Source organism: Helianthus annuus, chromosome 13 (genome assembly GCF_002127325.2).
Source record: "Helianthus annuus cultivar XRQ/B chromosome 13, HanXRQr2.0-SUNRISE, whole genome shotgun sequence".
In the NCBI taxonomy this organism is placed as follows: domain Eukaryota; kingdom Viridiplantae; phylum Streptophyta; class Magnoliopsida; order Asterales; family Asteraceae; genus Helianthus; species Helianthus annuus.
The window spans coordinates 6644740-6716828 of NC_035445.2; the positions used below are offsets into that span (position 1 = coordinate 6644740).

Genomic DNA, 72089 nt, shown 5'->3' on the forward strand with positions numbered 1-72089 from the left:
TTACAGACCACAACAAAATGGTGTGGTAGAAAGAAAACATAGACATATTTTGAATATGGTTGGGCTTTAATGTTTCAAGGTGGTCTACCTCTTCGTTTTTGGTCTGATTGTATTTTGATTGCTGTGTATTTGATTAACAGGTTGCCTTCATCTGTATTATTAGGAAAAAGTCCTTATGAGCTTTTGTTTGGTTTTAAACCCTCATTGTTACATATTAGGAATTTTGGGTGTTTATGTTTCAGTACTATCTTGAATGATTCCTATAAGTTTACTTTTAATGCTGAGAATTGTGTTTTGATTGGTTATTCTAATGTTAAAAAGGGTTATAAGTTGTGGAGTTTGGATAATAAAAAGGAGTAAAGTTTTATGAAATTGTGTTTCCTTTTAAATCCAAACAATTGAATAACCAAGAAGAAACTGTTTTTGAAAAATTAGATCATTTGAATTTCTTTCATAGTATTGAAGTGTCTACACCTGTTGTTCCTGTCATTCCTAATGACGAAGTGGTGAATACTGGATCTCATGAGGTATCTTGTGATGATCAGTAGCCAGTCGCCTCTACATCTGCCACCACTAGTGGTTTTGATATATCTCAACACATTGAGTGTATAGTGGAAAGTAGTAGTGGAGGTGGATTTGGCAGGGCAGAGGACACAGGAATCTCACATGTTGAGACAAACCCATCTGAGGGAAGTAGTTTACCACTTAGAAGGTCTGATAGGAATGTTGTTTTACCTAAAAGATTTTAGAACTTTGTTATGAATAGCAAAACTAAATATGGAATAGAAAAGTTTTTAACTATCCTTATTTGTCTGTTGATAATCTGTGTTTTGTTACTTCTTTAAATAAAACAATTGAACCTTGCAACTTTGAAGAAGCTGTTAGTGATCCTAGATGGGTTGAAGCTATGAACAAGGGGATGGAAGCCTTGTTTAGGAATAATACATGGGTTTTAACTAATCTTCCATCTGATAGAAAACCTATAAGATGTAAGTGGGTTTATAGGGTTAAATATAGATCTAATGGTGAAGTTGAAAGATTTAAAGCCAGATTAGTAGCAAAAGGCTTTAATCAAAGGGAAGGTCTTGATTTTGGAAAGACCTTCTCACTTGTTGTTAAGATGGTTACTGTTAAATGCATTATAACCCTAGTTGTGCAAAATAATTGGCCCATGTACCAACTTGATGTTGATAATGCCTTTTTATATGGTGCTATAACTGAGGATGTTTACATGAAGTTACCTCAGGGTTATTATTCTAAGGATGAAACCAAAGTGTGTAAATTGGTTAAGTCCTTATATGGGCTTAAGTAGGCCCCTAAAAAAGGAATGAAAATCTAACCGGTGTTTTAATTGAACTTGGTTTTCTTGAAAGTAAATGTGACCATCCTCTGTTTATCTTATGTAAGAATTATGTGTTTATAGCATTACTTGTCTACGTAGATGACATTGTTGTGACTGGTAGTTCAAAATCTGAGTAACTGACAGTTTTAAAATCAAAGACTTAGGTCTGTTAAAGCATTTCTTAGGTATTGAAGTCTTATATAATAAAGATGGTGTCTGTTTAAATCAGAGGAAGTACTGTTTAGAATTGTTAAGTGAGTTAGGTTTTTGGGCTGCAAACCTGTTAATACTTCCATAGAACAAAGTTATATTGTTACTTCAAAGGTTGACAAAGGTCAACAAGATTTAAGAAATACTACTGGTTTTCAAATATTAATTGGCAAGTTGATCTACTTGTCCTTAACTAGGTCGATATTAGTTATGCAGTTCAGTTTCTAAGTCAGTGCATGCATAGTCTAAAACAAACACACTTGCAATTAGCATTAAGATTACTAAGATACTTGAAGCAAAGTCCTGGTAAAGGACTATGTTTCAAGAGTTCTGAAAGTCTAAAATTGTATGGATATGCAGATTCTGACTGGGCAAAGTGTTTGTCCACCAGAAAACCAGACTGGTTCTGTATATTTTTAGGGAAAAGTTCTTAATAGAGTTAATAGTACAAGGAAAGTTGACTCAAAAAGTCAACTCTGAATCAACGGGCAGATTTTTTACAAAAGGACTTGGTGTTTCACAACATCAAGATTTTGTGAAAAAATGGACTATTTGACGTGTTCTCACATTCGAATGAAGGGGGATGTTAATGATACATTGGATATCATTCTTTGTGAGAAATTGTTTATTTTAACTGTAATTGTTATGGTTTGGTTAAGAGTGTATAGTTGCAAAGTCTTGAAGGGCTTTTGTGTACAAGGGAGGAACATAAAGGTGGCTGGTGAAACTTTATAAGGGTTGCGATGATCATGTGTGAACTAAAAGGTGCAAAGTGTGACTTTTATTGGAAGCTGATATATAAGGCATCTTACGGTTACCGTTGCGTAACTCTCACTCACATATCCAGAGTTCTTTCTCTCACTAATTTCTCTCTCTAGTTGTTCTGTTGGTTTAGAGATCTTGTTGATCTCATCTTGAAGATCTGGTTTAGATCTTTGTATCTTGTATTGATTTTGATTTAGATCAACTAATATTTCATTTGTTGATCATTGTATTGATGTTATTGTTACAAATCTTACATTTGTAAGATCTAGGGTTTGGCTAGGAGATTTTGGGTTGGTTAATCAATAAAAGTTTTTCATCGCTGTTTTGTCACTATATTCTCTGCTATTGTTGATATCATACTTTTATAAAAAAAATACTTGTTTTTTTATCAAGAAAATATATCAAAACTATTTATTAGTCATTGAAATTTAAAGTGAAGTATTCCTTTAGTTTCATTTATCAATGAGATAGAAAACATGTTTCAATCAATCAATTTGAAACATTAATTTTCATCTATAGTAAAGCTATTGACACTATATGCGGAGGGCCGGACAAAGATAAACCTTACATCTACCTCTAAGAATAGTGAGACTAATACGAGTGACACCCCCAAATTCACAATTAGTGAGTCAACTAAAAAAGACATGTTTAAGAATTAAAATCATGATCTATCATCTATAATGGTATTGGCCACATCAATCCATCATTTGCAAGAATGCTCAACAGACTACTGCTCAGTAATTCAAAACGAGGTTGGTGACAATGAAGTTCCAGTTGTCTTTCGGTTTAATAGCAATGACGGTTATGGTGGCACTCATGGTGTTGCTGTAGGGCTGTGCAAAAAGCTCACGGCTTGGAACTCGCTTGGATTTAACTCGGAAAAAACTCGCTCAATCTTGCTTGGTTTGAAAGTGAACCAAGACGGCTCGGCTCGGTTTGAAAGTGAGTGTAGTTCCGCTCGGCTCGTAACGAGCCAGATCGGCTCGCATACCAGCTCAGCTCAGCTTAGCTCGGATTATTTTACTTTTAATATATTTTATTTTTATATACATTATCATATATCAAAAAAACCGATTATTATATACATGTGATTAGGAGTGTAATTTGATATCTATACCACATTTAAAGGTTGATTACCATGCTAATGAGCTTATATTGTATTTCATTGAAATTAAGAACGTATTTTGTGTTGTTAAGCTTGATTTTAGCTTCTAATGTATTAGGTTGAGCTTATTTTGGATATGTTCTTTTGAATTATTGAATAAAATTTTAGATTACTGAATTTTGAGAGCCATTCATTATTTTTTCTTTTCAAAATCGAGCCAAACCAAGCCGAGCCGAGCCAGCTCGGTTTAAAACTAAGCCGAGCCCGAGCTTAGATTTCCAACTCAGTTTCAAATCTGTGCCGAGCCCGAGTTTTGCCCTCGCTCGGCTCGGTTTGGCTCGTGAACAGCCCTATGTTGCTGGTTGTTCTGCTGTTGCTATCGCAGTCGCCGCCACTCCTGTTGATTCCGGTTTTCAAAATGTGTGTTCTTCTTTACTTAGCTTTTACACCATCCAAGGTCCCACCCTAATTAGTCCCTCATCCTTCTGCTTCAAACCATGCATTGAATCTGGCTTGCAGAAAGTTTGAATTTTTTTGGTTCACACACACAGACATACAATTAAACATAAGTTTTACATGAGATTTGAATTGTTCGATAAAGCAGCCTCCAATTTGGATTTCCTAATGTCTTCATTTGATTTGTTAGTTTGTTTACGTCTTACAAAAGTGTAAACTTTTTATGTTAATCTTGTTTAATGTTTTTTCTTCAAATATATAGATTTATATAAGAATTATTAAAAATAACAAAGAACTTGGCAAAATAATAAATACTGGTTATTAATTGCCAAAAACATTAGTTTATATGGCATGCAAGCATGTGTATGATATATAATAATATATTCATCAGAACGAGTTGATGAATCAGTGGACCACATATTTTTCGCGTGCGAGGTTGCGACTGAGGTTTGGTACAGGTTGAGTGCTTGGGCAAGATTCCGCCCATTTTTGCTTTTGATTTCAAGGACCTTTTAATCAGCCATAAAGGGATAGGGCTGGGTAAAAAGGCAAAAGATATTGTTCGGGGCCTTATCGTGGTGACATGTTGGTGTCTATGGAAAGCAAGGAACCAGAAAATTTTTTCCAACGGTAGAGGCATTAGTGAGGATATTTTTGGGGAGGTTAAATCGTTGGGTTTCCTTTGGTTAAAGTGTAGATCCAAGCATAGGTATAATGTATGGAGAGATTGGTGTAATTACCCCTTGTATATGTTGTAGTTGTTTCGGTTTGGGCTGTGTTTTTTGCGTGACCGGCCGGTTTTAATGAAATTTTCTTTTAAAAAAAAGAACGAGTTGATTGTCTTTATGTGGCTATGTCCTTAATTTGCTAACAGTCTGATTAACACGAGTGGCTTTAAATACTTGGCATGCATGTATCTGTCTATACATATAATAAAAGAAACCACTTTGAGTCATCATATTAGGCCATGTCTTATGAATAATTATAATTTTAGTTTAATCTCTTCTAATTAATTATATATAATCCTCCTACTAAATATTAATTAGTTTAATTATTACTTTTATATTTATCTATTTACTTCAAATTTCAAACTTAGTTATCTAATTTAATATTAGAGTAAATTACGATTTTGGCCCCTGTGGTTATATCAATTTTACCCTTTTAGCCCAAAAAGGAATTTTTTAACATCTGAGCCCTCAACGTCTTTTTTTCAAACCCTTTTGGACCCCAACGTCTTTCTTTTCTAACCCTTTTGGTAGAGGCCAAAAAGGTTAGAAAAAAAGACGTTGTGGGCTCAGATGTTAGAAGATTCGTTTTTTGGCTAAAAGGGTAAAAGTGATATCACCACAGGGGCCAAAATCGTAATTTACTCTTTATATTAACTATACCTTTGAACGTTTTGTTTAGTTTAATATCAAATAAATTTTACGAAACTTAAAATAAAATTAACTAATATTATTTATCATTTCTACATTTACAAGTTTTAAATAAATGGTTAAATTTATTTAGACTTCGTTGCATTTACAAGTTTTAAATAAATGGTTAAATTTATTGAGACTTTGTTAACAAATTTACTACAATATAATAATCTATGTATATCAATATAGATATATATTTATACTATACTATATAATAAAACATTAATGTGTAACACCTATCATTCATTGTAAGCATTACCTTTTTTTATTATTTATTATACGAAATTACATTTATTCGACCCGTGTAATAGATGAGGTTTTTTAAGATATAACTTTTTATTATTTGATATATAAAATTAGATTTATTCAATTTGTACAATATACGGGGTTTTTTAAGGATATATATTTTTTTATTATTTAGTAAATGAAATTAGATTTATTCAACCCGTGTAATACACATATTTTTTAAAGATGTAACGTTTTTATTATTTGGTATATAAAATTACATTTATTCAACCCGTGTAATAAATGAGGTTTCTTAAAGATGTATTATTTTATTATTTGGTAAACAATATTACATTTATTCAACTCGTGTAAAACAAGCAGTTTTAAAGATATAACTTTTTTATTTGGTATATAGAATTATATTTATTCAACCCGTACAATATGGTTCTTATAGATATAACTTTTTATTATTTAATATATAAAATTATATTTATTCAACCTGTGCAATAAAAGAGGTTTTTAAAAATATATTGTGTTATTATTTAGTATATAAAATTCATTTATTCGACCCGTGTAATACACGGGGTTATAACCTAGTAATTGTATATAATAACTAGGTTATAACCCCGTGTATTATACAGGTTGAATAAATAAATTTTATATACTAAATAATAAAATAATATATCTTTAAAAACCTTCTTTATTGCACGGGTTGAATAAATATAATTTTATATATTAAATAATAAAAAAAGGGATGAGCATTTGGTATCAAATACCGATACCGATCCCGTCCCGTATCAATCCGATCCCGAAAATACCATATCGATTTTTTTGGTACCGGAAATGGTACCCACTTTTTGGCATTTACGGTATCGGTATTTTTGGGGTCGGTGCAGTTTCGGTACGGTACCGGTAAAATACCGAATTTTACCTTGAAATAACGCTACCGTACCGACATATTTCGGTATCGGTATCGGTACCCAGTTTTGGTGAAATTCGGGATCGGGATTTTCGGGATTGGGATTTGCTCATCCCTATGTTTATATCCCTATGTTTATCTACTGTTAAGTGAAACAATGTTTTTTAGTTTAGATAAGACTTTACAGATTTGAAGTTAAGTAATGATTTAGATATAATAGAAACTTAAAATTCTATTGTAGCAAAATTTGTTAACGAAGTCTCAATAAATTAACCCTTTATTTAAAAGTCCGTAAATGTATAAATGATAAATAATATTAGTTACTTTTATTTTAAGTTTCATAAAATCTATTCGAGACCAAACTAAACAAAACGTTCCAATATATAGATAAGATCAAATTAGATAACTAAGTAAGAATTTGATATATAGTTAAGATGAAATTAGATAACTAAGTTTGAATTTGAAGTAAATAGATAAATATAAAAATAATAATTAATTCAAATAAATAATATTATAAATGAGAAGAAGATTAAACTAAAATAATAATTGTCTATAAGACATGACCTAATATGATGACAAGTGTCTCTTAAATGTTTTCTTTTATTATATAGTACCAGTAGTAAGACATGTATGCAAACGCGGGTGGTTTTTAGAAAACCATGCCTAAACAACAAACACACATTTTTTCTGAATATATACATGTTACAGTAGTAATTAGAATTTAGTTGATAATATTGTCTTATGTATTAACATCAAACCCAAGAGCATGAAAAGAGGCCATTGATTAACATCACCTGCTAATGGCCTATCTTCGATTGGCAAGAGTTTCTTCTCCAATCGTCCATTTAGTAATTTCCACTGTCTTGACTATCTCTATTGGCCCTCTCCATAGCAGTACTATACATTAGTTGCACACTATCAATTTTTTTACTTTTATAGCTCTTTACATCAAGCTGTTGACTTTTACATTTGTTAGTACTATACATCAGTTGCACACTATCAAATTTTTGACTTTTGTAGCTCTTTACATCAAGCTGTTGACTTTTACATTTGTTATAACAAGTGCCAATCCACTTTGAGCTTTTATTAGAAAACACATCAGCAAGCCGTTAGACTTTTCTTGATTCTCACAAATTGGTCATTAAACGCTTCTTGACATATTCTTGCAGACCATATCATTGACTTTTTAATATAAAAAAATTAATCACATAATAAGACCTATATACCATGAGGGAATAACGCCTAACTTACCATCAGACATTCAGTCACCATATAATTAATGGAGATAATAAAAGACTATTGGAATATGTATATTGAAAGAGTCTCAAATATAGCAAGTCGTAAATGAAATGGTTTAATGCAATATATTGTAGTAAGTACAGATATAGATGACTAATTTACAAAGGCTATAGCCGCTAAACAAAAAAATAAACTACAGGCATAAGACAAAGAATCAACCTGTGCAAAGAAGTGGATATTAGTAGAAAAAAAATAATACATTAAGTCTCTAATGAAGAACCGGATGGTTCATAACATATGTGTAGTTGTGCACAACAATAAGAGCATAAATAGTACACACATACAAACATAAGAATAACTTACCTTTACCGCAGATGTCCTTCATTTTTTGACTACCCAAGTCGTCCAGTTGACCACCACCTAAGTCAACAGTGTAGGAATTATGTATACCAGTTGAAGGAGATAGTTGCTTGTAAAATTATTATCTAAAGTAAATCTAGTGCTGGCTTAAAGGTGTTTAGTACCTCAGTCCTCACCTAAATCATCAAACCATCATGTTTAACATAGTGAGCAGTTGATAGGGCATACGTCCCCATCAAAATCATCCATTTTACCTGAAGACACTTCCAGTGAAATTCTCTTTTTCATACCTACAAATCAAATGTATCTACATAAGAAAAAAATTGGCATAAATCATGATAAAAACGTACTACATTACATTTTCAAGGAAACATATGACGCATTGCTTAATATACGACACAAAGCTCCTTGATAACTATTTCGGTCATGATGACTTAGATACACTTCATCCCAGCATTGCATTGTAGACTTTAATCATAAGAACCAACATAAATAAAATTACTTTTCTAATATATAATAGTTTTTCTAATAATTTGTAAAATTTAGTATGAATCCAAATATACGATTTGTTCACTTTCTTTTGTCTTTTAGAAATCTTGATCCAAGCCCCTTTGCTTTCCAAACCAAACTCTTTTCATCGGATTTCTGTCATATTATTCCATTAAGGCATTTCATCAAACAACACGTATGCAAAGAAAGAAACTTTAATGATTAGACAAATTTTATAAGAGATACAAACCTTGTCTTTCTTCTCTTTGGAATCAGAATGACTTGGAGCTTTCTTATCCGCAGACAACCAACTTCCTATCTTCCCCTTTTGCACTCCTGTAATAGCCTATAGCAACAAATAGATATAGCATTATCATGGAAAAAAAAAATCACTCTAAATATTCAATTAAGATGTAGAAATAACACTAACTTCAAAATAATCTAACGTGACTAACCTCTAATCACCAGGTTCGCTTCCCCTGCCTGGAATCACAAGTGTTGCCTTTAGGTATCTTGCCACTATTACTGCATCTGTAATCTGTTTTAAAGAGTAAACCACTCTGTTTAAAAAATAAACCACTCTTTTAGTGGTTCAAAAGTCTGTTTGACCAAAGTCAAACCACCGTTTTAACCCAACAGTGATTTCAAACATCTGTTTCTCCACAAAGACTATTACCTTATAATAATCTAAAGCAGATAAGAGAATTTTATTAAACAGATTCTCAATTGCAACAAATTAACATACGAAAGCAAATTCTTGAAGTCAAATATGGTGAAACTTATAAATTTTAAATATTTGATATTATAGGGAAATGAGAGTCGTTAACAAAACACTGTTTTAACCCAACAGTGGTTTCAAACCACAGTTTTAACCCAACAATGGTTTCAACAATTGTTTTCTCCACAAAACACTGTTTTAGCCAAACAGTGGTTTCAACCACTGTTTTCTCCACAAAACATTGTTTTAACCCAATAGAATATTACCCAACAGTGGTTTCAACCACTGTTTTCTCCAAGCCCAATTTGATTTGTTTTAGCTAAACAGTGGTTTCAACCACTATTTTCTCCAAGCCCAATTTGATTACAACAGCGGTGTTGGTGCACTTGTGTCTGTACTTTGTCTGTATTCGGTCACGATGTAAACGATGTCCTTGTTATTGTTGTAAGTTGACCAAGTCAACCATCCTCCGGTTTGACTTGGACAACAGTTTGTAAAATGTTGTAAGATGTTCTGTGTCGAAGGATAGCTAATCGAAGGATATTGTAGATCCTTCGATGACATCGAAAGATAGGCTACGAAGGATAATGTTAGACTTCGAAGGATATGCAATCCTTCGAAGTATTTGTAGATCCTTCGACAGCTTTGTCATCGATAGATGATCTTTCGATCATCTATCGGATCCTTCGGACCAGACATCAGATGCTGGGTATATATATACCCATGCAGTGTATGTTAGAAGGCAGATGCACACAGATAGAAAGATAGAGAGTTTGAGAGCATTCTGTCCGAACACACACACACACACTTGAGAGTTCGCAGAACAGATTTGTGAACATAGTGCTTGTAACCGAATCCTTTCATACGTATTAATACAGTGGTGTTAATCGGTGAATCTTTGTGTGTTGTGCTTTATACTTGTCTCATCCCGGTTTGCTTGCTAGCTTGGATTCCGCACTCGCTAGTGGGTTAGTATAACAAGGTTTAGGTTCGTCATCCTCCGTGAAGGGACCTACAAGTGGTATCAGAGCTAAGGCTCTTTACCTTGTTTAAAACCGGGTTTTGTTCAAGTTCTTCGTGTGTTTGGACACTTGGTTTAGCACCCGTTTTTGCTGGTTTTACTGGATTTTTAAACTGAAAAACGTGTTTTAAACTAACCGGGAGTGTTCAAAGGCGGGTTGGGTAACTTAAAACTTGTTTTTAAGTGATTTGGTGTTTTCCGGTCATTATTCCGGTGACTGGTTGTTGTCCATTTTGGGTAAGTTTTGTTTGAAAATCTTGGGTTGGTAAGAAAGTACAGTCTGCCATACCCTTTTGCCGAAAGTTGACCTTACCTATCACATCACCTTTTCACCAACCTTTCACATCAGTGTCAGTGTGTCAGAGTCGCTCGAAAGATATCTTTCGACATCGAAAGACCATCTTTCGATCAAGGAAGGATCGACAGATCATCATCTTTCGACCCATCCTTCGGAGTCCGAAACATATCTTTCGACCAGGGAATCTATTCGAAAGACAGTTCATCGAAAGATAAGGATATATACTCAAAAGATAAGGATCTTTCAAATAGTGAATCCTTCGAGCTTGTGAATCTTTCGAAATCATTGTTCGAGATACAACAGTGATCTTTCGAGCACTGTTGATCCTTCGAACAAGATTTGATCTTTCGATTGTGGTCTGTTTGTTGTTAACAAGTTTCTGTGATTTTAGATCTTTCGAACAGGATCCTTCGGCTGTGTGATCTTTCGGAATATTCACTTAGCATTTATTTTGCTTATCAATCATGAATCCGAATTGGTGGAATCCGGCTCCAGATAGTGGTAAATATACAAGTTCAGGTGTCACTCCCTCATGGTGGGGTACACCGGCTCCAGACGATGGAAAATACACGAATACAAGGTCATCTCCTTCATGGGCCGAGTCTCCGGTATCGACATCTTCTCAGGGAAATCAATGGGCATTGGTATCGAATCAAACTCCGAGCATTCAAAGTATCTTATTAAGCGAAAGTGAAACAGGAAGTTTGAATCGACCTCCAAAGTTGATGCATTTGAATGAATATTCAGGATGGGTTGAGAGATTTAAAACATATGTTCTTGGTCAAAATACCGAACTGTGGATACGTTTCACTACAGATTTCGATCAAGCCATAGAGGTTGCTGCTTCAGATACTGCTACGTTTGCCGATCTTCCAGAAGATAAAAAGAAAACCTATGATCTGGAAAAGAAGGCATACGCCATTCTCACTCAGGCGTTAAGCAGGGATATCTACCACCAGTTTGTCAGCTTCAAGACAACAAAGAAGTTGTGGGACGGATTGAAAACCAGAGGAGTAGGAAATGCAGCAACACGTCAAATGCGTCATGATCTTCTCAAGAAAGAATTTGATGGTTTCACTTGTATGGATAAGGAGTCCTTGGGTGTTATGACAAGCCGGTTTTATCATTTGCTTACGGAATTGGACAATTATGGTGTAACGACAACTCAAGCTGAAGTGGTGAAAAAGTTTGCTGATGCTTTGCCTCCCCAATGGAGTAGTTTCTTGGAAATCTTGAAGTACAACGGAGTGTTGAGAACCACTAATATCAACGACTTCGTGCAGCTTTTGGAAAACAAGGATCAGGAGGAAACATTAAAGGCAAAAAGAGTTCCAGTGGCGCAAAATCCAGAGATGTATTGTGGAACTTCCAATTCTTCGTCTGCAAGAACCGGTCCACATGCTCCACTTCAAACGGCGTTTGTTACTAGCACGGATATGTATGGCAACCCTGTGCAAGTTCCTGTTAAGCCACCTCCCACCACAGATATGTACGGAAATCCAATACAACCACCTCCTCCTCCGCCTCCTGCTCAACAACAACGTGCATGTTATGGAGGAACATCATCTGCTGGTCAACAATCAAAGCCAGGTACAGTACAGCTCGACACGTCAAGCTTCTCTAAAATCAGTGTAGAAGTAGCTAAGGAACACATGGAGCTGCTTAACACTGTAGTGAGTGCGTACTGTGGGTTAATAGAAGGTCAGATTGGCAACATTAATCTGACACAAGAAGATTACAGGCAGATTGATAAAGAAGAGATGGACTTGATGGACATCAAGTGGGCCTTTGCTAGTGCTGTGAGAAGAGCAAAGGATTGGATGGAAAGTACTGGCAGAACCAGCTTGGAAAGTAAGCGAGACACCAAGTATGGGTTCGATAAGCAGGCTGTAAAGTGCTTCAACTGTGGTGAACGGGGGCACTTTAAACGGGAATGTACAAAGCCAGCACAGCACGGGAATCAAAACCCCTTCAGAAACCAAGGCAACCAGCAGAACAGAAACAATGAGCGTACATTGGTACCCGTCAACAACCAAACCAACCGGGCACTTGCGGTTCAGGTGGATGAAGGTTGTGACTGGTCAATCCAGTTGGGTGGTGATGCTCCCGATGGAACAGCATGTTTTGCTCAAGTTGTGAAGAAGCTAGCTCACACCAGTGGTGGAGAATCTTCTGCCAGTGGTGGTGAATCGTCTGAAGATGAAGACTCTTCTGGGTACAGCAGAAGTGTTGATGAAGAATCATCCAATTCTGGTGATGATCATGTGGGTGAGACATCTAATGTTTCGGATGATGCTGACTTTGATGAGCTTTTGGAGGAAGCTGCAGCAGAAACTCAAAGAAGATCTATTCTGGTGGATCAAGCTGCTTATACTTCGTCTTCTCTCCATTCAGCCTTTATGGCTAATGTCGACGGTTCATCAAGTCAGGTATGTGTCGATGAACCCACTGCTGTTAATTGTGATGAATGTGCTAGGTTGCATGATAGATGTGCTGATATGGAGAAAAGTATGTCTGAGTTGCAAGACAAACATGATGCTTTACAAGCTAGTTTGTTTGACTTGCAAGACAAACATACTACAGTTAATGAGAACTTGGTTGACTTGCAAAGTAAGCATGACGCTTTGCAAGAAAAGTATGATGTGACTTTCATCCACAATCAGAAATTGACTGTGGACCTTTCCAAATGCACAGAAGCCAATATGTTTTATGAAAACCATGAAAAAGAATTTAAGTCAATGATTGAGACATTAAAGAAAGATAAAACTGAATTGACTAAAATGGTTTCCAGAAAACAAACGGACATTAATTTGTATATCTCACGTCTTGAGACAATGCAAAAAGAAATGGTCTGTGTAAAAACGGAAAGTGAGGCAATCCAACTCAAGCTAGATAGTTATTTGAGTTCTAGCTATGTGTTGGATCACATCATTGATGTCCAAAAGGAGAAAAGGGACATGACGTGCTTGGGATATAAGAAATGTCCACCTCCTGTGAGACACAATTATGATGCCATGCCAGATGAGGAGGACAGAGTGTTATTTGCACCTTCTGTGCCTCTAGATGTTAAGGAGTTTGCTGCAGGACTCGGATACCAAAAGGAAGTATCCTCAGATTCAGATGTGTCAGCAGATACATTTGTAAGTGCTGAACAGAATCAAGATCCTCCAGTTGTGATTGAGGATGCTGATTCTTCTGATGATGAATCAGATGATACTGTCCCAGCAAAGTCTGATGCGGTAGCCAAAAATGAGGACATACCTCTCGAGAATCACATTCTATGTGATCCCCCTGTAAAACCCGCTAAGACTGTTGCAATCGAGTCTTCATCTGAGAATGAGCCGGAGAGTGTGAATTTGCTGTACACTCTAGTTGGTGATGATAAAATTTACTCAGACAAAGATTTTCCCATTAAGAATGTTAATCAATCCTTAATCTGTAAAGTCTTTGAAAATTCAACAAGTAAGTTTTTGGGAAAGACAGGACCACGTGTTACAGTTACACAGTGTCCTCCTATTCCAAAGGCTGAAATTCGAAAACAATTTGGAAACAAGAAATTACCAACAGTGCCAAAACAGCAAAATCACACCAAGCCCAAAGGAAAATCACCGGCTCAAGTCCAAAAGAAGCCGAATCAAAAGAAGAAGAAAAACGTTAACTTTGTGAAATCGACGGGAACGGATAAAATTGAGACTTTTGAAAACAAATCTAACTTAGATTTTGTCAAGAAAGCTATTATACAGAAAAGGAATGAACCAAGCAGTTCAAAAACTAGTACCTCGGGTTCACAAAGTTCAACATCATCGGCTAATCGATCACATGATACTTCGGGGTTTGTTGAACGAAGATCATGTTTTGAGTGTGGAACCATTGGACATATAATTAGAAATTGTCCATATCTTCATAAGCAAAAAGAAAAGGTTGATGTTCCCCGTGACCACAATGACCGTAAGCGATCTGTTTCTGCAAAACAAGATCCCCGACTTGTAAAAGAAAGGGAAAAGAAACAGAAACGCCAACAGGTCAAGAAGATTGAGAAAGCAATTAAAATCGATGTGGTTCAAAAACAATCTGTTGCTGTAAAACCAGACAATTCTAAAACTTCAAACAATCAAGAAGTTAAAATTTTAAAGAAAGACACTGGTAAAACAAAACAGACCTGGAAACCTAAATCGGTTACTGAATCAGGGGGACCATCACAATTCACCAACCATCAAAGACAAGAAGTTATTGTCATTGATGAAAATGGAAGACCCAAGACCACAATGGCTTGGGTCCCCATCTCCAACTAATTCATTTGAGTTCATGTGCAGGGTGTTCCAGGAGGAACTGTCAGTAGTCATTGGATTGTTGATAGTGGGGCATCCAGGCACATGACAGGCGACATGAAGCTTCTCTATGACGTTAAATCTATTAGAGGAGGTTATGTTGCTTTTGCTGGAGATAAAGGTGGATATATAACGGGTGAAGGAATGATATCTAACGGGATTGTCAGCTTTGACAAGATCAACTTTGTGCAACAACTTGATCACAATCTTCTTAGTGTTTCTCAAATCTGTGACAAGCAATTTTCAGTACACTTTGATGCTAATGGATGTTATGTGCTGAAACCCGGCTTCAAAATTCCAAAAGAATGGATTCTCTTGTCGGCTCCAAGGATAAATGATTTGTACGTCCTTGATATGAGCCAAGCTATTACTACGTCTGCACAAGCAACTTGTTTCGTTTCCAAAGCCACTGAAAAAGACACTATCTCTTGGCACAGACGAATGGGTCACATTCACTTACGCAAAATGAATCATTTGGTTTCAAATGAATTGGTGAATGGTGTTCCCCTCAAAAATTTCCATCTTCAAGACGTCTGTGTTTCGTGCCAGAAAGGAAAGCAAACAAAGAAGAAGCACCCTACAAAGAAGATCAACACGGTGGCAGTTCCTCTTGAACGCTTGCATATGGATTTGTTCGGTCCTGTCAAGCACAAGAGTATTCGGGGTGATCAATACTGTCTCGTGATTACTGATGATTATTCAAGATTTTCTTGGGTAGCGTTCATGGCACACAAGAGTGAAACCTTTGGCATCATCAAAAACTTGATCATTCAGATTGAGAATTTGTATAAGTTGAAGGTTAGGCGGATACGTAGCGACAATGGTACTGAATTTAAAAATCATTCCATGGCGGAGTTCTGCACTTCAAAGGGTATTCTTCATGAGTTTAGTGCAGCTTATACTCCTCAATAGAATGGTGTCGCTGAACGTAAGAACCGCACATTGATCGAGACTGCTAGGACAATGTTGGTAGAGTCACAGCTACCCATTCCATTCTGGACTGAAGCTGTGGCCTCTGCATGTTACACATTGAACCGAGTCCTTACAGTCAAAAGGCACAACAAGACCTGCTTTGAGCTTCTTCAAAAACGGAAACCAGATTTGTCTTATCTAGAACCGTTTGGAGCTCCATGCACAATCATCGATCCTAATGGAAAGTTTGGGGCAAAAGCAATTGATGGATACTTTCTTGGGTATGCCACCCCTAACTTACGAGTCTGGAATCTAGAGACTAAAAGGGTCAAGGAATGGTCTGAGGTCAGAGTACAAAGGCACACCTTGCCAGTCAAAAATCCGGGTCAACCTTGGATGTTTCAGTACGATGACTTCTTCAATTCGATCAATGTTGAAGCCGTTGAAGAAAGTGCTGCGGCTAGGATGTTTTTCGAGAGTGACAATGCAACAGTTTCACCGGTGGTTCGTCCAATTCTTGTTAATCAAGAACCATCTTCTTCGGTGAACAATAACACTCTCAACAATGAGGATTTTCATGATGCAAACGAATTGAACGAATCTTCAGAGGATGATGAATTTCTAGATGCAGATCAAGAAGCCCCTACAACAGCAGTTCATGGTACTTCAGAGGGTACTCCTCCAGTGGATGCCCATAGAACAGCTGAGGCTACTGCATCATCCTCTTCGTCAATTCCGGGCCTTGATTTGGTTGTTGATCTTAATCTCAACAACCTGGGTATAAATGTTCCAGTTCCAGATAATCCAGAAACAAGGATTCATAATACCCATCCTCAACAAAACATCATTGGAAATGTGCAAAGTGGCGTTCAAACGAGAAACATGTTGCGAAACAACAACAATGCAGGCTTGTATGCAGCTATTCGAGAATCCGGGCAACAAAACGATTGGTCCTTCACGTGTGATGTCTCACAGGAAGAACCAAGAACTTGGAAAGAAGCCTTGAAAGATAACGCTTGGGTTGAAGCAATGCAGGAAGAGCTGCAACAATTCCAGAAGCTGGGTGTCTGGAAACTCGTAGAGAAACCTGCTGGATACAAGAAGATTGGTACCCGTTGGGTTTTCAAATGCAAAAAGGATGACCGCAGAGTTGTTATCCGAAACAAAGCACGTTTAGTCGTTCAAGGTTTTCGTCAGATTGAAGGGATCGACTACAACGAAGTATATGCACCAGTGGCACGTCTCGAAGCAATTCGAATCTTTCTAGCCTATGCGTCCTTCAAAGGATTCAAGGTTTATCAGATGGACGTGAAAAGTGCATTCTTACATGGTGTGGTTGAAGAAGAGGTGTACGTCGAACAGCCTCCAGGTTTTGAAGATCCTATCCATCCCGATCGGGTTTGGTTGCTCAACAAAGCTCTCTATGGTCTTCATCAAGCACCGCGAGCTTGGTATGCAACCTTATCTCACTATCTGCTGGAGAACGGTTTTCGTAGAGGTCTTATCGACTGTACTCTTTTCATCAAAGAACAAGATGGAGATCTTCTTCTGGTACAGGTATACGTTGATGATATTATTTTTGGTTCTACTAATGATGTCTTGTGTAGGAATTTCGAGCGCATAATGCAGGATAAATTCGAGATGAGTGCTATGGGGGAAATGACCTTCTTCTTGGGCCTACAAGTACAACAAACAGAGTCTGGGATATTCATCCATCAGACTAAATATGTTGGTGACATCTTGAGCCGGTTCCAGATGTCTGATGCAACGCCCATTGGTACCCCATTGCCAACAAATCACAGAATTACTCCTGACTTGAAGGGAGAAGCTGTTAGCCCCTCAAACTATCGCGCAATGATCGGATCTCTTATGTACCTCACAGCATCAAGACCAGACATAATGTACCCAACGTGCCTGCTTGCCAGATATCAAGTTAACCCGAAGGCCTCACATCTTGCAGCTGTCAAGAGGATCTTTCATTATTTGAAGGCGTACCCTGACACCGGTCTGTGGTACCCTAGGGATAATAACTTTGAATTGGTAGCTTTCAGTGATTCTGATTTTGGCGGATGCAAAATCGACGGCAAATCCACAACGGCTGGATGTCAGTTTTTAGGAAATCGCCTAGTCACATGGCAGTGCAAGAAGCAGACGTGCGTTGCTACATCAACATGCGAAGCTGAATACATTGCTGCTTCAAGTTGTTGCTCCCAAGTTCTTTGGATCCAACAACAAATGCGGGACTACGGTTTTGAATTCCTAACTACTCCTATTTACGTTGATAATTCTGCTGCTTTAGATATCACTAGAAATCCTGTGCAGCACTCAAAGACCAAACACATCGAAATCAAATATCACTTCATACGTGATTGCTTTGAGAAAAGGCTAATCGATGTTGTTAAGGTCCACACCGATGACCAACGTGCCGACTTATTTACCAAAGCGTTTGACAAATCAAGATTTGACTTCTTATTATTGGTAAACGGCATTAAGGTCAAGCAAGAGTAAAACCAACATCGGAAAATCATTTTTGTAAATATCTTTGTGTGTTTTAAATTTGTCTTAGTTTATTGATTTTAGGGGGAGTAAATCCAAAAATCTGAAAATCCAAAAACATCGAAAAATTTCAAAAACTCAAAAACAATAGAAAAACAAAAATGAGTTTCCTGGCAAGCAAAAGAGAAAATGATAGTACATCAGTGGTCTATCCAAACCTCTTTAAACCTTAAATGAAAAACGATAAGCAGCTCTATATAAGATGTATCGGTAGGCTCACAATCATTTTAAAGTGTGCAGGATGATATAAATCTTAAATCGACTGAAGACCAGGTGGGAACCATTCATTGGCATATGGTCTTAGTACCGAAATTTCGTTTGATAGATTGTCGAGGTTCTGAGATATTCGGTCTTTATGCTGCTTATCATCTGGGTATCATGGTTGTATCTTTTACCGAAAAATAACGGGGACGCAAGTCTAGATCTTCCATGATACTATACATACGTGTACATATTACATACTGCATTCGACCTCAATAAGTGATAAACAATCACATGTCCAAATCAAATAAGTGATAAAATATCACATTTATCCGGGTGTCAAGTTCGTCTCTCTGCTGTACGGAAGTACTGACCTGTTCACGGACTTGCACCTGTGCCCTCATGCATATGAAAATCAAGTTCCTCATCAATAAGTGATTATATCACATAGGGCTTGTTTTCAATCAAAATAAGTGAGAATCTCACATCATATACGGTCAAACAGATGATAATCGGTATACTCACCGGTAAGATGAACTCTCGTGCATACCTTGATACGGGAATGTGTCGTGATGTGGATGAACACCGGTCGGTAAGTATAAATCATACCTTAACGTATCCCCTCGCCATGATTACATCTGATAATTTGAGCTTAAGTGGACAACAATACCGATAATTGTTATAGGATGCTTATCTTAATATTAATTAACTGAACAACAAGAGTGTTTTGGCATGGCCGTACACTGATATGATTCTCTTACCCTCGAAACTCGCAAAAAGAATGTTTGTATATATTTATTTATTTACTGCTTAACTTTTTTTTGTTTTCTTTTAAACAGTTTCGTCGTTTGGTGCATATCAGCACGACATTAGCGGTGATGTCGTTTGATAACACTCAAAGGATTTTAAATTGTTGTCTTTTAATTTCGAAAATACCAAAAAGATTTTAGGCGTGTTTTAATATAAAAATTCAAAAAGCCAAAAAGATTTTATTTCTGCTTTATTTTCGATCGTACGATGTTGGAACTCTAGTCTTCGTTACCTGAAACCTGACTGAAAACCGAATTGACTAAATCTTCATAAACGGTCAAAATTTGCAGATTTTGAAAGTTAGAATTTAAAAATTTATTAAACTTTCAAACTGTCGGACGGTGTTTGATTGTGACATGGTCATACGTGTGTCATTTGTTTATGCTAACTATATTCCAAGCAGTTGTTCTCATTACGCGTTTAGATTTCTTGCATGTGCAGATTCTAAAGGCTAGGAGAACATGGTCGATGACAAAGCTTCGGAATGAAGACACGACATGAAGGCACTCAAGAGATGAAAATGATCGAGTAGCTGCTGACCATCATCAACACCACAAGGATCTCACTTCATAAAGTTCAAGTATTTCACGAGCATAACTCAAGGGGGAGCTTATGTTAAGGGGGAGTTTGTCAACACACTTCCTACGTGATACGGGTAGTTTGTTGATACACTCTCTACTTTCAATACGTGAAGACTTTGAAGATCCTCCGACTTTGAAGACTTGAAAGGACATCAGAGTTTTGAGAACTCGAAGACCAAAGACCATCGAAGTTCGAGACGAGTCTACAACTATAGAAGATAAAGACAAAGCTACAGCCAAGGGGGAGTTTGTTGGTGCACTTGTGTCTGTACTTTGTCTGTATTCGGTCACGATGTAAACGATGTCCTTGTTATTGTTGTAAGTTGACCAAGTCAACCATCCTCCGGTTTGACTTGGACAACAGTTTGTAAAATGTTGTAAGATGTTCTGTGTCGAAGGATAGCTAATCGAAGGATATTGTAGATCCTTCGATGACATCGAAAGATAGGCTACGAAGGATAATGTTAGACTTCGAAGGATATGCAATCCTTCGAAGTATTTGTAGATCCTTCGACAGCTTTGTCATCGATAGATGATCTTTCGATCATCTATCGGATCCTTCGGACCAGACATCAGATGCTGGGTATATATATACCCATGCAGTGTATGTTAGAAGGCAGATGCACACAGATAGAAAGATAGAGAGTTTGAGAGCATTCTGTCCGAACACACACACACACTTGAGAGTTCGCAGAACAGATTTGTGAACATAGTGCTTGTAACCGAATCCTTTCATACGTATTAATACAGTGGTGTTAATCGGTGAATCTTTGTGTGTTGTGCTTTATACTTGTCTCATCCCGGTTTGCTTGCTAGCTTGGATTCCGCACTCGCTAGTGGGTTAGTATAACAAGGTTTAGGTTCGTCATCCTCCGTGAAGGGACCTACAAGCGGTTTCAACCACTGTTTTCAAACCCTATAAAACTGAATATCAGATATTTATGCAGTTCAACAATTAGAGACCACGGTCATTCATTTGTAACCCATTTTCTTACCACGGTCACTCAAGTCAACTTCTTTCCTTTGACCATTATTACATCATCAAATAATATAATATTAATTAACTATGAATTCTGCACATAATCTTGAAAGAAAGATAAGTACCATGGGAATGGATTGATCCTCCTCCTCATCTTCAAAGATCTCAATACTTTTCGTTGATTGCTTCAGTTTCAAAACCACCTGATTTTGACAAATAAAGAATCATTTTTTACAAAATATACAGTATATATTTTTAAACAAAAATCTTCATGGGTATGTGGTGAAAATAGTACCTTATGCAAACTCTTTTTCTTGTTGACAACTTTAGCAGCCATACCCCTTTAGTATAAACAAATATCTCAGTAATCTTAATCATAAACAAAACCTTAATTTTTTTCTAAAAAAAAGATGTAAAACTTACCCTGTGAATGGTCTGTGAACTTGACTCATTACACTGTTTTCCTCGTAATCATTCCTTCTAAAGATTAAAAAATAGTAAATATAAGCAAAATTATTCTTTGATTTTGTAAAGCTCAATGTTATTAGGTTGAATAAGTTTTTGACGTCATGAACGGACTTGAAAGGTTTTGATCCTTTCCAACACACTGGAAGAGTTTTATCTTCATTTGCATCGTAAATCTGCTTTCGTTTAAGGTCATTCATAAGCTGCAACACAATATATTTACCCGACAAAAATATAATTAATAGTAGATATACCTATTCAAAAAACTTCAATTAGTAATACCTAGTCAACACTCAAAATGCATAACAATCTAGCTTCTGGTTTCCCTCGTAATAATAAACATATTCACATCAATGACTAACTATAAACAATCAAAAAGTTGGATAGAATCATATATGCATACCAATTGGATGAACATATAATAGCACTAAAAATATTTGGATGAACATATAATAGCACTAAAAATATATGGATGAAAACCATGTATGAAATAACATACTTCTCTATTGAAACTCTCCCTTCCTATGTCTATAACTCATACGCTAGAGTCTATAATCACACTTCTTAGTGGCTCCTGAAAAAAAAACTAAATTCGCGAACAAAGTGCCTTCATCGAGCATATTTCAATCCAAATAACGAACTCAATAGTCTACCCCTAGATAAACACAACTTGAACCTCATCTAAACTATTTATAACCATATTCGACTTCCAAAACCCTAATTCTCAAATTAACACACAAAAAAACCCTAAAAATGTAACAGAATGAAAAACTATCTTTCTTTCCCAACATTTGATGCCCCATCTTTCTTATAAAACTCACAGATATCAACAAACACTTTTCCATTCCAGTTTCTAACAGAAACCCTACGGTTTTTTGAGACTTCACAGATGAAGATGTTACCGTCCTCTTCTTCTTCGCCACCGGAAGTCTTCGATGATTTCTTCCAAGGCGCGTTCTCCGAGATGAAGTCTTCTTCCTCTTTTCATACAAGTCAGATCCATAAATGATATTCAAGATTCAATGTTTAATTGAACAAATTAGTCAAAGATAAAAGTCTAATTTCAATCGAATTATCCAAATAAAATATAAACACGAAACAACAATGATCTGATCAGCAACAAATAGATGCTGAGATCTAATCATAAACGAAGCAAAGTGAAGAAGATAACACACAAAAAAAACGATTTGTAGATTAAAAGGATGAGCGTATAGATCTAAAGCGGCGTACCTTAGAGGTGAGAGGAGTGTTCATGAGATCTATGGTCCATAATTGTTGATATCATACGATGAGTTTGTCTTTATATTTAGAGTTTCTTGAAAATTAAAGCGATGTACCGGATCGTAGTAGAACACGATCTTCTTGTTAGGGTTTCAAGTGGTTATAGAGAAATTCAACCTCGAGTTGAGTTTATTTGCTGACCATCGTCTTTTACTGTGTTTTTGGTTTGTGATTGTTGTTGTTTGTTGTGTTTCTAGTTTGTGATTGTTTGTATTTTGTGGTGGTGGAACTGAAACTGAACCGAGAGAGAGATCTGGATTTGAGAGAGAGAAAGTGAGTTTTAGAGAGTTGAGTTCTTAGAGAAATTAAGAAATGTATGTTATATATGTATATTTTGAATCTAGAGCCAAAATTTTGAATTATGAATGTGAGCAGAGGTATTTTGAATTTTGAATGAACATCAGAGGTTTCAATTATGAATGAGGGCAGAGCTTTGAAATATGAGGGAGGGTCAGAGCTTTGCCCTTTTGTATATGTGGGCAGACCTTTGAAAAACTGATTGTGGGCCAGAGCTTTGAATTTTAAAGTGTTTTATATATTAAGCTTTATGATGTCACTATGGCTCCCTCTATGGCTGCCACCTCAGCTTTGAAAATCTTGGACAACCTCTATGGCGGCCACCTAAGCCTTGCTTATGTCACTCAAATTTCTCCTTTTATAGAAAGTACTAGCGGTAAAACCCGTGTGCAAACACGGGTGGTTTCTTAGAAAACCATGCATAACACATATTAATAGAAAGTATAGATAGGTATATAGATATTGTACCAAAACGTGTTATCTATTCTAGCTAAAAGACAACTATAAACATAGGTTATTGGTTAATATATCAATTACATACGATTATTTCCATTCTCTTATCCAAAAAAGCGCGTATCCACCCATTGACAATGTAAACTGTTTACCCAAAAAGACAATATAAACTGTTTATAGACATATGTACATATAAAAGATGTCTAACAAAACTTAATAGAATTTTAATACAACTTAAGTTTCAACAAACATTAACTACAAATACACAATCACCTGCCTCAACAACTTTCAGCAAAGCTAAATCAAGGAATCAGCAAACTTTAGAAATCAGTAGATCTTTATTCTCTCATCAACCTTTCCCGGATTTTCCCTTTGAATTGAGCTCAAAATCCAAGGAATCAGTATCATCTTCATCCCTATCAAGCTTAAGGTTAAAAAGATATTGGAGGTCAACTGGATTCAGACCAAGTGCATTCTCCCTTAATATCTTATCAACACTACCATCGGACTTGATCAAAGTCAATTCATGGGTCTGTTTGTTAGACTTCCACTTTAGTATTTTTGGGTCTGACGGGTTTCTTGGGATAAGTTTTATTTGAGAGGAGTTTGGCGATTGAGGCCTACTTGCCAACTTCTGAAGTGTTTGAGCAACTTGAGCTTGTAATTGCAATGAAGCGTCATCCAATCCATATCTTAACTGATTTCTGATAGACTCTTTTCTGATTTCAGTTTCTCTCTTTTCATCTTCCTTATCAATCAGTTGTTGTCTTTTTCTTTGGTTCAAGGTAGCAATGGATACATCTGCTGATGAGAACAACTTTTTAGATGTAATGGTCTGCCGACGTCTAACAGTGGTTTCATCTTTGTATACTGGCTTTTTAGGAAGGGATGGATATGTCTTTCTTTGCTCTTCTAGCTTATTGTAAGCTCGATCAATATATTGCTCCTAGACCATTTTCCAATTTGTCTAGCAGTCCTATAGTTAGCTGCTACAAGTTCTGCCCTCATTCTCTTGTACTTCAACACTTCATCCACTTCAACCTTTTTGTATTGTTTCTAGTTGGGAGCATATTTTTCCATTTGAGGATCTTTATTCATCATTTCAATTCTATTAAATTCCTCTTTAAGAGCTTCAAGGGGCCAGTCTTTGAAATCAGACCTGTAGGCTTCGTAGGGCTTGGTATCCATGATAATGTTTAAGAAATCACTCCTTAATGTCTTTTGTAGCTCAGCATTTGGTGACAGAATTGACATTTTCTTACTCAGGTCTCTAGCAAAATCTTCTAACTTCTTGACTTGACTAAGCCAACGTTGCATGCGACCTGATAAGTTGGTGTCTCCTAGCCCTTTACTCTCTTCTTTTGCTTGATATTCTGCTTGTTTGCCCTTTAGCTTCAGATATTCATCAATATTCTTTGGAGTTTCGAATCCATGAAGAGATGGGAAGGTTCTTTTGGATGGATCATCCCTCTGTGTAAAATTGAGTCATTTCATCTTGAACTGCAAGCAGTTACAGAGGGAAATTTACTTCCAATGGGTTAATTTTTGTTGATGGAGGTGGAATGAATGGTTTGGGTGAAGTTTGAATAAATGGAGTAGCTGATAACGGAATTGGTGCGGGTATATCTTTTCTTCCTTCTCATCTTCATGCACCAAGAATTTTCTCTTTCTTGTGTAAACAGATTTTGGAGTTGGAGGAGTTTGGGAAGAAGAACGTGCTATGAGTGTAAGGGTTGATTGTGATGGGAATTTAAATTGGGTAGAATCAGTGGATCGACTAACAACTGTTGAAACAACTGGTGTCTCAACCGCTGTTGTCTTAACATCTGTTGAAGCATTTGTTGCATCAACAATTGTTTTAGTAGAGGTTGGTAGCGGTGATGAGGATTTTGTATTCTACTTTTTGACAGGTGGTTTTTCTGGTGAGAGTTTTTCTGTTGAAGCATTTGTTGCATCAACAATTGGTTTTTCTAGTGGTGATATTGGTTTAGGAAATATGACAATAGGAGATTTGTTGTGTTTGTGTGATTTTCTTCTATTTGAGGTTCCAATGTTGAGCACTTCGTCTTCCTCTTTTGTATCCTTCCTCTTCTGCTTTCGTTCAATCTCCTTATCTGTCTGTTTGTTAAGGGTATCATCAATTCCCTTTTTCTTACCAGTATCATATTTTCTAGAAGATTTTGCAGAAGTTTGCTTGGCAGGCTTTGGATTTTGTTTTGGCTGATTCCTTGGTGTTGGTTTGCCAAAGTTTTTCATGGAATCCTTTTCCCTCTTTTCAGCATCATCTTCATCGTCTTTTTCAAACACAGGTGCAGGGGTAGTACCTAGTTAACTTTGCAATGCATTCTTTTATACCCTTGATGTCAGCCTGTGTGTCTTTGTATCTTGCTTCAACCATAACTCTAATTAGCTTCATGTGGGAATTAAGTTGAATCTCAGCCAGTTCCCTTTGAGCTGTAAGAATGGGTTGTACTGAATTCCAAAGCTCTTGGCATAACTGCAGATGAGAAGGTCGACTTTTGAAAGCATCCACCAACTGTTTCAATTGATCTTTCATATCAGCAACAGTGCTTTCCAAGTTGGATATCCTCTCCGTCAAATCCTGGTATTTTAATCCATCACCTAACTTAATAGGATTATCTGAATTCCCACTAGAGGTGGTTGTATCTGCTTTTGAAAGAGGAGGTATCTCCAAATTTTCATTAGTAGTTGCCCCTTGTTCTTGGTTCTGGGGCCTTCCCTCTGCATCAGTGGTTACCTTAGTGATCTCACCAGTGGTTAACTTGAACTCACCAGTGGATACCTTGGTAGACACAGTAGTGATTGCCTTCAAGGGAGTCTGACTGATGAAACTACTATCCAAATGTAAATCAGTGGATTTGACATTTGTAGTAGCTGCTCCACTTGAAATACCATCAAGAATTTGCTGAAATTCAAGAGGTGTAGCCTCCTCAACTATTTCTAGGTTAGCTAATTGAATAGGTTTAGACACAGCTATTATTGAAGTTAAACTCTCAGTAAAGTGTTCGTGGGAGGGACTGCTATGAGTCTGAATGTCAATAGCTTAAAGTAGTGTTACAAACTTTGGTGGAATAGAAGATGAAGGGATTGCTGTTGAAAGAGACATTGCCCTGGAAGAAGGGCTTTTAAGCATACTCTCATATGAGGGTATGACATCATATTGTGGTGTCCCTGTGAATACAACATGTTCCTTTTGTGAGGAATCATGAGGAGTTTGGTTTAAGGGTTGAGATATTTCTACATGTTGTGAGGTAGTAGCAACAGTGGTTTGTAGTGACATCTGTGTTGTCACAGGGTTAACCTCTGGGAACTCATCTTCCAGAGGACCCGTTTTGGTGGTTTCGGTGGGCTTTTTGGATTTTGTTTTGGTCTTTTTTGGTTTTGTTGGTGAGGGTTTCACAGCAGTGGTTGTAGTGTTGTGATCACCAAGAGCAGTGGGCTCAGCAACAAAGGTTTGGGGAGCAGTTGTGGACTCATCTAAAATTTCCTCATTCCCCTCTGCTTCAGTTGTGGAAACATATCACTCTTTAGCCATAATACGAGTAAAAGTTTCAAATGTTAGACTATTCATTTTAAAAGCTTTACCTTTTTTAAAAGCTTTTTGAGAAACATGTTTTTGCAGGTAGTAGCTTAATAGTCTAGGAAACATAAGAAAAGCAGCAGTTTTCCCCTTTTTAATGTTTTTTAAATTTGCAAACAAATCAGCAAACCGTGCCTTGGAGTAGTTAAAATCAGTATTTATCAAAGTTGCATACCCCAATGACTGAATTTTCAAAGGTATTTCATTAAAAGAAGTAGTTTTATTTGAGCGACAGATTAAGAGAGTATGGAACAGGAATTTCATTGGTGGTGGAAAATTACCTTTAAACATAGTTGCTTTATTCAACTGTCCATCATATCCCCTCTCAATCAAGTCTGTTTGAATCTTATTTTTCGGGAAAGATGTCTTACCTGCCAAGTGGTTTACCCCAAATGTTGTTGATATGGTAGTGGGGGTAATAGCAACCGATTCACCTCTTACTTTTAAAGTTATACTGAATACCACATTGTTTTGTTCTTCAATATTCGCATTTGCCCAGAAATCGCGTAGTGTCTCTTGGTAAATGGGTGCGTCGGCGGTAAGAATGGCCTTATATTTTGATGATGTAAGAACATCAATCATTGAATGATAGAGAGTATTGTTCTCGGTTTTCTCAAAAATAGCCAGGTAGTTATGCTGCTTTTTCATCATCAGAGCCATGATCGGAATTGAAACTTGTGAGAGGTTGACGAAGAAGTGTTGAAGAATAAGGTGGAAACCGCTTTGATGAATTTTAAATTCGAGATGAAGGTAAAGCCTCTGTTTGGGGATGAAACATGGTTTTATAAAGTGAAGAAGTGAATGCTGACGTGTCAGAAGTTACAAAGATCTGATCGCTAACATTTTTCCACGTCAGAACCTCTGCTCTGATAACGGATGACAGTTGTTTAGAAACCACTGTTGGGCAACAACAGATGTTAGGCAACAATGGTAAGTCAGTAGTCCTTAGATTAAACAGAACCTATGAGAACAGACAATATCCTTCAGTAGTGTTTGGAAACCACTGTTGGGAAACAACAAATGTTAGGCAACAATGGTAACTCAGCAGTCCTTAGATTAAAAAGAACCTATGAGAACAGACAATACCCTTCAGCATTCTGTTAAATTTTTAGTCAAACACAGGTTTGGAAAACAGTTGTTTTCAACAGACTTTTAATATAAACAAATAAATTGAGTATCAGCAGTCATTTAATGCAAAACATTTAAAAATAAATTTTAATGGGAAAACTATAAAATTAAATATCAAGAAACCGAAAGGACAAATTTTAAACCTCGGGCATAAAAAATTAAAAAAAAACCTCTTCATTTAAACACCAACAATACTCTACATGGCAAACACAGGCTTCTACTACTTCATCGAACACAAATGTTGTAAACAGTGGTAAATCATCAGTCGCTAGGATAAACATAACTTATTAAAACAAATAATACCATTTAGCAGTGGATGAATTTTTACCCAAACAGAAGTTGATTCAAAACATCAACAAATACTATGAAAACACTAATAATTAGTTTTAAATTGATTTTATATATTAAGACTTATGATTCTGATGCAATAATAACCTCAGAAAAGCATTGTCGGACAGCCTCTCTGCCTACCACATCAACTTTTCTTATGTCACCGCAATTTTTAGAGCAAAACAGATGTTTGCACAATAGTTGTTTTCCACAAACTTTCAAGAGTTTTTAAAAATATTTAAAAAATAGCTATTTTTTAAGAATGGAGAGGTTTATAGGGAGCCAAATTCATATATGTTATTTATAGGGAGCCAGATTCATATGTAGTTTGAATTTTGAATTTGGAGCCAGGATTCCTAATTGATGGAGAAAGGTCTGGTGGCAAGAAAAGCTGCTTCCATGGGGTTGTCAAGTGTTTTCGCTCGATGATTCCATTCTTGGTTGGTTGGTTTGGCCCTTGTTCCTATAACTCGAATCCTAGCCCAGTATATCCCATTTTAGTTTTACACCAATGTGAACCTTACGCCTTTTTCACTCTCTGATCGAGGTTCTCGGCATTGAAAAATCTTCGTAAACTAAATGACACGTTTATATGTTGACATTTAAGAGATATATAGTCAAGAAAATCAAGAGCAATTGTGATATATATATGCGGATTAGACACCAAAAAATAAACACTCAAAAAATGGCTACAATTTAAGGAATGTGTTTAATGACGGCATTGGATTCCTAATTAATGGAGAGAGGTCTGGTGGCAAGAAAAGCCGCTTCCAGGAGGTTGTCAAGTGTTTTCGCTCGACGATTCCATTCTTGGGTGGTTGGTTTGGCCCTTGTTCATGTAATTCGAATCCTAGCCCGGTATATCCCATTTTAAATTTACACCATTGTGAACCTCACCCCTTTTTTACTCTCTGATCAAGGTTCTTGGCATTGAAAAATCTTTGTAAACTAAATCACATGTGTATATGTTGACATTTAATATGTATACATTCAAGAAAATCAAGAGCAATGGTGATATATATGCGGATTAGACACCAAGAAATAAACACTCAAAAAATGGCTACAATTTATGGAATGTGTTTAGTGACGGCATCAGATTCCTAATTGATGGAGAAAGGTCTGCTGGCAAGAAAATCTGCTTCCAGGAGGTTGTCAAGTGTTTTCGCTCGACGATTCCATTCTTGGGTGGTTGGTTTGGCCCTTGTTCCTGTAATTCGAATCCTAGCCCGGTATATCCCATTTTAGTTTTACACCATTGTGAAACTTACGCCTTTTTTACTCTCTTGTCGAGGTTCTCGGCATTGAAAAATCTTCGTAAACTAAATCACACGTGAATATGTTGACATTTAAGAGATATACAGTCAAGAAAATCAAGAGAAATGGTGATATATATGTGGATTAGACAACAAAAAATAAACATTCAAAAAATGGCTACAATTTAAGGAATGTGTTTATTGACGGCATCAGATTCCTAATTGATGGAGAAAGGTCTGGTGGCAAGAAAAGCTGCTTCTAGGAGGTTGTCAAGTGTTTTCGATCGACGATTCCATTCTTGGGTGGTTGGTTTGGCCCTTGTTCCTGTAACTCGAATCCTAGCCCGGTATATCACATTTTAGTTCTACACCATTGTGAACCTTACACCTTTTTTACACTCTGATCGAGGTTCTCGGCATTGAAAAATCTTTGTAAACTAAATCACACGTGTATAGGTTGACATTTAAGAGATATACAGTCAAGAAAATCAAGAGCAATGGTGATATATATGCTGATTTGACACCAAAAAATAAACACTCAAAAAATGGCTACAATTTAAGTAATGTGTTTAGTGACGGCATCAGATTCCTAATTGATGGAGAAAGGTCTGGTGGCAAGAAAAGCTGCTTCCAGGGGGTTGTCAAGTGTTTTCGCTCGACGACTCCATTCTTGGGTGGTTGGTTTGGCCCTTTTTCCTGTAACTCGAATCCTAGCCCGATATATCCCATTTTAGTTTTACACCATTGTGAACCTTACGGCTTTTTTACTCTCTGATCGAGGTTCTCGGCATTGAAAAATATTCATAAACTAAATCACACGTGTATATGTTGACATTTAAGAGATATACAGTCAAGAAAATCAAGAGCAATGGTGATATATATGCGGATTAGACAATAAAAAATAAACACTCAAAAAATAACTACAATTTAAGGAATGTGTTTAGTGACGGCGTCAGATTCCTAATTGATGGAGAAAGGTCTGGTAGCAAGAAAAGCTGCTTCCAGAGGGTTTTAAAGTGTTTTTGCTTGACGATTCCATTCTTGGGTGGTTGGTTTCTGTTGGTGCATACGTCTGTCGACTTCGTCTTGTATCGAGTCTTGCATTGTTCAGGGCACGAAGATCGAGAAATCAAGTCAAATGGTTAATTCCGCTTGAAGTTGTCATCAAGTAATTCCGCACGGAATTACATTGTATTTCCGTTTGAACTTGTAATCTCGTTTGTAGCATAATTTCGTGTGAACAGGTAATTCGGTATGAGCTTGTTCAAGCGGAATTACCATGTCTATATATAGTTGTGATTTCGTTTCATTTGGAATGGAATTAGAGTGGTGGTTTCCGACGGCGAAGCTCTGTCGGAGTGTCATCTTGCTGTAAAACTGTTTCAGATCAATAGAAAACACAGTTAAAGTGAATATCTAGCTGAATCAACCTCAATATGTCTATTTCCGCCTTTCATATTGAATAGAACACCTCTGATCGACTCATTTCGGGTCCGTACACGATCCTACAATTGGTATCAGAGCACAGGAGGAGGAGTTCAACCGATTTCTGTAGGATCGTGTAACGACCAAACGAGTCGATCAGAAGAGTGCTCAGACTGAATCAGAGGCAGAATTCATTGATTCTGTCTTTGTTTAGCTTGTATTCACTATTAACTGTCTCGTTTATTGATCTGGAAGCAATTTACAGCACGTAGACACTTCGACGGAGCTTCGCCGTCGGAAACATGAACGTTACAACTGATTTCGCCCGTATGGTATTTATAGGCAAGTGATTTCGCTTGAACATCCTCAAGCGGAATAACATCTTAAGCGAAACAACCATCCAAGCGGAATTACCACTCGAGTGGAATTACAATGCTTGATTTCGCTTGAGATTATCATCTGATTTCGCTTGAAATGACTCCGTGTCATTTCAAGCGGAATTACCTATAAAATCTCATTTCTCGTTTTACGAGCACTGATCTATCAGTTCTAACCTAAGACTCGAACGAAGATGAAGTCGACAGACAACTGCACGAACAGACTCCCCCTTGAATGTTGACGGAATCTTCAGTGAGAGTCTTCAACATGACGACTCTTCAATCTTGATCGGTCTGCATGACTGATGTTCCAGGATCTATCTCTTTGGCTCTAACCTCGTCAGACTCCCCCTCTCATCAAGCTGGGATATTCTGTCTGGAATTAGCTATCACCTTGTGTCACACCCCTATTTTCCACGTGTCACCGGTGGGCCCGGTGGGGAGTATCGTGACGTCATTGATATCATCATAGTCAAACAACACAACATATAATATGCACAGCGGAAGCAAAAGATATAGATTTATTTCAACTGAACAAAATGTAATGTTTAAGTATTACAACACAGTCGAAACAGATCCACAGGCGGATCAAATAAAAAGGAAAACTGTTCAACAGACTTTGACATCTAAAGCTTGCGAGACTTGAGTAATGATGCCTGGAGTAGCCAGCCTATTACGTCTAGCACCTGCACTTAGCCTTTTTGGAAAATACGTCAGTTTGCACTAGTAAATACAACTTAACTGACTCATTTTGAGAAGAGTTTGAAAATTGATTTGAATGCACTTCGGCAAAAATATTTTATAACTTGGGACAATTATTCAAAATAATCTTGTATACAGTTTTACTCATTTGACGTCCATTAGGGCCGGTTTGTAGGGCCGGACTTAAGTTAACTGACACGCCACAGGTATAATGCCCACAAGGTCGATTCCTTATAGTGGGATACCAGTTTTTACATAATGCAGCTGTTAGGTGTACGCCTACACCCCGTGCTTAGGTCGTGGCCATTTCATGAATGATGCCAAGGATATCCGGGACATGGTCATTTAACCCCCAAGGGCCATACACCAAATAATACATATCAAACAGGTTATGTAAATACATCAATCACAATACGATTTAAATGACTACATACACCCGACCAAGCGGTACTTTTATAGTACCGTATCCCAAGCCCGTATAGGGAAAATAAGTTAAGGGTATTTACCTGAGCTGAATATAAATTCAATCCCAGCCGTATATCAAATCAGAAAGTACAGATAGCTTTTACTGGGCTCCTAATCTGGAACGAAGGTTTTTAATAACCTATTAGAATCCTAACGGGTCTTTAATTAAGCTTAGACTTAGACCGGTTAGTTTTCAAAAGGAATACACGGTTCAAACGCATGATGAAGCGAAGACCGGTTTAGAATGTGGTTTTGACCCAACAAGCTTGAATACTTGTTTAATATGGGTAACTTAATCACATTCTGAATATTGAGACAAAAATGATTTGGTTTGACCCGTTTCGGCTTATATATGCAAACTAGTCACATAGGCCGATCCGAACGCGAAACATGCGTAACGGGTAACCATAAGAGTCATGAACATGTTCCATAAGTTAATATGCCTTTGATATGTTGTGATATCAGTAGGATATCTTCCATTATGCCCAAAACGAGTTTAAAACCAATTTATGCCCCGTAGGGGTATTTTGGTCATTTTTTAAAGGTTATAAAAGAGGTTAAATAGTAATCTGAGTTTCGGGTCTGATTATATCAGTAAAAATACTTAATTTACTAAGTTACATCAGTAGGGTATAACCTATACGTGAAATTTATCACTTATAACCAAACTATGCATCTTAAGGGCATTTTGGTAATTTCACATAGGCTTAAAAAGGTTAAAACTAGAATTCTGAGTTTAAGACTTTTGCTTCTTGCTAATGTATGAAGGTTTACTTAAAACATCAGTAGGTATCAAGTCTTATACACCTAAAATGGTTTTAATATATACTATGCGTTAAAAACGCTTAAAAGGCGATTTTGGGCTATTTCCGGGTTCTTAAAGGAAAGCTGATATTTTTACTATTTCAGAAGGCTTAACATTTTCTAATTATCATATTATATCAGTAGAAAAAAGATTTGGTATCAAAAGGTTTGGTAAAACTCATTTTATAGCCTAAAAGGGCAAAACCGGCAATTACCGAATCAATCTTAGAACCCTAAGTTATGCTCAGCCTAAAAATAAATAAAAATCTTCAAAAATCCCAAAATATTATATTACATCAGTGGGTAATAAGTTTGGTATTAAAAATTGGGTTTAGATAGGCTATATGCTAATTATGCGGTTTATTTACTTAAAAGCTTCTTAATTACGCTAATGAGCATAACTCTTAGTCTAGACCTCAAACTGATGTCAAATTCTAGGGACAAGTTTATAAATCAGTAGTGAAGGTTTCTATCCTTTCACTTTTTCAAAAAATCACATTTTAAGGTGATAAGGGCATAATAGTCAACATTTAAGCAATTAACGGAATCATGCATATGAATTGGATAACCAATGAACCAAGTTGTATAATCACAGAGGGTTATACGTATAGATAACTTGGTCCTATTGGAAATCTAAGGCATTCCTAATTCATGCTCAAACGGGTCAGAACTGAAAGTCAAAGCATAAGTCAAACTATGTGACTTTCGGTCCCGAACCGAGCTTAAACTGAAAATTGTCGAGTTGAACATGTTTAGACATGTTCTTATATTAATTACCAAGTTATATTAATGTCAAAACAGGTTGCATAGCTTCTACATTGCTAATTATGCATTTATTCGAAAATTAGCTTTCTGTTGACTTTTTATAATCAAGTTTGACTCGACAATTGACCTAATTAGAGTGGGAATCAGAGGGAGACCTTTTAGAGGTTTAATGCCCACATAATTACCAACTCATAGGAACTTTCAAATTGACAAATTACTGGAGCAATTAAGATTAATGACGAAGTCAAACCTTAATTACGACGGTTTGACTAAACGCTTGTAAACTAAGCAAAACTGAATTAAAGGAGGTTAACCATACTTACAATAGTCCTAATCACAACTAATGATCACTAGGAAAGATGCTTGAGCTCCAGGAACCTCCAAGAAGTGAGCTGTGAAGTTCCAAATGAATGAGCAATCAAGAACCCAAGATCATGGCCCTTATATAGGTTTCTTGGATCAATTTGATCATGCCAAACAAGTCTATGGATGTTATGGGACCATTACAAGTGTCCCTAAGCCTTAATATACCAGCAAACAAGCCCATAGGATCAAAAACAACCTTCTTAAGTCGGTTAAATGGCTGGAACAGGCAGCTGTCATGAATTTCTGCATCTGGCACCCTGACGCGGCCCGCATAAGGATCCATAAGGATCTTACGCGCCCCGCCTGAGGTACTCTGATCCGGTTACAAAGTTTCATAAATTGCAATTTTGGTCCCTGGTCCTTCTAAACTTGATTTTAAGCCCATTTCTTGCACTATAAACCCCCAAACTTGACTTTTAAGGACCCCAAGTCATAAACCAACTTTGTTTGGTCCCCGGTTACTCATACGTTCACCGAAAAGTCTTAAATTTCAACGTTGACGCTTTTAACCCCTCAAATACGAATATTGTCATAACTTTCTCATACTTTATCGAAACCTTGTGAAATTTTTATCACACATTCTTGTGAGTATAATTTATCATTACAAAGCTTCGGGTCCACTAAAAGATCACTCAGAGGTATACTTTAAACATGTTGACACATTTAGCCCCTGCAGTTTGTAATTCCTCACTTTCTTTCACAATTAGCTTCGTATGATCCATGATTTATTCGTTTAAGGGTATAAACATCTTGTAGGGTTATTGAAAGATGTATTTATTCATCATTGACATTTTGAACTCTTATATTCACATACTTTCTCTGTTTGTCAACTTTAGTCCTTCATACGTAATCTTTCACACGTTCAAAGCTTATGACACGTGTCAATACATTATTGGACATGAATTTTCGAGGTGTTACACCTTGAGAATGCATCCTGAAATTTTCTTTGATAAAGCTCTTCACAGGTTCTGAATCATCTCCTGGCTTTCCGTAGCAACAGGATCAGTAACCTTTCTTTCATCTACACACAACTCAAACAATTCTAAACAAAATTTTCTCATTAAAAATCTTATCAAAATTTGAAACATTCTAAATTCTGATTCAAATTAATGAATCATCTTAAATATTTCAAAACAATTAACCAAACCATTTGTTCATCATATTTAGCCTTTGGAATTTTGAAAATCAGCTCTCCAACATCAGTTGTCGAAAATCTTTTTGAATTTTTCATGATATGAAACACAAATGCAAGAACAGAATTTAAATGCAGAAAAGAAATATGTATAAACACTATTTTTTGTGAGTTTACGAAAGAGGATCATATCAGTTTTGAGACAAATCACAAGCACCGTTAAGCTTTTAATCGTTTTAAGTTTTAAACGATTCACATAGATTGACGATATATTTGTCCACTTAAACTCAATCTAAAAGCTTTCGAAATGCTTACCGATACGTTAAGGTATATTAATTATGCACTAAGTTCTTATGGACCCCACGATCTCAGCATATCCCCTCATCATGTAATACACTAACTCAAGTAATGCCTTTAAACTTTGATCAACTGTGATTTGTGCAAAAACAACGCAGAATTTTTAAACATTAACAATCAGGTCGATACTTCCGTATACGCAGAGAAAGTCCAATGTTTAAACAAAATAAGAAAATAAAAACAAGTTGAAATTGTTTAGGCTTTAACCACCAGTTCGATACTCCCGTATACGCAGAGGTGATCCAAAGCTTAAACGAAACACCAAAGAAAATAAAGCAGAACGTTTAGGCACTAACATCCAGGTCGATACTCACATATACGTAGAGGATGTCCAATGCTTAAACAAAATAAGGAAATAAAACAAGTTTAAGTCTTTGCAAAAGAAATACACAATCACAGTGTCATTTTTAGCAAAGTTGTGAAAGCTCACAAACTTAACCAGTTTTTATGCTTTTTGGCATTCAGGGATTACTGAGCAGGCACATAATCAAGAAGGACAAAACTAAGTACTATGCTTTCAATCATGTTTTCCACTAGAACTAAGCTTTTTCATTTATGTTTGTATCGTTATCGCAAATCTACTAGTCTAGCAGAGCCTATCGTCACATCTTTAGTGAGACCGTTTATCACATTTGACTTTACATTTCTTTAGCATGCTGTGATAGTCTACTGATTTTCTATCATTTCCTCTTGTCTCAACAAAACTCATTTTTACAATTTTTCAATGTTTTTGATTTTTTCAAATTTTCTACTTTTTTTTAAAATTTTACTCCCGCTAAAATCAAAATATATTTCAATTTTGATTTTCTGGGAATATTTGAAATCAAACTGTACAAACATGACAACATGATGAGAATTACTTCAATTCTCCATCCACATGGCGTAAACAATCAGAACTCCCCCTCACAACAAACTATTCTCCCATTGTGATTTCAAAACACTTAAGTTTGTTTTAATCAAAATGGCTTTTCCGGAAAATTAGTTTGTTTACCAACCACTTTTAGGTTCGGGGTCATTTCATCACTTTGTTCTCCTCAAACACATGAAAGATTTATCATTTCCGGTATTAAACCTCAACACCACTTGTAGAAAATCAAGTACAATTAAATGTCCTTGATTAACCACTTGTCGATCAAAATATCAATGATCAAATCAACATCCACTTCGGTGATATTTCTCAAGAAATGTGTCGATTCATGTTCCACGTTTACCAACCTGGGAACTCCGGCAAGTCAGGTTTTTCATTTGAACAGATTTACCCAAGCCTGACGGTACTTGGGTGATTTTGAATTCTTGTTCAACAATGGTGGAAAATTTGCATCATCCATTGTTAAACCTGAATTCTCAACTTTTACCTCAACAAATTGATCCTCTGGTTTTGATGAACCAGATTCATCACCTGAACATGGCTCCTTTGACTTTGTCGAGTCAAAATCATTGCCAACAACTGGCTCCTTTGTTTCCGAGGAAACAAATTCATCACCAGGAAGTGAAAATTTCACTTGCTTTGTTTTGTTAATCTTTTGATTAACCACTTTCTCTTTCTTCAATACCCCGTTAATCCTCAGATTTGTATCTGATGAATCCGTTTTGCTAGACTTGTCATTCTTTGGAGAGCAAGACGATTTATCAGAACTTTTATCTGTTTTACCAGTTGTATCCGATGACAAAATCCTTTCAAGATATTCTCTTGCTTTCTTCCTCTTCTTCCTCAGTCTGTCTTTCTGCCCCTGTGAAAGCTTTACTTTCGTTTCTGGAACTTTCTGTTCCTTGGGCTTTTCTTTGACTTTGACTGGTTTCTTTGCCATTTTTCTGAGATTCAGCCCTCAATCTTCCCTTTGATCTCATTGGCAATCTCTGGCAATGTGTCCTTTGATTTGGCAGTTATAGCATCTTCTCATCTCATGACTCCAACTCTGGCAGTTAACAGCAATGTGTCCTTGAACACCGCATGTGTAACACATTCTGTTATCGTACCATTCACCACTTCACACCAAACACTCAGATCATAGCATTGTCTGGCTCTGTGGTAGTCATCACTCCTCCTGAAAACTGAATTTGGCTTTGAAGCACTGTGGTCAAACCTGCACCACCCATTACCAACTATTTTTGAGTTTTCATTTTTCAATCTTTGTGATTTATGATTGTGATTGGATGATTGATCTGATGAGCTTTTATTTTCTACCTGAACAATTTTCTTATTTTTCATTTTTTGTTTTGATTCTGCATTCTTTTCCAAAGGTTTCTGCTTTGAGCATTCACCTTTTTCTGTAGAATGAAAATTAGTTTTCTGAAACTTTTCTTTTAATTTCAAAAACAATTTCTTTTTCTCAATTTTTTCATTTTCATCATCAGATTTCTCATCGCAATCTTCAATTTTGACTTTGTCAAAATTTGTGACATTGTCACTTATTGGAAAAGAATTGATTGGTTTTGGACAAGGGTGATTCAAAAACTCTGATGAAGTCACAAAACCTTTCAATTTCTTTTCAAGCTCATCAATTTTAGTTCTTGAATTCTTAGCTTCATTTTCAAGCTGAGATATTCTTTCAAGATGAGACTTGATTGTTTTTTCATTTTCAATTTTAATGTTTTCAAGAACAGACTTTTCATTTTCCAAAACTTTTATCTGTTCTTGAAATTTTGTTTCATTTGCTTTCAAATTTTTGTTTTCAAGCTTTATCCAGAAATCTTCATTTTCTGATGATTTCTTTTTTGCTTTCAGAATCTTTTTCTTTCTCTTTCTAAACCTTGTTTTCTGATGTCAAACTGTTCAAATCACTTAACAGTTTAACATTTTCAGATTTTAGCTTCTCACAATTTTCTTGCAACATAAGAATCTGTTTATCATGAGCTTGCTTCTCATCCTTCAACCTTTTTACTTCCAATGTCAAACTTTCTGCATCCTTCAAGAGTTTAACATTGTCAGCTTCAAGTTTATCATATTTAGAGCATACTGATTCAGAACTTGAAGATCCAGTCTTTACAGATTCTTCATTCTTAGAAATTTCACCCTCTTGTGGGTAGGTTGCAGCCCACTCCTCGGTCATTTGTATACTGGTCATCAGGGTATTAAATTGACCCTTTGACCACTTCAGTACCGGCAGACCACCACCGATTGCACCACCATCATCATCTTCATCTTCATCAGCCGCCGCCAGCGGCTGTTGTTCAGGGTTTTCACCCTTCACATTGTGTGGATTTGATGGTTCAGCCATAGAGATGTAGAAGAAAAGAAAATGAGTACTAAAACTCAAACAATCTCACCGGAATTTCAGAAACCCTTATCGGAGAAGATGGAGGAATCTTTTTTCTCTCGCCGGGAAATTTTTGAAATTTTGAACAAGTGAGGGGAAACCACGAACGGTTTCCCCTTATATACTCATCGCAATAAATGCGACATGGAAACCGAATCATCACGTCCAAAAAGAGCGAATTATGCAGTGCCACGTGTTTAGCGACGGTTCCACTGACGGTTACCATGCGCGTGTGGCCGCACACGCGCCTGATATAGGAGACGTTTACACTCCTGCTACAGTGCATTTATGACCTCGGGCAGTGCAAATGTCCTTTCATTTCAACACATGCCAGGAAATCTCACCAACTTCCACCAACTCACACGTGTGTTCAGGCACGTATGCAACAAAAAGCGACAACATTATCCAAACACAAGCGGCATGCGGTTTCTCTGGTATACCGCACCATAACCCATACCGCATGTCGTTTTTTTTACATACCCCTCAAAATAGCCAAAAATTATATCTTTCCATAGTTAAGGGGGTATAAACATGTCCGCACATACCCACGAGCACATGTGGAATATGCGGAGATGACACACACGAGCCCGTACAGGTGTGTCAGATGCTCAGAACCAGCGTTGTTCTCTGGACTGAACCGCATCTCAGGAACAGGTAAACCGCATTGCCTTCATTCTCTTCAAGCTTCAAATCCCTCCTGTCCGATTCACAACCACAGAGGGTGCGTAAACAGCTTCTTCAAAGAAAAGAAGGATGGGAATGTACGCGAACGCACATCAGCAACCCTGACTCCTGATCCTTCAAGAGCCACATCCGAGCAACACACTCGTTTCAAGCGAGTATTGGGTTACAAAAACGCAGACACTCATGAGTCGCTGCGGACACACCCATAGCTCCGCAAATGGTTGCTGCGGAAGAGCCACAACTAAGTCATCACACAGGTGAACGAAGCTACTTCAAGGAAAACTCCTTGGCATTGGAGCGTGAAGGAAAGTGGCTAAAGATCAGATGCGAACGAGATTCCCACTCACCTAAAGAGGTCTCGTCGAACAACAAGCGGCCAAACAGCGGTAACAAGTCTGCTTATGACTTTGTTGACCCACTTTTAAGATGGATAGAATAAACAATGGTGGGCATAACCATGCCTATGACCATGTTTATTTGACCATGATCGAGAGTCAAATTGTTCGACCAAACACGGCCACCAATGACGCAAGTATCCAACATTGTTCAGCCAAACATGGCCAACAATGCCAAGCAACGAGGTAACCGCAAAGGACGTGCGGTTACTTGAGAGCTAATTGGAAGAACATGAACACCCCACAAAAGGGATCATCATTACATGTCCAATTACTGCTGAAGACCACTCTCTTCTTAATTTACCACCTCAGAGGTTGGTTCAAAGTTTGTGAACATCTTCAACCACCACCTCAGAGGTTGGTTCAAAGTTTGTGGACACCTCCAGCAAGATCTCAAAGGTTGGTTCGACACACCAACAGGTGGCACCCAACCCTGATGAGATCAGAAGCACGTAGCCCATGCTACCATATCAAAACCCTAGGCTGAGAATTTCGCATCAGACGAAACTTTTTCACGGGTACGGAAGAGGCGTCACATGACTCTTCCGGATCTCCAGCTTGATTTACGAAGAGCAAAGACCATCTACATAGCCTAGAATCTTCTCCAGACTCCAAACTACCTTCTAGACACCATAGTCCAGTACTCCTCCCACATGCAACTTGCATATGGCGGCAACACTAGACTGGGGGACTTGAAGGGGTATGGTCCCAGATCTCGCGTCAGCACGACCGCGAGTGAACATTACCCTTATCAAAACCCCCACTAGCTAACAACTTACCTGTGTCCGTGCGGGAACGCGCGAACACAGTGGTCGAATCTAATCTGCCCAATGATGGAGGAGGACTTACCTGGAATATGAGAACGGTATAGTAATGCGGCATGGCACCGCATCTGGTGTATGAAAACGGAAGTACTCACAGCGATGCGGCCTAGCACCGCATCCAGTGAACACTTCTATCAATACAAGGGAGCTGGATAACAGCAACAGTCACCACAGACGACGATGCGGCTTGGCACCGCATCTCGCGTATTTCTTGATCAAAGAATGAGACGCGAGAACATCTAGAGTTACCGCAAGCAGCGATGCGGCCCGCATCGCATCATGTACACTCAGCAAGTGGGACTGACACCACAGAGCAAGTAGCACTAATGACAGCCGCCTGTCAGGTCTACGTAAGCGACAGGCTGACGTGGCTTCACCTCCACAACCAACAGGCCTGACACACCTGCAAAGGTGCAGCATGTCATCAGTCTATCCGTCCACCTCCTCCTTCACTCCTCGGCTATAAATACCAACCCCAAACCAGGTTTGAGGTACCTCTTCACAACTCTCTCACTACTACTACTATCATACTTTGCTTCCCAAGCAGACTACTGATTCTCACGTAGGAGAGTGGTAACAAGGAGCACCCCCCACCCCATCCTCCTTGTTACGAGTCACGGCTTGTTTCCTTGTGCAGGAGATCAACCGGCGGACGATCTAGCCAGCGATCATCGAGAGGAAGGGATTAACCCTTCTTGACGAGACCATTGTGTTAACCCTGCCTGGTTAACCATTGTTTCATCAATGGTTAATGTAATGTGTTCGTATTAATAACAAATAGTAATTAATATAACTAAGTTTCCCGAGCCCGGGAAACAATCTCGGATAAAAACCTAGTAAATTATATAATACTGATCAAATGTAGTAGGAAATTAAAAGCAAGCAATTAAAGCATCTCTATAAGAAGAAAGAAGACTTAGGTGGCTTTTGGAACGTGATGGGTGCATTGGAGTTTTGGCGTCCGGAATTCCAAAGAGAGAGGTGGTGGCTATATGTTGTACAAAAAGTTTGTGACTTGAAGCCTACTCGGAAAAATTTGGCTTGAAACTGAGCCGAGATGGCTTGACGCGGTTCATAACCAACCGGACTTGCTTGTTTTGGCTCATTCATTAGCTTGGCTCGGTCTAGCTCAAAATTATCTTACCTTTTATATTTTAAGGGTCATCATTGTGAATGCTTTTAACAAACTAAATATGAGAAGTGAAGTGAAAGATCAAATACAAATGAGCTTAAGCATGATGTTTAGTTGAAAAATGTATTAAAAAATGGTGAATTTACACTAGTAGAGCAAATATGTGCAATTATACTAGAGTGACTACATAATTACTCGTAATTACACATAATTACTCTACTAGTGTAATGGACAAAAAAAAAAAAAAAAAAAAAAAAAAAAAAAAAAAAAAACCTTATATTCTAGGACTAAAATACATGCTTGACAAGATGAGAAAAAAAAATTCTTTCACTTCTCACTTTTTGTATGTTAAGCTCATTTGTACAATAACTGTACCCTATCTATCTTATTTTAAACAATGAGTCAAGTTATTCTACAAAGACTCTTAATTGTAAGAAGTGTAAAAAGGATTTATAGAGTGACAAGTCCAATAACCTAAATTTAAACTCACTACATCACCACCCAAAACCTAAACCCCCACCCCACCCCACCCCCACCCAAAAACCTAACCCCCCCCCCCAACCACCACCACCACCCAAAAACCTAAACCCCCCCCCCACCCCCCGGCAAAAAAACAAAAAAAAAAACTATATCTCACAAAAAAAAACCCACAAAAAACCTAACCCACCCCCACCCCCCCCCCACCCTCAAAACCTAAAAAAAACTAAACACCCACTCCCACCCAAAAACCTAAACCCCCACCCCCTCGGAAAAAAAAATTTGGGTGGGTGATAGGGGAGGGGGTGGGTGGAGATGGGGGTTTAGGTTTTTGGGTGGTGGTGGATGTTTAAGTTTTTTTTATTATTTTGTGTAGTGAGTTTTTTTAGGAGCCTTTGTACCCTTCTTACAATTAGGATCCTTTGTATTTGATCCTAATCCTTTAAACAATATGTGCAAATGATGAAAGTGTTTTTTCGCACTTTTTTCCCAGATTTATTGAGTTTACTCATAATTTTGGTGTATAAGTATCATAGACTAGTGGAGATGAATATGATCGGGTGATTCCACTGATGATATGATAATACTCTAGTGGTCCGTCAGTCATCCTAATTTGTTCTTCGAAAAAAAGTACAATATATAATCTTTAACACAAAAATAAAATAAAATAAAATAAAAAAAGAATTCACGACTTTTGAGCTATTAAAAATATTTATAATCTTAAAACATTTCAAAGTAAAACAAGAAAAGTATGAAATCATAATCTTTTCCTCTCCATATATAAACCATATTCTCTCACTTTATATCTACAAATTCATTAAAAATTAAAAATTCTACAATCAAACCACATACAAAAATTGCATGCAATTACATATCAGTTGATCAAACACCACCCATGAAGCAACAAACCCTCTCATCATATCCATATTCATACAAGAAAACGAAGTTTCCGGTGATGTTCCGGTGGAGTTTCGGGTTGAAAGCACTGGTGATGATGGTGTTGTTCACGGTGTCGCTGGCGGTTCTTCCGTTGATTTTGCCGCCGCTTCCACCGCCGCCGTCGTTGCTCCTTTTCGTCCCGGTGTTGATTATGTCGGTACTCGTTTTTATGGTTTTTGAACCGTTAAAATTACCTCCGGACGGGGTTTATTCCGGTTGAAAACCATGCAATGAATGTGGCTGAAAAGAGTCTTTAATGTGAAAATTGGAAAATATTTGGTTGTACGTTTTTTGTTCTTTACATACATTCTGTGTATCTATTCGTGTTTATTAATTTGTTTTAGTTTTAATTTATGGGATTTAATTAATTTTAGTAGTTAATGTACCCCATCATTTAGACCATGGGGTGTGGAGGGGTTTGGGTTAGGGACATTGCTCGACACGTGACGAAGGTGGGATTCACAAGGTAATACTCAAAAACCAGGGCTGTGGTGTGGCGTGGCCAGCCATGTGTATTTTTTATTTTTTTTTATTTTGGCAACGGCTACCCCCAACGGCTAGATCGAACCAGCAAATCAAAGCCAGCCATATCACCCAACCCCCCGCCGCACGCCAGGCTCAATCCTCACGCCAAAAGGGCAACGCCATGCCCAAGGCTTTCCCGGGGTAAAGGAGCCGACGTTGAACCCAAACCGCTACCCCAACCCACGCCCACACCCCACAGAATGATTAAATCAACTTGAATGTGTGTAGTTTTAGAAATGTCAAGCTATACGGCTTCTAATCTCACCCAATATAATTCTTCTATATATTAAAAATTCTTCTATTTTTTAAAAAGCGAATGGAATGAACAGTAATTCTTTTGAAAACCAACATGGTGTATAAAATGTGTGGTTGTGGTAATATGCTTTATGAAGGTTATGTTATATTATGAGAAAATAAAAGAAATTCTATTTCGTTTGTGATTATAAAAGAAAAAAACTTCGGTTAAATAAGGTTTCAACATTTTATATTTTTTTTTTGTCATAATGTGTCATAACGTGTAAGTCTAAGTCAAGTTAGCTATTATTTTCTATATTTTACGTTTCAACCTATTTTTTGTGAATGAAATGTGTGGTTGTGGTAATGTGCTTTGTGAAGGTTATGTTATATTATAAGAAAATAAAAGAAATTCTATTTTGTTTGTGATTATATAAGAAAAAAACTTCAGTTAAATAAGGTTTCAACATTTTATATTTTTTTTCTGCCATAATGTGTCATAACGTGTAAGTCCTAAGTCAAGTTAGCTATTGTTTTCTATATTTTACGTTTCAACCTATTTTTTGTGAATGAACACGACACAACTTTTTTACGTTAATTTTTTTCTCGGTTTAGCGGTCCCGCTGCATCGTGCGGATCCTAAATTCTAGTTTATAGTTAATTAATTATAATAAACTTTAATAAAACAATTCTTATTATTAGTTTATATACAGAAATATAAATACCTATAAATTCTGAGGCTTTCTTTCTCTTTTTATTCCTTCTAATCGGTTAACTATTTCACTATTTTTTTTTAATTTACGTGTAGGTGATTGATTTGAATATTATTATTAAAGAATAATTTTGAAAGTATAAGTATAGTATCAAAGCGACTAATTTTTTTTTCGAAAAAAGGCCATCAAATATGTATAAAACAACCATGACGAGTAAGAAATTAATTGGGCGAAAATAAATGAACATCCACTCGGTCCAATTAATACAAAATCAACGATTCCTATTAGAGAATCGACAACAAGAAAACTTAACAATATCATCAAAGAGACATTCACACTTCGTGATATTGGTTTGATGAATCACATATATTGTTCCTTGGCATCAAAGCAACTTTAGTGGTGTATAGATACTTCGTACGGGTAAATAGATGATTACAAATCAATATCGAATACAACAACAACCTTACCTAGTTTATCCCGCCTATAGTTAAGAAGCTATCGGTAAAGTCTGGAGACGGTGATATGTATGCACACCTTACCTCTATCCTAGGGGATAGTGAGGCTGCTTCCTGCGAGACTCTCGACTCCAAAGACGTATCAAGATATAGAGTATGTTTGACATAGAGCTTTTAGGAGCTTCAAATTTTAAGTTTTTAAGAAAAAGTTCCTACTCAATAAAAAGCCATGTTTGGTTGAAGAAGCTTGAAGCTTTTAGGTTAAGAGTTTGAAACTTTTTGGTTGAACGCTCCTACTAGTAGCATTTAGAAGGAGCTACAAGCTTTTAGGAAAAAAAATGACTATTTTAACCTCTAAATATAATAAACTTTTTAATGCACAAATTTTAAATTTTTTAGTTATGTCTATTTTAGTAATTTTATACATTTTATTAAAAGCTCCAGCTACTCTGCCAAACAACAAATATATCTAAAAAGCTACAGCTACCAGCCACCAGCTAGCAGCTTCCAGCCACCAGCTACTTTTGCCAAACATACCCATCATAGTCATAAAAAGCATACACCTGCACGCGTCCACGCAAAAAAAAAAAAAAAAAAAAAAAAGCCCTGTTTGTTTTAAAAAAATCACCCCGCAAAGAACTATAAAAGGCTAAGTTCCTAAGATAATAGAGCCCCCTCCCTATAAGTCCTTAGCCTTAATCCTACGTCTTCATGAACTCCTATCTTCGACCATGTTCTCAGAGAGATGGAAGTCTAATCAATCCTTTCTAATTCGTTGTTCCCAAGTTAATTTCGGTCTGCCTCTACTTTGTTTCCCCTCCACGGTGAGTTTCTACTGTTCTAACCGTAGCTGTCACTTTTCTCCTCTTTACATGCCCAAACCATCTCAACCTCCCCTCCCTTACCTTATCTGAGATACTAGTCACTCTCAATCTTTCCCTAAAAACCCCATTTCTTATCATATCCATTCTAGTGTGCCCACACATCCACGTTACATCCTCATCTCTGCTACATCCAGCTTCCGTGCTTGTGTCTTCTTGATGGCCCAACATTCTATTCGGTATAATATAGCAGATCTAATTACATCCCTATAAAATTTCCCTTTTAATTTAGCTGAGAATCTGTTGTCGCACAATACCCTGAAGCTGCTCTTCACCTCCACCATCCAGCCTCAACGCGATAGGCTACGTCACTATCTATCTTCCCATCATTTTGTATATAATTTATCTGTAAGACCATATTAATCTCGGATACTTGATCTATCCCAAGTAAACCATGAATCATTAGAATATAGTCATATACGGAACACATAAACATATGAACATTTAGATAATGCTCCTAGGTTATAACAAAATAAAAAATAATTCATTCTTGTATATACTATAACTAGTAGAGTGCAACTAGGGGTGTACATTGTGACTAGTTTGTGATTCACTCAATATCATCTTTCTTAATGCCCGGATCAAGCCATGTTTAAACGAGCTTGTATCTAAGTTTAAGTCTAGTTTGAAGCTCATTTAATAGGCATGCATTGTCTGAGCTTCAACTGTTTTTTGGTAGAATCACGGCTCGATTCGGGCATTTAGAAAGAACCATATGAATACTGAATAGATAGTCACGTTATAAATATTATATGTAGTTATGATAAAAAAACTAAACAATATATATATATACACACACACTATTTTGTGTTTATATAAACGAAATGTTCAATAAATGAATCGACTCTTCCCGAGTTTGAGCTTAAAAAATTACTTATGAGTCGAGCTTTAGTTTTATTTAAAAAGCCCGAAACTAGTTGAGACAAGCTAAAGTTTGGCTCAACTCGTTACCCTATCACATCCAAAAGCGTAAGCGATTCAAGATACTTCCAAGAGGTGTTGACTTAAAGAATCTTATGTCTCATTACGTGAATACCAACTGGTATTTTATATATGATACTCCTACTTGACTACTTGTAGTTAAACATGCCTAACCCACACCCAAATTGCTAAGTAATGGTAATCAACCACTAGCATTTTAATGACGAAAACTAGAGGATACATTGCACCTAAATGTGGGACCAACTTTTGGGCACATTCAAGCATGCATTGGCTTTAAGGATCATCATCGTAGTGCCACCACTAGTTTTATAACTTATTGCATCCGTTAAGAAATCATTTTTTTCCTTTTTCAAAAATACCAGTTTGTAATCATATTGTTTGCAATAAACTGACTTACATTTGAGAAAAAGTATATAAGTTTTTCATTTTTGGAATTTCTTACTATGTCGTTCCAAGCGACATAATATACCGCCTTCATGTATTGAATCATGCAAATATTGTAACATAGTAAACAAGTCTTACATCGACACGCAAGAAACTAGTCTCAAATACACAACAAAGTATCTTTGTGTATGAGAGAACTTCACAACTGAACATGTTTGGGTGGAAACGGAGCCAGGACGAATAACATTCTAAGAAGTCTCAACGGGAACACGCAAAAACAAATCATAAGTTACTGGTCGATAAAGCAAATAATATTAGTTGTTAAGGAAAGTTGATTGTTGCAGATATGCATACTAATATCTAGTTACAATAACCCTGGGCTTTGGTTCAATGGTTATGGAAATGAAGGAAGACTCCTGACCGAAAGGTCTTGAGTTCGATTCCCAATCCACCCGGGTTTTACCGGCTCTGCATTGTCGTGCTCTCGGGCGGGTGCAGGGTCGGGTTTTCCCCGGAACTGGTGGCATGGTGGGCTAAGGGCTCCGTACGTGCAGGTTGGGCTGCCGCGGTGATTCTTATGTTGCACATTCAAAAAGAAAATATCTAGTTACATTGCCTGACTATATTTTAGAATGACAAATCATTGCCCATTAATCTCTTCCTTTCAACCTCGAAATCAAATATTAACTCCCCTTTCATTTTTCTATACACCTCTTCCCTTCTTCTTCATTGGGATTAACACGAACACCGCCTCGTATCACATCTAATTTTGCTTAAGTTTATGTGTTAGGCATTATCTGACATGTGACTCCTAATCAGTAAAGAGGTTTGAAATTAAAAGGGGTGTAGTGTTTAATGCCTCTTGCAGTGATTAGATATTGAAATTGAATTAAATAAAAAAAAACATCAAAAACATTCCATTGGCCATTCTCTCTTCGATACGCCCACACCCAAGCCAAATTTGAGGAAAAAACGCTCTGGGGGGCGGAGAGAGGGGCATGAAGGGGCTTTATGGACGAAAAAAACCCAATGAAGTCCCACTACGAGTGGTGTTAACGCCTTTACCATTATATATTTACTACATATACATTTTCAAGTTGAGGGAATAGTGCCAGGCAGCTTGTCTCGCACTTCCCTATTGGACCAACCTATTTTTAATTTAAGTTTATTCTCAAATTAAAATTACGGTTTAGGCCTTTATTTAAATTACGTTTTTGTCCACAGTTTAAAATAAAATTATATTTTTGCCCCTGGCTCAAAATTACGATTTTACCCTCAGTTCAAAAACTTATTTTTAATTTTATTTCCAGTTTAAAATTACGGTTTCACCATCCGTTTAAAATTATGCTTTGCCCCCAGCTCAAAATAAAAATATATTTTCCCCCGGCTCAAAATTACGATTTTGCCCCCAGCTCAAAATTACGTTTTTGCCGACAGTTCAAAATAAAATAATGTTTTTCCCGATAGCTCAAAATTATGATTTTGCACTCAGTTTAAAATTATGATTTCGCACCCAGTTTAAAATATAATTACGATTTTGCCCTCTGTTCAAAATTATGGTTTTGTTCCCATTTCAAAATTACGATTTTGTTCCCACAGCTGCCTAGCACTTCCCCATTGGTCCAGCCAATTTACGATTTTGCCCCGTTTAAATTTACAGTTTTGCCATTAGTTTTGTTTTTTTCTCTCCATCCTAATTATGATTTTGCCCTCGGTTTCAAATTCACAGGTTTGCCATTGTTTTTGTTTTTTTCTGTCAAATTACGATTTTGCCCCTAGTGTAAAATTAAAGTCATGCTTTCGTTTTAGTTTTGTGCTTTTTTTTTTGACAAATCTATGGTAGTGTTTTGTTTTAATTATTGACTCGGTGTAATTTTTATTCGTGTCAGGCGGTTGCGTGGCACACGCTCATTTGTCCTGAAAATTTTTTTTTGCCCCAGTTAAAAATTATAGTATTTCCATCGTTTTAGTTTTTTTTTCAAAAATATTGATAGTGTTTTATTTTAATTGGTTTTCTCGATGTAATGTTTTTTGAGATCGTGTTATGAATAGTATGTACAAGTAACCTAAACACAGACGTATATGAAAAGAGAAATATTTGGCTTAGTGTCTCGCAACGCAGGCAAGGCAACACCTAGTTGAGTTACATATTAGAGAGAATAGTTTGACTCGTTGTGATAAGTATAAACTAAAAATAACATAAATATATGACTTTTTAGAAACTAGAAATTTCATTATAAAAAGTCTTGTCAAGATCTTTGAATATTATGCAATATCGAATACCAAATATGATATATTGATTTTTGTCAACGTTTATTAGTAGATATCTACGCTTAGTAGCGTCATACTTTACTATTTATTATTATTATCATATAGTTAAATAATATCTATAACATAAGATACACAACCAATAAAGGTTAAATGAACTAGAAGAAATTGCAAAATCCAATTATGAACACGATTAAATAAAAATACGAGAACACAATTAAAATAACTTGCAACTAAATCAAAAGATTGAAAGGAAGCACTAGATTAAACCTTAACTAAATATTAATCAGAACGATATAAATGTATTTGAATGCTTATATATTCCTGCTTGCCTCTAAATCGCATATTTATACATGTACGTATATCATGGAACATCGTTACCTAATATGTTATATTCGAAAGTAATTAGTTTACTTAAATAACTAGGTTATGGCCCCGTGTGTTACACGGGCTGATTAGTGAAAATGATATAATTTATTATTTGTAAATACTTATTATTTTTAATCTACTCTTGATAGTTTTGATTGAACATACATGATAAATTCATAGGTTGTCATTAATAACATTGAATTTCGAGACAAACCTCTAATAACAATGAATTTCATGGGATAAACATCCTAAAATTATAAAATAAAAAAATAAAGTCATTAAAATTCACGATAATCAATTTGCAAACACGATCGAAGACACGGGACACCCCTATACAATTTCGCAACATCATAATCCAGAGCTTGTAAACGGGTCAATTCAAGTTTGACCAACCAGTCCTATAAGGTTTGGTGGTAGTTTTGACCCATTTACTTTTCTATGAGTTACTTTGGTTCATTTTAATCTCAAACTATTCAAACACGACAAATAAAAAAATTAACTAAAAAGAGTTGAGCGAGTCAAAAGTAACCCAAAGTGTTTTTAATGCATACTAACTCATTTTTTAAACTAGGATTTCCCAATGATTGGCGTCATGGGAGGCGCGATTCCGATGGGAACTTTTTGTTATGGAAGATCATGTACTGTATGAATTTCTAGGGCTTGCACGAGATGAAAATGAAGAACATGGGAGGCTATTTTTAGAGCGATTTAATATTTTTTTTCACTAAACAATGTATTAATTTTTTTAAATCTTCTTATTTTAAGTAATTTGATGTAACTGAAACTTACAGTCTCTTTTATTGCCGAATGCACTTTTATATAAGATAACTTATTTTTATCTTTCAAATATGTGAACACATGGTTCAAACAAAGTATAGCTTGCAGTCATTCAAAAATTGTAACAAGTTAACAATTTGGGTTTGCAAAAGCCTAAGTACAATTGGGGTCACTCAAATATGTGATACATTGATTAAAAGGCTTTTATAAACCCAAAATTGTAACAAGTTAACAATTTGTTGACCACAAATCACAATTGCCAAGTGATGGCCTATACGACAACATACGTCATTACGTTGGACAAACACCTAGAGGTAGCTGATTGTGTTACTGTTATTTTTTGCTTATCATTACCAAAACTAAAAAAACAAAATTTCTCATTGTTTTTCTTGGTTGTACACGAATCCATGGTATCTTTATTTTGCTTAGAAAAATATCGTGTATTAAGAACCTTAGAATAATTTTTATATGTACACGAATCAGTTGAGAAATTCATGATTGGGAGCTACATTTTTCAGTTTAATGTAATTTAATATCTACATAAGTAACGGAACGTTTCTTTTATTTCAAGGTTCATGTTTAAATGTATACTTTTTTCAAAAAATAAAAAAAAACATATCATTTCTCAACACACATATTCATAAAAAGATTTAAGGGTGTGTTGATGACTATTGAACCCGTATATTATTGTTGTTTTTGATTGTAATTTTAATTTTCCTACCCGGGTATCTACCAGTGGAATAACCTAGTATGTTATATTCGAAAGTAATTAGTTTACTTAAATAACTAGGTTATGGCCCCGTGTGTTACACGGGCTGATTAGTGAAAATGATATAATTTATTATTTGTAAATACTTATTATTTTTAATCTACTCTTGATAGTTTTGATTGAACATACATGATAAATTCATAGGTTGTCATTAATAACATTGAATTTCGAGACAAACCTCTAATAACAATGAATTTCATGGGATAAACATCCTAAAATTATAAAATAAAAAAATAAAGTCATTAAAATTCACACCAACAAAACTTAGGAAAACGTATTACTTATTTTAGGAACCTTTTTCTACTAAAAGACCCAATTATTAAGGTCGTCGTAAATTCTTTCATCGCTAGAAAACTGCTTTTTGTCCGAAAAACTCAACGTTTTCGTCCCAAACCCTTTTATAACCTTATATCGGACCTTTCAGAACCTTTTTCTGGCTAAAAACGTCCGGCGATCGAAGACTAACAACGTTACGGTTCTGTTAGTCAGGCTCTCTATTTGAAGCCAATATGTTAATAGTTGGGACGGCCAGTGGTCATTTTTGAAATTGGAACTATTGGCGGCCAACGACGAATAGTTGTTATTATTGAAATCCAATATTCCCTAAAGAAACATGCAACTGTTTTGATTCTTTTTACTCACTTTTACTACTTTGTGTGCGTTAATTGAAAAGAAAAGTCTTGGTATCAATACATGCATCTCAATCCAATGGAAAATGTTCCCATTTTATTTCTTTTATTATATAACCTTGTGTAGTGTACGGGTTGAACAAATGTAATTTTATATACCAAATAATAAAAAAGTTATATCTTTAAAAATCCTATGTATTATACAAGTTGAATAAATGTAATTTTGTATATCATTAAAAATCCCTTGGGTATTAATTTTTAAAAAGCCTCGTGTATTACACGGGTTGAATAAATGTAATTTTATATATGTTATTCTTTATTTGAATCTTATGAAAAAATACCCAATTACAAAAAAAGTATATTAAACTGTTTTATTATTATAGTTTGTTTTATTCGATTAATAGAATAAATTGATTAAAATAATAAAAATTACAAAAAGTATATTAAACTGTTTTATTATTATAAGTTTGTTTTATGTGATCAATCTAGTTGTTTGGGGTAAAAGATAAAAAGATAAAATTTAGGGACTAAAATAATATATTTTTTATTTAAATCTTATTAACAAATATTATCAATATCTATTTATTTAGGCGGGAAAAAATTATTAAGATCACCTTATAGAGTGCCATGTGTCCCTAATATGATTTATTTTATTATATGTATAGATGTTATGTACCATGAGAAAAAAAAAGTAAATAAGCACAAATAAGATGAGAAATATTTCATTTTTGTTTTTTAGGAACTAAAATAAGAACATGTAACCGACCCTAAAATAGACTGAAAACATAGATCTTCATTAGTCACGTTCCATTAAAAAATAAATCATAGTCACTTTAGCTTTATTTGAATTTCAAACTTTGAAGGTAAGTAATGTTTGACATTGGAAGAGAGCCTTGTATTCGGTTGTGCAGACTTGTATCTGGTGCATATGGTAAGCCCGTAATGACGCAACTTTTGACAATAAAAGGATGTGCGTGGGAAGAGTTGTAGAGGAAGTCAAAGTTTTGGGTTATCTATGGCTAAAACATCGACCGAAGGCATGCATGCTTACATGGAATGACTGGCAAATGTTTGATTTATCTTGTATTTATGTGTAATGTTGTTTCTCTGGTACAATATTGGTGACTGTAACTATGGGTTAACACGTTAACCATGTTTAATGGAATGTTATTTTGTTGGCCATTCAAAAAAAAAGTAATGTTCGACATTATATATTTTAACATCAAGCTTATGCATCTAAATTTAAACTCACATCTAGAAAATCAGAAAACATCTAAATTACACTTTGATGTCAAATATAGCATTTCATAATGTTGGTTTTGTTGTGATTTGTAGTTCAAACCAAACAACTATAGTTGGGCATTTCAAAAATGTTTAGAAGTTAGGGGGCATGAAAAATGAGAATATGATGTGTTCCATGGTCAATTAAAGGCATCTTTTCAAGAATTGGGACAGCAAATGCATGCATTTTGGATTGTCAAAGTCTATACACACCATAAATAGTTGCCTTTTCCTTTTATTATGTCTCTTACAAAATGCATGAATCTTCATCTAAAAGTGATGCCTTTTCAATATTGTAGGAGGAGTTGGTAGTTAAATACTCACATTTGAATTTCATGTGACGTTTGTCATTTTGGATGAGGCAAATTGGACAAAAAAAAAAAAACTATTTTAATATTATATCTATAAGCGTATAACAATTATGAAAATTGGTTAATAGTAGTTGTGTGTGATTGATGAGTGGCTACCACTTGATAACCGCTTATTCTATTCTATAACATGTTAAAGTAGAAAGTCGGTGGTATTGGTCATAGACTATACAATTATTATGTTTTTTTACCCTTCAATTTTGTGGTAGTGTGCTTTATACCCCCAACTTTGTTATAGTTTTCTTTTTGTCCCCAACTTTGCCAAATCTTATTATTACCCCCTTTTAGCCTTTAAGTTTAAAAAATGTAATCTTTAACCCCATGACTTTTTATGAACTTTGTAAATTGTCACTTTAGGCATTGGCAACCGACCATACAATTATTTTGTTTTTTTACCCTTCACTTTTGTGGTAGTGTCTGTTATACCCCCAACTTTGTCATAGTTTTCTTTTTACCCTAACTTTGTCAAATCTTATTATTACCCCCTCTAAGCCCTTAAGTTTAGAAAATGTAATTTTTAACCCCGTAACTTTTTATGAACTTTGTAAATTGTCACTTTAACCCCTTCAGAGTTTTTGACTTGACGGTATAAATTCAAGTTAGTCGGGTCGCATATAATACGTTATGATTGTACGGTATAAATTCGATTTGCGTTATGTTTTGATCCAATCGCAATGCAACTATATGTTACGTTGAGTTGGATACGTCAAGACGCGTGTTTTCATAAGGTTAGCGCATCACATAATGCTTGGATGAATCCATTCGACGTTTGCAATGTACTCGCGCCACAACGCGCACGGGTCTTATTAAGTAATTTGCTTTTTACCTCCAACTTTGTGGTAGTGTCCTTTATACCCCCAAATTTGTCATAGTTTCCTTTTTACCCCCAACTTTGTCAAATCTCATTATTACCCCCTCTTAACTCTTAAGTTTAGGAAATGTAATTTTTAACCCCGTAACTTTTTATGAACTTTGTAAAACGTCACTTTGACCCCTCTAGAGTTTTTGACTTGACGGTATAAATTCAAGTTAGTCAGGTCGCATATAATAGGTTATGATTGTACGGTATAAATTCGATTTGCGTTATGTTTTGATCCAATCGCAATGCAGCTATATGTTACGTTGAGTTCAACCGGATACGTCGAAACGCATGTTTTCATAAGATTAGAGTATCACATAACGCTTGGACTAATCCATTCGACATTTGCAATGTACCCGCGCCGCAACGCGCACGGGTCTTATTAAGTAGTTTGCTTTTTTACCCTCCAACTTTTTGGTAGTGTCCTTTATATCCCCAACTTTGTCATAGTTTCCCTTTTACCCCCAACTTTGTCAAATCTTATATTACCCCCTCTTAGCCCTTAAGTTTAGGAAATGTAATTTTTAACCCCGTAACTTTTTATGAACTTTGTAAAATGTCACTTTGACCCCTCGAGAGTTTTTTACTTAACGGTGTAAATTCAAGTTAGTCGGGTCTCATATAATACGTTATGATTGTATGGAATAAATTTGATTTGTATTATGTTTTGATCCAATCGCAATGCAGCAATATGTTACGTTGAGTTCAACCGGATACGTCGAAACACGTTTTTCATAAGGTTAGTGCATCACATAACGCTTTGACTAATCCATTCAACGTTTGCAATGTCCCGCGCCGCAACGCACGCGGATTGTTAGTAGTTGTTTTTAAACAACCATTTATTTTACTTTATATATATACACAAGGGTTGATGGGGAATTACAAACAAATAGAGAATCAAAAAACCACTACTTTTATATCTAAAAAAAATCATTAAAATTATTTTACATAATTTTATAGCTTTTACATATAAACTGTTTATATGTAGAAGCCATTCAAATAAAAAGTAATAATTTTCTTTTAGGCATGCGATAGTCTGATTCAAAGATTGGTTCATAATCTTTCTCTTGTTATTTAACTAATTAAGAGTTATCGAAGGTTGTTAAACTAACTCATTAGTTAAGAAATAGAATCAGGCCATGTAAAACGGTTTTTGCATTTTTTTTGGCAGTTTTTGAACTTTTTTATCAATTATTTTTTTATTAAAATGACTTCTCTGTATGTTTAAATGCAAAAGCTTTAAAAAAACTTGGTCTGTGTGCTCTCTGCCTTTCCTGCCTAGGTTCGAGTCTTAGGTAGAGCAGTTTTTTTTGGGTTCTTCTATTCTTACACTCATATTTTCTTATTTTCACATCCCTAGATGTATACGGGCCGTATAACATTATACGGCTCGTATAGAATGTCGCTGCACATAAATAAATGCAGTGAAATGTTTTTTTTTTTTGTTTTACATGTATACGGGTCGTTTAACATTGTACGAGCCGTATACAACTTGCATATACAAACAATATAATGTTATGCGACCTAATATATTTTTTTTGTGAGATTTTATTAGGTTTTTGGGTTTTTAAGGGCCGTATAATGTTATACGACCCGTATATAATTTTTTTTTGTGAAACCAAACAACCGTTTAATAAGTTTTAGTAATTGTTTAGATAGCGTTTGTCGTATTATTCAGATATATCGGATTATGTTACGAGTTTGTAATTAAACGTACTAATAATGTTGAATAATTTTCCACTTTATTATGTGAAACGTCTATGTTACAATTGTATTTGCCGTATTATTTTTTATATATATCAGATAAGCAAAACTTGTGCATATGATCAACAATACGATAACAATTATTAAACAAACAAGATAAAATGTAAACATAAGATTGATATTTACAATGTTTTACATCTAAAACAACAAAAGATAAATATTTACAATGTTTCAAATGTAAAACAACAAAACCAAAATACAATAAGCAGCTACGGCGATGGTGGTGGGGGTGGGGGTGGTGGTGGTGCAGCGCCAGCTCGTGGAGGTAGGGGCGTGCCAGAATGCATGGTAATAACCACCTCGACCATCCACTGTACGTCGCTCTGTATACGGGATACGTCCACCCGTACAGTAGCTACATCCGACTCGACCTGATTCTCCACCCCTGGTGGAGGCATCACATGCGGCCTCACGCTTCGTCGCTTGTACGAGCGATCAACCTGTATGTAAGACCCGACTTAATATAACTAGTTTAATGATACAAAAACTTGCATTTAAAACAGAATTTAGGAGTTTACAAAAACTTTCATGATTTTAAGACTTTACATGGTCATAGTATTCAAGTCTTCATACTACTAGTTAATTTTTAAAACCTAGTTTCAAGTGTTTACACATTACTAAAACAAAATAGACAAAAATGCGGAAGCTTCATTTGGTGCATTCGGTTCTTGGTATTTGCTTGATCGCCATCCGGGTTAGGTCCATCTTCACCTACGGTCAAAACCATGTAAAATATTAGTTTTGACAACTTAAAAACAAGTATAAATAAGTTCCATGTTCAAAACAAAGCAAAAACAACAAGTTTCGATCGGTTTGGGTGGTCGCGCTGCGCGACGGACACAAGGCTCAGCGGTGGCGTAGCGCCACCACCGTCGCGTCGCGCGACGGGCTTTGTGGTTTGCCGTGGCGTAGCGCCACGGGGTGTTTTTGGCAGAAGGTTGCTTGCTGGAGCTGTATATCAGCCCGACACCAATTTTTAACATCTAAAACTTCAAATTCACATAACTTTTTACTCGAATGTCCAATTTAGCCGATTCTTTTTCCTACGCGACCGTAATTTAATTACGGACGCGTTTATCAACACCATTCTTGAAAATTTTCAGTTTACGAACAATTGGCTTATAATCCGATTCCTTGCTTATTCGACCCGTTTGTCTACAAATTCAACAACTTGTTTATTTGTCATCTCATGTCTACGATCAATTTACCCAATCCCGGATTCTCCGATTATGATGTTTCGCTTCCCTCCCAAGGGTCGCTTCCCTCCCAAGGGTTGCTTACGCAATAATCGTCATACATTCAACTTGCTTTGACTCGTTTGGATGCCGAATGGAGACCACCATTTCAAACATTCCGAACTCTATTTCTAACACATGATTTGACCCATTTTGTTTGTCTATGGCACTTCGTCACTTCCGTGACTTAACAGGTTTCCTTGTTTGCCAAATTTCCATATAACAAGTTAAAACTAATGTTTAAACATAATGTAACGAAACCATAAGTCGCGTACCTTTAGAGCACACCTTTCCCACGCGTATCCCCTCCGGCTTGTCCGCTTGACGATCCGGACTCTTTGCCTAAAGAGTTCAATTTACAATTGATTTAGAACTCTTTTCATGATTATTAACGCATCATTATTATCAATAATCAAATCTGCGTTTTCATCCGATTTTTAACATATTAATCCCCACTTAGGCATTTCAACAAACACCTAGCGGGTTAGATTTTCACATAAACATTATCAAGTTCATGACTTGTTATCTTATCTAAATCAACTTTAATTAGGCAATTATACACATATTTCAACATCAATATTTCGGAAATTATCTCATAAATTCATATTACACTAGAACAAGAATCTTAATCCTAGTGTACATCAAGTTCTACTAACTTATTAATCACCCACTATGGTGATTATGAACCTTACAAGTATCATGCAAGATTTTGACAAGAAATCATCTAGGGTTTGTCCCTAAACCTCATATCACTTCCAATTTCATATATACAACACATAATCAAGCTCAACATTCGATTTCTATCACATGCAAGGAATTTGAGTTGAATCAAAACAACCTAATTTGGCATACCTTATGATCCCTTTGACGAGGTGATCACGAATCTATGTTCAGATTTCGAATTTGACTTGGTTTGAGCCTTCAATTTGTGAGTTTAGTGAGTGTTAGGGTTTTGGGGGTGGTTGGTCGCCTGCTCTTGTTCTTGATCGATTCTAGTCACATCTAAGGATGTGTTTGGATTTTGATTTATTATGTTTTAATAACATAAGTTTCCATTTTAACATTTTTGGCCCCTCAATTAAAACCAAGTAAATCTCTAAATGTTTTATCTCAAGTTTCTTTGTTATAACAAGGTTTGTGACTAACTGGGTTATTTACCCTAGTTAGCTTATTTTTGTTTATTTTATACTTTATAATTCTAATATAAAGTTTTATATTTTCGGGGTGTTAGAAGTCCACCCCCCTTAAAAGGGTTTCGTCCCCGAAACCAAATTACGTACCAAATAATGTAGGGTAGAGCCGTTGCATCTCTTCTTAGGATTCCCATGTGGTATCCGAACCCTTCTTGTGTTCCCATTTAACCTTTACTTGATTGATTTCTTTATTCCTTAAGGTTTTCACCTTACGATCCAAAATCGCAATGGGCTTCACCACATAGTTAAGTCTATCATCCACCTCGATGTCATCATAGTGGATATAGGTTGTTTCATCCGCTAAACATTTCCGAAGATGTGACACATGAAACGTGCTATGAATCCCGCTTAATTCTTCCGGTAGTTCAAGGTGGTATGCTACCTTTCCTACTCGTTCGACAATTGTAAACGGCCCAATAAATCTCGGGCTTAATTTTCCTCTCTTTCTAAACCGGATAACCCCCTTCCATGGGGATACCTTAAGAATGACTTTGTCGCCAGCCTGAAACTCAATCGGTCTCCTTCTTTTGTCTGCATACGACTTTTGTCTATCCTGAGCCGCTTTCAAGTGTTCCCGAACCACCTCAATCTTTTCATTAGTGGCTTGAACTATATCTTTATGGGCGAGTTCACGTGGACCCACCTCACCCCAACACACCGGGGTCCGGCATTTCCTACCATAAAGCATTTCGTACGGTGCCATCCCGATACTAGCATGGTAGCTGTTATTGTACGAAAACTCGACTAATGGTAGATAAACATCCCAACTACCTCCGAAGTCGATTATACATGCCCATAGCATATCTTCCAATGTTTGTATTGTTCTTTCGCTCTGTCCATCCGTCTGAGGATGGTACGCGGTGCTGATGAACAATTTGGTTCCCATTTGCTCATGGAAATCTCGCCAAAAATTCGAAGTGAATCGAGTATCCCTATCGGACACGATGGATACCAGTACTCCGTGGCGTGCTACTATCTCATTAGTGTAAACTTCAGACATCTTTTCGGACGTATACATTTCACGTATCGGGATAAAATGAGCACTCTTGGTTAGTCTGTCAACAACTACCCATATAGCATCAAAACCGCGGTTCGTCTTTGGTAGTTTGGTTAATAGGTCCATCGTAATATGTTCCCATTTCCAAACCGGAATTTCCAATGGTTGGAGTTTACCGTATGGTTTTTGGTGCTCCGCCTTGACTTGTAAACATGTCAAGCATTTCTCCACGTATTTCACTACATCTCTTTTCATTCAGGGCCACCAATAGTTTTGTTTCAAGTCGTTATACATCTTGGTCGCTCCCAGATGGATGGAATAACGGGATTTGTGAGCCTCATCCAGTAGAAGCTTTTTAACTCCACATGTGTTAGGAACCCAAATTCTATTGAAACGTGTTTTCAAACCGTGATTGCCTTCTTCGAGATCCTTATGGCCAACAATTCTTTCCTTTTTCCAGTTTTCCACCTTCACTGCTTCAACATGTGCTTCTCAGATTTGTTCTAGTAAGCCCGAAGTCACAATAAGTTGCATTGATTGTACTCGTATCGGGGCATAATCTGCCTTTCGGCTCAACGCATCTGCCACTACATTGGCTTTCCTGGGGTGATAGTTTATTTCACAATCGTAATCCTTGACCGTTTCCAACCATTGCCTCTGCCTCATGTTTAACTCCTTCTGATCGAAGAAATATTTTAAACTTTTATGGTCGGTAAAGATGTTATATTTTACCCCATACAAGTAATGTCTCCATATTTTTAAGCCAAACACCACTGCTGCCAACTCCAAGTCATGAGTCGGGTATTTCTTTTCATGGATCTTCAGTTGCCTTGAGGCATAGGCTATGACATTGCCTTGTTGCATTAAAACACATCCGAGCCCCGAATGTGACGCATCAGAATAAACCACCATGTCGTCAACTCCTTCCGGTAATGTCAACACCGGAGTGTGAGTTAACTTTTCTTTGAGTGTTTGGAAGGCTTTCTCTTGTTCAACGCCCCATACAAATCTTTCCTCCTTGCGAGTCAGTTTGGTCAATGGTAAGGCAATTTTGGAGAAATCTTGTATGAACCTCCTATAATATCCCGCGAGCCCTAAAAATCTTCGGATTTCCGAGGGATTCCTTGGAGTGTTCCATTTTCACACGGCTTCTACTTTTGACGGATCCACTAGTACCCCGTCGGCACTAATGATATGCCCGAGAAACTGCACCTCTCGTAACCAGAAGGCGCACTTTGAGAATTTTGCATACAACTTTTCTCGTCTGAGTGTCTCTAACACTTCTTGCAAATGGTGAACATGCTCAGCCTCATTCTTCAAATACACTAAAATGTCATCGATAAATACGATTACCGACTTATCCAACATAGGTTTGCAAACCCGGTTCATGAGGTCCATGAAAGCCGCGGGTGCACTAGTCAACCCAAAGGGCATTACAAGGAACTCAAATAATGCTCGTACCGCGTACGAAAGGCCGTCTTCGGTACGTCCTCCTCCTTGACTTTCAACTGGTGATAACCCGATCTGAGATCAATCTTTGAGAACCAACTCGCCCCTTGCAACTAGTCAAACAAGTCATCAATTCTTGGAAGTGGGTATCGATTTTTCACCGTGAGTTTGTTTAACTCTTGGTAGTCGATACACATGCGCATACTGCCGTCTTTCTTTTTCACGAATAGTACCGGTGCGCCCCACGGGGATACACTTGGTCGGATAAACCCCTTGTCGAGCAGTTCTTGGATCTGAGACATCAATTCTTGTAGCTCCAATGGCGCAAGCCGATACGGAGCCTTAGCCACAGGTTTTACGCCCGGAAACAATTCGATTCCGAACTCTACCTCTCGTTCTGGTGGTATTCCCAGTAAATCTTCGGGGAACACATCCCCATAATCACGTACCACCGGCACATCTCCAATTTTTAGGGATTTATTTTCCGACTCACTTGCGTACACCATATAGGCCTTGCATCCACATTTCATAAGTCGGTGAGCTTCTAGCATTGTGCATACCACCGGGTTATCGCCTTTTTCACCGTATATTGTAACGTGCTTCCCGCTAGGAGACGTCATTTTTATTTCCTTTCGGAAACATGCCACTTTTGCGTGGTATCGAGACAACCAATCCATACCCACGATCACTTAGAATTCTCCCATCGACATCGGGATCAAGTCTATTGTGTATTCTTCGTCATCAATGCTCAATTTACAGTTTTCACATACATCACAAACGATAAAACTCTTGTTATTACCTATCTCTACTTCTAAAGGCATAGGTAATTTTGTTAGAACAAATGAAGGATGTCGAATAAATCCATATGAAATAAAGGATTTATTCGCACCCGTATCAAATAATACACGCGCAGGAATCGAGTTTACAGCAAATATACCTGAAACCACTTCGGGTTCAACTTTTGCTTCTGCGGCAGTTAAGTGGAAAGATCTTGCCTTTGCTTTTGGGGCTTCGCCTTTCGTGTCTTGCCCGTCTTTATTTCCAATTAGCTCTGGGCATTCCGACTTCTTGTGACCTGGTCTATAACAATTGTAGCAGACCGTCACTTTTTCCGGGCATGATGTAGCCATATGTCCCGTCTTCCGACATATGGGACAAGGTTTATCCTTGAAGCGACACTCGCCCTTATGACCTTTTCCACAAATCTTGCAACTAGGCGACCCGCCTTTTACATCAGATTTCTTCCCAGTTTCATTCGTTCATGCCTTCTTGGTAGGACTTGGATTAACAACATTTGCCCTTTTTTCACCCCGCTCCAATTGCCTTTTCAATTCAATTTCCTGTTCCTGAGCAATGTTTATGATCTCGGTAAGGGTCTCGTATTTTGAAGGAGTCATAAACTCCCTATACTCGGCACTCAACATGTTATAGTAGTAGTATATCTTATGTTCTTCATTCGTCACCAATTCATTGCAAAACTTCATCTTATCCATAAACATTACCATAATCTTGTCTATGGTCTCTCCCTTGTGTCTAAGTTGCATGAACTCTTCCTTGATTCTATTAATGACCGCCTTGGGACTATGATGTTTAAGAAATGGCGTCTTAAACTCTTCCCATGTCATGGCCTTAGCCGCTTCGCTTCCAATCTCTTTCTTTTTGTTATCCCACCAGTCTTTTGCTTGACCCCTTAATTGACCCGTACCATAGGCTACGTAGTCATCTTCATCACAATGGGTCCTCTCGAAAGCCCCTTCAATATCACTTAGCCATCGTTGGCATACTATTGGGTCAACCTCCCCATTATATATTGGCGGTTTACACGCCATGAATTCCTTGTATGAACAAGACTTCCGTCCTCCAAACTTTTCCTCTGTTAGACTAGAGCTATCTTCCAATTTCTTGATTCTCTCATCTACTATCGATAGAACCGTGTTTTGAATTTTATCAATAAAACCCGACAAACTATTTTCGATCGCCTTTCCAACCTCTTCGGCAATCGCTTCTCTCATTTGTTCGGTGACTCTTGACACCGCATCATCATTACCTCCATCCGCCATCTCTAATACTGAAATATTTACATTAACTGTTAAACATTTCATTTATAACATATGATTTACTTGTTTTGATTTAATCAAGTTCATAACTTGATTCAACCGTTCTTGTTTCACGCATTTCCCGTGTTTGAGTGAGCTTACACACTCTTTTCGTGCATATTAATTCATGTTTCATTTATATATTCTCTAAATCTACTTAAAACAATTAACTCTTACCGGATGCTTGATCAAGCTTGAACCGAACACACTTTATTGACAACCTTTAGCTCTGATTACCAACTTGTAAGACCCGACTTAATATAACTAGTTTAATGATACAAAAACTCGCATTTAAACAGAATTTAGGAGTTTACAAAAACTTTCATGATTTTAAGACCTTACATGATCATAGTATTCAAGTCTTCATACTACTAGTTAATTTTTAAAACCTAGTTTCAAGTGTTTACACATTACTAAAACAATATACACAAAAATGCGGAAGCTTCATTTGGTGCATTCGGTTCTTGGTATTTGCTTGATCGCCATTCGGGTTAGGTCCATCTTCACCTATGGTAAAAACCATGTAAAATATTAGTTTTGACAACTTAAAAACAAGTATAAATAAGTTCCATGTTCAAAACAAAGCAAAAACAACAAGTTTCCATCGGTTTGGGTGGTCGCGCTGCGCGACGGACACAAGGCTTAGCGGTGGCGTAGCGCCACCACCGTCGCATCGCGCGACGGGCTTTGTGGTTCGCCGTGGCGTAGCGCCACGGGGTGTTTTTGGCAGAAGGTTGCTTGCTGGAGCTGTATATCAGCCCAGCACCAATTTTTAACATCTAAAACTTCAAATTCACATAACTTTTTACTCGAATGTCCAATTTAGCCGATTCTTTTTCCTATGCGACCGTAATTTAATTACGGACGCGTTTATCAACACCATTCATGAAAATTTTCAGTTTACGAACAATCGGCTTATAATCCGATTCCTTGCTTATTCGACCCGTTTATCTACAAGTTCAACAACTTGTTTATTTGTCATCTCATGTCTACGGTCAATTTACCTAATCCTAGATTCTCCGATTATGACGTTTCGCTTCCGTCCCAAGGGTTGCTTACGCAATAATCATCATGCTTGTTTCAAGGATTTAAATATGCTTTTAATACTATTTGACAAGCATACATTCAACTTGCTTTGACTCGTTTGGATGCCGAATGGAGACCACCATTTCAAACATTCCGAACTCTATTTCTAACACATGATTTGATCCATTTTGTTTGTCTATGGCACTTCGTCACTTCCGTGACTTAACAGGTTTCCTTGTTTGCCAAATTTCCATATAACAAGTTAAAACTAACGTTTAAACATAATGTAACGAAACCATAAGTCACGTACCTTTAGAGCACACCTTTCCCACGCGTATCCCCTCCGGCTTGTTCGCTTGACGATCCGGACTCTTTGCCTAGAGAGTTCAATTTACAATTGATTTAGAACTCTTTTCATGATTATTAATGCATCATTATTATCAATAATCAAATCTGCGTTTTCATCCGATTTTTAACATATTAATCCCCACTTAGGCATTTCAACAAACACCTAGCGGGTCAGATTTTCACATAAACATTACCAAGTTCATGACTTGTTATCTTATCTAAATCAACTTTAATTAGGCAATTATACACATATTTCAACATCAATATTTCAGAAATTATCTCATAAATTCAGATTACACTAGAACAAGAATCTTAATCCTCGTGTTTATCAAGTTCTACTAACTTATTAACCACCCACTATGGTGATTATGAACCTTACAAGTATCATGCAAGATTTTGACAAGAAATCATCTAGGGTTTGTCCCTAAACCTCATATCACTTGCAATTTCATATATACAACACATAATCAAGCTCGACATTCGATTTCTATCACATGCAAGGAATTTGAGTTGAATCAAAACAACCTAATTTGGCATACCTTATGATCCCTTTGACAAGGTGATCACGAATCTATGTTCAGATTTCGATTTTGACTTTGTTTGAGCCTTCAATTTGTGAGTTTAGTGAGTGTTAGGGTTTTAGGGGTGGTTGGTGTTGGTGCATCCGTCTGTCATCTGTATCTTGTATCGAGTCTTGTATAGAGTTAAATAGATCAGGGCTCGAAAAACGAGAAAGTTAGTTTTTAGGGTGATTCCACTTGAAATGACACCTTGTCATTTTCAAGCGAAATCAGCATTTAACCCTATTCCGCTTGAGATAGTTCCTGATGATTTCGCTTGAATTGTTAATGTCAAATTCCGCTTAAACTGAACATGTGTATGTTCAAGCGGAATCAGGAGGCTATAAATAGTCTTCCCAAGCAAAATCTCAGTGGTAAGTCTTCCGGTTTGCAACGAAGTGCTGCCGAAGTGTCGAATTGCTGTAAAAGTCATTCAATCTATAAAATCGATGGTTTAAAGTGTATTGCTTGCTGAATTGAACTCAGTTTCTTAGTTTCCGCCTCTGAAACTGAGATAAACTCTTCTGATCGACTCGTTCGGGTCTGAAAACGATCCTACAAGTGGTATCAGAGCTCAGGAGGAAGAGTTCATACCAATTCAGCTGCATTTTCTGTTTTTCTACACCTTCTTTTCAAATTGAACATCATCTCACGGTTAAAATTGGCTCAAATTCACACAGTGCACTCGCAATTGTAGTCTAACAAAGCCTTAAAAGTTTCAAGTTAAAATTCGATCTAAAACTGATATTTTTAGCTATTCCGCTTGAAATCTGTCGAGAGAATGATGACATCAGTGTGATTCAGCCTGAAAGTTCTAGTTACTTCCGCTTGTATTTGAGGTTCCGCTTGAGTTTGTGTTGTGATTCCGCTCGAACAGGTTATTTCGCTTGAAAAGATTGTGTATTCAATCGAAATCAGGATTTTACTTGAATTCGGTTATTCCGCTTGAAACATTTTCTGTGATTCCGCTTCAACAGGGTGTTTCCGCTTGAATTGTGATCCCGCTTAAACTGATATTCCGCTTGAACTGTCTGTTTTGAGAAATTCTTGATATCCGAAACATGGACGAGGATTTTTATAACGCATTCGCTACCCCGGTTTCCCCAATCACTATTGCACAAAACACGATGTTGGAAAACGAAACGGGAACAATGCAAAAACCGCCTAAACTCATGAACATTGAGGAGTGTAAGGGTTGGGAAGGTCGTTTCGAAAATTGGGTACAAGCTAACTATCTGGATGCTTGGGAATTTGTGGAGACAAAGTATGTGAGACCGACAAATGACGATGAAGATGTGATTGCTATTAAAGATCTGAGTGCCGAAAACAGAAAGAAATACAAAGATGAGAAAATGATGCTAAGCCTACTACAACAAGCAGTGAAGGAAGATATTTTGGTCTTATTGCAACATAACGGAAGCTCTTATTCGATTTGGAAAGCATTAAGATCAAAGTTTGTTGGTAGTCAGGAAATGATCAAGAACAAGAAATCGCTTTTAAAGAAAGAGTTTAATTTATTTCGAGGGTTGAAAAATGAGAGCACAAAGCAGATTATTGAAAGATATTGCAATCTTTTAGCCAACATGAGGAGGTTAAGCATTGAAAAAGATAATGAAGAGTTGATTGAAAAACTTGTTGATGCATTGCCACACGAGACTTGGGGCATGATGCGTGTCAGTGTGTATATAAATTAGGTATATATTTTAAGCCCTTTTTACACTTTTTAGCCAAGTTTTAAATTTATAAAACACGATATTTACTAACACTAAACACACATATGGGCAAGTGCACCCATCATGGACGTAGTATAGTGTTGGTAAGATACCGAGGTCGTCCAAGGACACAAGAGCTTTTAGTACCGGTTTATCCTCAACGTCTAATCAAATCAAAATGTTAGAAAAAGGTTTTTAAACTAAGAAAAGAAAACTAACTAAAATGCTGAAAAATAAAATAAAAACAAAAACAGATAGACAAGATGAATCACTTGGATCCGACTCGTGTGTAGTGTAACCTTTGATTATTTTCGCACTTTTGCACTTGTTTAAGAGATTATCTTAGTTATTGTAGTAGGCCCTTCTTTTGAAGGTGACGTTACCCTCAACCAAGTAGTTTGAGTCAGCAAGGATACAATCCTAAAGGGTCGGATTATTGAAAGATAATTAATTAAGTTATTAATGCATAATGTGGTAGGCCCCTCTTTTGAAGGCGACGTTACCCTCAGCTAAGTAGTCTTAGTCAGTAGGGATACAGTCCTAAGTAGCTGGGTTAAAGTTTTAATAGTAGTTTAACTTGTGAGGGGATCAAAGAGTTTGGACCCCCGCCATCCAATACCTTTGGGTATTGAAGGAGGTCCTACTAAATTTGACCCAGGTCCTTTGCAGGATCTATACACTGAACAATGGCAAGACTCTTACCAAACCGTTCCCTTAACCCCCGAACAGGTAGCCAACATACCTCCATATAGACCGTGGAGATATGAATGGTGAAAATCTTTTATTTTATATAGACAGTAAAATAATGCCAAGACACCACGGACAAACGATAAGGAAGAATCACCTTCAACATAAGAAACTAGTAATTAAAGTCATTAATACAAAACCAATTAAAAAGTGCAAAAGATTAAAAATAAAAAGTATTACACTAAACACTTGTCTTCACCAAGTGATGTAAGAGACTTAGGCAAACATGGCCTTTGATTGTCAAGAAATCTTACGATCAATCTTGGATCCCAGATGACTCACACACTCTATGATGGACAATGGATGATGGTGGTGGATGATGGTGTTGTGATGGTGGTGGGTGGTGGGCGAAGTGTGAGAGAGGTGGTGTGCTAAGGGATGAGTTGCAAGAGCTCCAAACACTCCTATTAATAGGCTGAACAGAAGCTCGGGCACGGCCCCGTGCCCGCTGGGCACGGCCCCGTGTCCATCTGACAATCTCTCTCTTCATTAATTGTAATTCGCAATTACAATAAATGCGCCTGCAGCAAGATGACCACGCCCCTGTGTCCGCTGGGCACGGCCCCGTGGTGGGCAGTAGAAGCTTCTATAGGTTTGTCTTTTCTGCTGCTTCCTGGGCACGGCCCCGTGCTCGCTGAGCACAGGGCGTGTTCAGTCTTCTGTCTTCTTTGTTTTGCTTGGGAAGATGTTGTCGGGGGGTCGGGCTTGTCACTTTTGTTCCCTTTCTTGTATTTATGTTAGATTTTGCTGTCTTTTTGCTTCTTTTGCTTTTTTGAGCTCATTTAATCCTGAAAATACAAAAGGAAGACAAAAGCACACTTTTTCCAACATTAGTACTAAAAAAGGGTTAGTTTTAAGCCACAATTGATGTAATTTATATGTTGCATTTTGTGCACATCAGGCACATATCTCATGATGCTAAGGAACAAGAAAGGGTTCAGCATTCTGACACTTAGCAAATTTATTGAAAAGATTGAGGCTTAGGAGATGGAACAGAGAAAGATCTCCAGGATGAAAGACTTTGATAGTGAACAAGATATCAGGCTTTACTACAAAGCAGGATTAAATGACAAAACAACAAATTTTTCATCAAAAGTGGAAACTACTTTCAATGCCAAGAATTCATCTGGAAGTTCATCAAAAGGATCAAGCAGCAAGACAAGTTTTTCTTCATATCCTACATTTGATCCAAACTTGACAGTTACAAAGAGTGGTAGGAAGCTACAATGCAACATTGTTCTGAATCTGAAAAATGATCAAGATTACACTGAAGAAGTTGCAAAGAGCCACATGTCTCTGTTAGGGGCTGTTTTAGAATCTTATGGTAGTTTTGTTGCAGGTCGAATCGGGAATCCAATGCTGACTAAAGAGGATTACGATCAGATCGATGCTGAAGAGATGGAATTAATGGATATAAAATGGTGTTTCGCTAGTGTGTTGAGGGGAGCTGAGAAATTCAAGCAGATCACGGGACGAGATGATTTCCGTGATGCATGTGTTTCTACTTTGGGTTTTGATAAATCTAAAGTTACTTGTTTTCGTTGCTGGCAAAAAGGACACTTCAAGAGAGAGTGCAAGAACCGCGAAGCAAGTGGAGCTCAAAATCCGTTCAACAATGACAATGATTACTATCGAAAAGCGATCTACCATCAAGTTTCTCAATCATCAAGTCAACAAGAACCACAGGTTGCTCATGGGAGGAAAGTGATTGAAGATTCTTCAAAAAGAGCATGCTTGGTGGATCATGATGAGAAAAAGTCATCAACGGATTTCAACTGGGATAAGTATATTTCAGCTGATGGCAAAGCATTGGTAATAGATCAAGATGATGAGAAGATGCCTGAAGGTTTTACCTGGGAAAACTTCAGCTGGGATGACTATTGTCCAGACAAAGAAGTATTAAAAGTTCACTCAGCGTTTGTTTCTAGAATAGAAGAAGATAGTGATGATGATATGAATGAGTACTATGCCAAACAAATGAGAGATCACTTAAAGATGATGGCTGAAAGTGATAGTGAAGATGAGAAAGCCAAGAAGAAAAAGAAAAAGGTAAAGACACCGGTCAACAGTGAAGATGAAGCAGTACGGTAGTGAGGCAAAAAGTGAAAGAAGTTCCAATGTTTAAAATTAATGAAGAAGTTGTTGCGAAAAAGTGTCCAGTAATGTGTGAAAATTGTGAAGTAATGAAGAAACAAAATAGTTCGTTGATTCACAATATGAACAGATTGAAGGAATCATATGATGTGCTGAACAAAGCCATGAACATGTATAATGACACAAGTGAAGAGCTGGCAACAAAAATGAAGACACTTCAGGGAGCTTTCATGATTAAACAAAAAGTTGTGAACAATTACATCGAGAAGTGTGCTGCTTTGGAACAAAAGCTAGAGTTACAAAGAATTGAAACTGAAAGGGTTAATCGTTTGTTGAAAAGTTACTCATGTACTTCTTATGTCATTGACAGGATCTATCCTACAGTTGAAGGCTTGAAGGCATTTGAAGAGGATGAAGTAACTGAAGAAAAGAATGCTGGAAAAGTTACTGATGAGAAGACTCCTGAAAAGAAGACTAAGAAGAATGACACAAAGAAAAAGACTGACAAAAAGAATTCTGGTAAGAAACAAAGTGTCAGTTATAACAAGTGTCCACCCCCGCTGGAAAATGGATATTTGCCCAGAAATCTAAATGATGAAAGAGTCAAAAAGGCTACAAACTTACAGTAGGAGTCGGAGTCCTTAGTAAATTTGCCAGAAAATATTGATGTCACGTTTACATCATCTGACACCGATCAACAATCTCAATTGATGAAGAAAGTGGTGGATCATGTGTTAGATAACGATGAAACTGAGGAGTCAAAGTCGGAGTCCGTGTCGGAGTCAAAGTCCGAGTCCAGCATTCCGGGTCAAAATGAAAAACAGGGAAAAAGAGTTTATAGTAATGAATTCCTGTTATCAAAATCTAATTTGAATGATGAAACATTTAAAGTGGCATATACTTTGAATGATTCTGACAAATTATATTCTGATGAGGAATTTCCAATAAGAGGTGTCAAAACTGAAATGATTAAAAAGGTTTTCAAATTAACAGAAATCAATATTTTTGAAATAAAAGATTTACATCTTACTGATAAACCTAAAAAATACACCTCAAGAGTTCAACAAAGATTAAACAAGAAAAAGGGTTACAGTTATGGTTTTGGTTTTCAAAAGAAACCAAACCATAACGGTAATTTAAAAGAGAAAGGATTAGGTTTTACACCAACAGAAAAACAGAAAAATGAAAAATATGTTCGAGATTTTAAATCAAAGATGACATTTGTTTCTGGTACTTCTTCGGAAGAGGAGAAAGAAAAGTTGTTCAGAAAGCAATCAAACAGAGAGTTCCTTGCAAAGAAGCAAGAAGAAATGAAGTCTGTTGAACAAAAGAAAGAAACAAGAACCTGTTTCTAATGCAACACAGTTGGACACATTGCCAGAGTGTGTTCTAAGGCAATACAATCAAAACAGGGAGTATATCGTAAACAGAAAAACAAAGTTGTTGAGTTTGAACCATCAATTGACAGAACAAAACTATTCAAAAATGCTACATTTGAAATTGGTGAATGTTCAAACAAGTTTTACAAGAAGATAGCTAGATCTGACAACCAGAAATGGGTTGTTAAAAGGTC

At 36.7% G+C, this 72089-nt stretch overlaps 1 protein-coding gene across 6 annotated transcripts; it reads right to left on the reverse strand.

Annotated features, from left to right (window-relative positions):
- Positions 1–7771: 7771 nt before the first annotated feature.
- On the reverse strand, positions 7772–22953 carry LOC110897385. Of its 6 annotated transcripts, XR_002568613.2 has the most exons (9): positions 22628–22953; positions 22300–22377; positions 21356–21412; positions 21228–21273; positions 20949–21135; positions 8984–9066; positions 8779–8874; positions 8216–8329; positions 7772–8099 (listed from the first exon to the last, which is right to left on the reverse strand). XR_002568613.2 is itself a non-coding variant. In XM_035981907.1 (3 exons), exons 1-3 carry the CDS (start codon positions 21595–21597, stop codon positions 21010–21012), a joined length of 414 nt encoding a protein of 137 aa, XP_035837800.1. In that variant the 5' UTR covers positions 21598–22953; the 3' UTR covers positions 20849–21009. The 6 variants fall into 6 exon arrangements, 1 of the variants encoding a protein (XP_035837800.1); XR_002568614.2 differs by lacking the exon at positions 22300–22377; XR_004877000.1 differs by having other exon boundaries at positions 21356–22377.
- Positions 22954–72089: the final 49136 nt, after the last annotated feature.

Bases quoted from the DNA above. Each gene is read 5' to 3' on its own strand.
- LOC110897385 (XM_035981907.1), bottom strand. From the start codon at position 21,597: ATGAATGACCTTAAACGAAAGCAGATTTACGATGCAAATGAAGATAAA. The intron at 21,274-21,355 runs GTAAGTTTTACA...TTTATACTAAAG, and splicing joins GTTCACAGACCATTCACAGG to GGGTATGGCTGCTAAAGTTG. The intron at 21,136-21,227 runs GTACTATTTTCA...TGTCAAAATCAG, and splicing joins AGAAAAAGAGTTTGCATAAG to GTGGTTTTGAAACTGAAGCA.